This window comes from Pseudoliparis swirei, chromosome 12, assembly GCF_029220125.1.
Source record: "Pseudoliparis swirei isolate HS2019 ecotype Mariana Trench chromosome 12, NWPU_hadal_v1, whole genome shotgun sequence".
Lineage (NCBI taxonomy): Eukaryota > Metazoa > Chordata > Actinopteri > Perciformes > Liparidae > Pseudoliparis > Pseudoliparis swirei.
The window spans coordinates 23,832,182-23,897,448 of record NC_079399.1 but is presented as its reverse complement, the minus strand read 5'-3'; the positions used below and the strand labels follow the sequence as shown (position 1 = coordinate 23,897,448).

The window sequence follows — 65,267 nt, the reverse complement described above, 5'->3', positions numbered from 1 at the left end:
AACATCTTTGATGGGACGCGTCTCGGCCAATCAGCGTTCAGATGTCCACAGCGTTTGGGGCCCGCTACATCTACTGCAGTCATGTTGCACGTTGTATCGATACTAACAAGTTATCCGTACGTTAAAAATGATATGAGTTAGCATATCTTTAGTATCTACACTTAATTAAAAGAGCGCGGGATCAGAGCGCACGCGCTGCCCGCGTCAAGCTGTCTGCAGGCACTGTCTTCGGTTTTTTATTTTTATTAGACGGAAGTGAAATGTTAAGTTCCTTGTCTCCAATGCAGACAGTCAGTAAAGTTATGTAACTACAGCTGCTCATCCTGAAGGAACTATCTCATCTGCTCAGATACAGACTAAAGGCCTCATAGTGTATAGCCAATGCTATGATGGCACCATGCAGTTTCATAAATATCTTGTTGTGGGCTAATTCTAATATTACTGACATTTGTTAAGTGTTGTGTAAGTGTTTTTGTGCCAAGCTCTCTCCCGTTACTCGTGTGTATTCTGCCTGTTCTGACCCGCCTGCCCTGACCTCCGATTCTCTGCCTGCACCTTTTTGGACTTGTTTGCTTTTTGGTGACTATTTCTACTCCGAGAAGAGTTGTTGGCGGGGGGGGGGGGGGGTGCTAGTGACTATTTTTTTGCTCCATCCCAATGCGCGCAGACCGGCGTCGGAGCTCTGCAGCGGAACAATCGATCGGCGTATTGAGCACCCCTGTATTCAAGCATTAAATAGCCGAGAGGTTTTTTCAGCGTGAGGAATTCGATGTGTGGCGGGAGTGCGTGAGATAAGACCGAAATGCGTGAGTCTCACGCTCAATGCGTGAGTCTCACGCTCAATGCGTGAGACTTGAGAGCCCTGCAACTAATAACACATAAACAACCCTCGCCCACTTCCAAGTTGTTTCTTGGTGTAAAACATAAGAACGATGAAGCTTCAGTAAGCTCGCGCAGCACGAAGAGGCGGGAGAAACAGCTGTAGAGAAGGTAAGTAACGTCCGCTCGCTTTGGGGTGCTGTGTGTTGATAGAAGTGTGTCGGAGTTAAAGAGAAAACAGTTCATGAAGGCTCGCGCCGTTTAGCTGGCGGACAAGACATTCTCCGTGACGTCAGTCACCATGGAAACATTGTCTGCGCTTTGATGTCGTGACGTCACGGAGCAGAGTTAGTATATAGCAGTGATGTGAGCCTCAGGAGGAGTGGGGGGGTGGTCCCCTCGTCCCAGGCGGAGTTGACTCCTTAAGTCTTGTGGCGTTTCGCTGAGTCACCTCGTGTGATTCTCCTACATTAGCTGCATCCCTCGGGTGGGGGGGATCCTGGCGGCCTCACAGAAAGCGGTGGGATTGACTTGTGGATCCCACAGAAGGAGCGGGTCACCCCTCCCGGGATGGGGCGGTTTGGTGGGAGTCACCTCGTGTGGTTCTCCTACACCTCATCCCGGGGTGGGGTGGGGTTCACAGAAGGGCGGATCGGCTCGGAGAGCCGGTCATTCAACAAAAGCAGCCTGAACTCAGATTATATATAATATATATGTGTGTATATATATATATATATATATATAATGGGCTGTGTGTGTGTTTCAGTGTTTCAAAGCCAAGGGGGTTTCACCTCAAACACACATCTGTAAAGTTATGTAACTCTTTTATTGCTCACACTGAAGGAACTTTGTATCATCTGGTCAGATACTAACAAAAAGCCACATTGCCGTGTATAATCAATGCTATCATGGCTATCAAGTAGCCTAGTGCTGTCAATCGATTAAAAAAAATTTACTAATTAATCGCACATTTTGAAATTGCGATTAATTAATCGCGATTAATCGCAGTTAAAAGTTCATTCTTTTTAAAGATAACGTCATGTGTTGTATTATAATGTGATGTGATGTAATATAATGTCATGTGATGTAATATAATGTCATGTAATATGTCATGTGATGTAATGTAATATGTCATGTGATGTAATGTAATATAATGTCATGTGATGTATTATGTCATGTGATGTATTATGTCATGTAATGTAATATAATGTCATGTGATGTAATGTAATATAATGTCATGTGATGTATTATAATTAGGGCTGTCAATCGATTAAAAAAATTAACTAATTAATCGCACATTTTGAAATTCATTAATCGCAATTAAAAGTTAAAAGTTCATTCTTTTTAAAGACCGAACTTCACACAGAGCTGTGTTTTCAAAGAGGCTCCTACCTATAAAGTGCCAGCGAGGTATTTAATATTGTGGATGATAAATTGTTTCTTCAGTGAAACATCAGATTAGTAAAAAAAAGAAGTATATTGAGACCCCATTGGTCCTGTCATCTTTACCACTGAACAGCAGAACCAGTGGCCTTGATAACTGACTGACATTCACATATGTCACGTTAACCCTCTGGAGGCTGGGGGCATTTTATACATTTTACAAAAACATGTAAATTCACCTTTTAAAGGCGTTTGCATGTGACACACCCCCACGTGTTCTACATCAAACATTCCAGAACAATCTCATCTCTATTCAATGAGGCTCAGTGTCCTGGTGCCGTGTTCTCTGCTCTCTGACTGACAGGCTGCTAATGAGCCTCACCTGTGAGGTGGGAGGTCCTTGTGATTTACTGAGTGTTCATTGGTTGTTTTTTCCCCAAAATGTTGACAGACAAACGGATTGACCAATCACGGTGAAGGTTTCGTGTGACGAGTTCTTTCCGCCCCGCGTCCCCCGACACGTCGCCCCTCCGTTCCTCTGTGTATCAGAGGGGGAGACGGGAGGAAGGAGGAGCAGGAGGAAACCCGACTGATTCATCCACGAGTTTAAACTCATTTCTGCTTCTTATTTTCGCGGAAAAATAATTGTTTTAAAAACGGAAATAGTGTTAAACCGTACTGCTGCGGTTTGACACTCGGTTTGAGTGTAAAAACTTCAACGAACACCGGAAGTAAACAAAGTTGCGTTAATTGCGTTAAAATATTTTAGTGCGTTAACGCGGCCAAATTAATCGCATAGATTAACGCGTTAACGCTGACAGCCCTACTATCAAGTGTTGAAAAAGTTGGTAAAAAAGGAACCAAATAGAACTTTTATTTATTACTATTATAGATAAATATACCAGTATCGTATTTATGGTATCATACGTATTTTATGGTATTGTATTGAATTCTGGTCTCGTGGTAGTATCATGATATGGCAGGTATTGTCTCACAGATCGTGACAACCAGGTAGAGGAGAACAGACTCCAGGCTCACAGCACAAGACTTGAAGACTTGTTCAGGCCAAGAAGTTGGTTCATGAATGACCATATTATATATCATGACAATTTATATTTATTACTATTATTATAGGGCCCGATCACTGACTTAGTGACAATGGTGGACCTATTGTTCTCTTAAAATGTTTATTTTTATGTAGATTTGTGGTCAGAACAATTAAATGACCGTAGTTCATACATGTGGCGACAAAAGAAAGTCACCAGCACAGTCCCCCCCCCCCCCCATGTCACCTTTTTCACTCCTCGTGAGTTTGCAGGCATATATATATATATATATATATAGCTGTATATATATATATATATATACATGCCTCATCTCCTTCTATCTCTAAGGCTCCATGAGCTCCACCAACAGAGCCTCTAACCAGAAGCAGCTGGTCTCCTGTGAAGCTGGGAGCTGATTGGCTCATGAGGAGAACTGCTCTTCTTCAAGTGGCTCCAATCCGACAGCTTCATGTCTTTGTGACCTTTGTTAACGGGCTTCACCCGGTGAGCCGACCGCGGCACGCCAGAACCCAACACCAGACCACCGGATCAGAGCCCAACACCAGACCACCGGATCAGAGCCCAACACCAGACCACCGGATCAGAGCCCAACACCAGACCACCGGATCAGAGCCCAACACCAGACCACCGGATCAGAACCCAACACCAGACCACCGGATCAGAGCCCAACACCAGACCACCGGATCAGAACCCAACACCAGACCACCGGATCAGAACCCAACACCAGACCACCGGATCAGAGCCCAACACCAGACCACCGGATCAGAGCCCAACACCAGACCACCGGATCAGAACCCAACACCAGACCACCGGATCAGAACCCAACACCAGACCACCGGATCAGAGCCCAACACCAGACCACCGGATCAGAGCCCAACACCAGACCACCGGATCAGAGCCCAACACCAGACCACCGGATCAGAGCCCAACACCAGACCACCGGATCAGAACCCAACACCAGACCACCGGATCAGAGCCCAACACCAGACCACCGGATCAGAGCCCAACACCAGACCACCGGATCAGACCTGCTGTAAACGAGCTGCTTCTGTGGACCGACCAATCGGCTCAGGGAGGAGCACCATGTGACCCACGAGGCTCAGGAGGACCGGACCTCCACACTGAACACGCCTGGTTCTGGTCCACAGCGTGACGGGTCAGACACCACGAGGACTCACTTGGTTTCTACTGTGACTGGTAGAACTTTAATACACGTCAGAGAACATGGAGATGAGCGATGTTCATTGTTGCTGAGACTAGTGGGTCACATGAGGGTTCAGTGGGACTCCTGGTTCTGGACCCCGGGTCAGGGTGAAGGACTCCTGGTTCTGGACCCTGGGTCAGGGTGATGGACTCCTGGACGAAGGTCCCCGGGTCAGGGTGAAGGACTCCTGGTTCTGGACCCTGGGTCAGGGTGATGACTCCTGGTTCTGGACCCCGGGTCAGGGTGATGGACTCCTGGACGAAGGTCCCCGGGTCAGGGTGAAGGACTCCTGGACGAAGGTCCCCGGGTCAGGGTGATGGACTCCTGGTTCTGGCCCCCAGGTCAGGGTGATAGACTCCTGGTTCTGGCCCCCAGGTCAGGGTGATGGACTCCTGGTTCTGGCCCCCAGGTCAGGGTGATGGACTCCTGGACGAAGGTCCCCGGGTCAGGGTGATGGACTCCTGGTTCTGGCCCCCGGGTCAGGGTGAAGCACCCTTGGCGAAGGTCCCCGGGTCAGGGTGATGGACTCCTGGTTCTGGCCCCCAGGTCAGGGTGAAGGACTCCTGGTTCTGGCCCCCAGGTCAGGGTGATGGACTCCTGGTTCTGGCCCCCGGATCAGGGTGATGGACTCCTGGTTCCGGTCCCCGGGTCAGGGTGAAGGACTCCTGGACGAAGGTCCCCGGGTCAGGGTGAAGGACTCCTGGTTCCGGTCCCCGGGTCAGGGTGAAGGACTCCTGGTTCTGGACCCCGGGTCAGGGTGAAGGACTCCTGGTTCCGGTCCCCGGGTCAGGGTGAAGGACTCCTGGTTCTGGACCCCGGGTCAGGGTGAAGGACTCCTGGTTCCGGTCCCCGGGTCAGGGTGAAGGACTCCTGGTTCTGGACCCCGGGTCAGGTGAAGGACTCCTGGTTCCGGTCCCCGGTCAGGGTGAAGGACTCCTGGTTCTGGACCCCGGTTCAGGGTGAAGGACTCCTGGTTCCGGTCCCCGGGTCAGGGTGAAGGACTCCTGGTTCTGGACCCCGGGTCAGGGTGAAGGACTCCTGGTTCCGGTCCCGGTCAGGTGAAGGACTCCTGGTTCTGGACCCGGTTCAGCGTGAAGGACTCCTGGTTCCGGTCCCCGGGTCAGGGTGAAGGAGTCCTGGTTGTGGACCCCGGTCCAGGGTGAAGGACTCCTGGTTCCGGTCCCCGCGTCAGGGTGAAGGACTCCTGGTTCTGGACCCCGGTCAGGGTGAAGGACTCCTGGTTCCGGTCCCCGGGTCAGGTGAAGGACTCCTGGTTCTGGACCCCGGGTCAGGGTGAAGGACTCCTGGTTCCGGTCCCCGGGTCAGGGTGAAGGACTCCTGGTTCTGGACCCCGGGTCAGGGTGAAGGACTCCTGGTTCCGGTCCCCGGGTCAGGGTGAAGGACTCCTGGTTCTGGACCCCGGGTCAGGGTGAAGGACTCCTGGTTCCGGTCCCCGGGTCAGGGTGAAGGACTCCTGGTTCTGGACCCCGGGTCAGGGTGAAGGACTCCTGGTTCCGGTCCCCGGGTCAGGGTGAAGGACTCCTGGTTCCGGTCCCCGGGTCAGGGTGAAGGACTCCTGGTTCTGGACCCCGGGTCAGGGTGAAGGACTCCTGGTTCCGGTCCCCGGGTCAGGGTGAAGGACTCCTGGTTCTGGACTCCGGGTCAGGGTGAAGGACTCCTGGTTCTGGACCCCGGGTCAGGGTGAAGGACTCGTGGACGAAGGCCCGGCACATGGGGCAGTGCTGGAAGCGGCCCACGCAGCTGTCACACACACAGGCGTGTCTGCAGGGCAGCAGCACCTTGTTCACGGCGGCGTTCTGGCAGACCACACAGTCTCGGCCCCGCCCCCCCAACCGGGGCCCCGCCCCCTCCTCCGCTGGACTGGCCTCGGTGGATCGGGTCCTCTGCTCCACAGCCGGAGGCTCAGAGAGACCGTCAGCTGACATGAAGAGAGGCTGGGAAGACAAGGAGGAGCGTCAGTATCGTCTTAAAGGGCCAGTACGAAGAGCAACAGGTCTTAAAGGGCCAGTACGAAGAGCAACAGGTCTTAAAGGGCCAGTCCGAAGAGCAACAGGTCTTAAAGGGCCAGTCCGAAGAGCAACAGGTCTTAAAGGGCCAGTCCGAAGAGCAACAGGTCTTAAAGGGCCAGTCCGAAGAGCAACAGGTCTTAAAGGGCCAGTACGAAGAGCAACATTGACACCTGTTGCTGCCTGTTCATAATATCCAACGTGCATCAGCCTTTGTACTTCTACAGAGTCACATCAGTGTGTGTGTGTGTGTGTGTGTGCAGCTGACTGAGGTACCTTCAACTGGAACATGTTCCCTGTGGAGGTGAGGAGGTACTGGAACAGAACCCGAGCAGAAAGGCGGTGTCTGTCATCGGGAACGTGAATAACCGTCAGACTGGCCACCTGCAAGAGGAGAGACGCCACCATGGGGGCTTCAACTTTAGGCTTTAAGGCTTTCAGGTTAGTCTTTAAGTCTAAGTTTAGTCTTTAAGTCGAAGTTTAGTCTTTAAGTTTAGTCTTTAAGTCGAAGTTTAGTCTTTAAGTCTTTAAGGTTAGTCTTTAAGGTTAGTCTTTAAGTCTAAGTTTAGTCTTTAAGGTTAGTCTTTAAGTTGAGTCTTTAAGTCTAAGTTTAGTTTTTAAGTCTTTAAGGTTAGTCTTTAAGTCTAAGTTTAGTCTTTAAGTCTAAGTTTAGTTTTTAAGTCTTTAAGGTTAGTCTTTAAGTCTAAGTTTAGTCTTTAGGTTTAGTCTTTAAGTCTTTAAGGTTAGTCTTTAAGTCTAAGTCTTCAAGGTTAGTCTTTAAGGTTAGTCTTTAAGTCTAAGTTTAGTCTTTAAGTCTTTAAGGTTAGTCTTTAAGTCTAGGTTTAGTCTTTAAGGTTAGTCTTTAAGTCTAAGTTTAGTCTTTAAGTCTAAGTTTAGTCTTTAAGTCTTTAAGGTTCGTCTTTAAGTCTAAGTTGAGTCTTTAAGTCTTTAAGGTTCGTATTTAAGTCTAAGTTGAGTCTTTAAGTCTTTAAGGTTAGTCTTTAAGTCTAAGGTTAGTCTTTAAGTCTAAGTTTAGTCTTTAAGTCTTTAAGTTTAGTCTTTAAGTCTTTAAGGTTAGTCTTTAAGTCTTTAAATGGAGTCGGACTCACGATGTTGTAAACGTTTCGGGCTTCCGGCTCGGCTAGCGTCAGCACGGCTACGAGAGGGTAGCGTTGCCTTGGCAACGGCCCGAAGTCTGTGATCCCCTGGTCTGCAGGAATGTGTGTGTGGTGCTCCTGTGTGTCGTCACTGGCAACGCTGAGGGGGGGGGGGTCAAAGAGCCCAACAGGGGACACGTCTCCATCTTCATGATGACATCATAGCTCTAGAGTAGAGGCTCAGCATCCAGCCAGAGCTCCGACATCACTAATACACGTTCACTTTGTCTGGGTCCAATTATTACAACAAGCTACAGTGAGGAGACGGGCCACGTGAGGTCCGGGACCACGTGAGGTCCGGGTCCACGTGAGGTCCGGGACCACGTGAGGTCCGGGCCACGTGAGGTCCGGGCCACGTGAGGTCCGGGACCACGTGAGGTCCGGGACCACGTGAGGTCCGGGCCACGTGAGGTCCGGGTCCACGTGAGGTCCGGGCCACGTGAGGTCCGGGACCACGTGAGGTCCGGGCCACGTGAGGTCCGGGACCACGTGAGGTCCGGGCCACGTGAGGTCCGGGCCACGTGAGGTCCGGGCCACGTGAGGTCCGGGCCACGTGAGGTCCGGGACCACGTGAGGTCCGGGCCACGTGAGGTCCGGGCCACGTGAGGTCCGGGCCACGTGAGGTCCGGGCCACGTGAGGTCCGGGCCACGTGAGGTCCGGGACCACGTGAGGTCCGGGCCACGTGAGGTCCGGGCCACGTGAGGTCCGGGCCACGTGAGGTCCGGGACCACGTGAGGTCCGGGCCACGTGAGGTCCGGGCCACGTGAGGTCCGGGCCACGTGAGGTCCGGGACCACGTGAGGTCCGGGCCACGTGAGGTCCGGGACCACGTGAGGTCCGGGTCCACGTGAGGTCCGGGTCCACGTGAGGTCCGGGTCCACGTGAGGTCCGGGCCACGTGAGGTCCGGGACCACGTGAGGTCCGGGTCCACGTGAGGTCCGGGCCACGTGAGGTCCGGGACCACGTGAGGTCCGGGACCACGTGAGGTCCGGGACCACGTGAGGTCCGGGCCACGTGAGGTCCGGGGCCACGTGAGGTCCGGGACCACGTGAGGTCCGGGCCACGTGAGGTCCGGGCCACGTGAGGTCCGGGACCACGTGAGGTCCGGGCCACGTGAGGTCCGGGTCCACGTGAGGTCCGGGACCACGTGAGGTCCGGGCCACGTGAGGTCCGGGTCCACGTGAGGTCCGGGTCCACGTGAGGTCCGGGACCACGTGAGGTCCGGGACCACGTGAGGTCCGGGTCCACGTGAGGTCCGGGTCCACGTGAGGTCCGGGACCACGTGAGGTCCGGGACCACGTGAGGTCCGGGCCACGTGAGGTCTGGGTCCACGTGAGGTCCGGGTCCACGTGAGGTCCGGGTCCACGTGAGGTCCGGGTCCACGTGAGGTCCGGGCCACGTGAGGTCCGGGTCCACGTGAGGTCCGGGTCCACGTGAGGTCCGGGACCACGTGAGGTCCGGGCCACGTGAGGTCCGGGCCACGTGAGGTCCGGGTCCACGTGAGGTCCGGGACCACGTGAGGTCCGGGCCACGTGAGGTCCGGGGCCACGTGAGGTCCGGGACCACGTGAGGTCCGGGTCCACGTGAGGTCCGGGACCACGTGAGGTCCGGGCCACGTGAGGTCCGGGACCACGTGAGGTCCGGGACCACGTGAGGTCCGGGCCACGTGAGGTCCGGGTCCACGTGAGGTCCGGGACCACGTGAGGTCCGGGTCCACGTGAGGTCCGGGTCCACGTGAGGTCCGGGTCCACGTGAGGTCCGGGACCACGTGAGGTCCGGGCCACGTGAGGTCCGGGGCCACGTGAGGTCCGGGACCACGTGAGGTCCGGGACCACGTGAGGTCCGGGCCACGTGAGGTCCGGGTCCACGTGAGGTCCGGGACCACGTGAGGTCCGGGCCACGTGAGGTCCGGGCCACGTGAGGTCCGGGACCACGTGAGGTCCGGGACCACGTGAGGTCCGGGTCCCGTGAGGTCCGGGCACGTGAGGTCCGGGACCACGTGAGGTCCGGGTCCACGTGAGGTCCGGGTCCACGTGAGGTCCGGGACCACGTGAGGTCCGACCACGTGAGGTCCGGGACCACGTGAGGTCCGGGTCCACGTGAGGTCCGGGTCCACGTGAGGTCCGGGTCCACGTGAGGTCCGGGACCACGTGAGGTCCGGGACCACGTGAGGTCCGGGTCCACGTGAGGTCCGGGTCCACGTGAGGTCCGGGACCACGTGAGGTCCGGGTCCACGTGAGGTCCGGGTCCACGTGAGGTTCTTGAGCCAGACTCCGTGAGGTCCGGGACCACGTGAGGTCCACGTGAGGTCCGGGTCCACGTGAGGTCCGGGTCCACGTGAGGTTCTTGAGCCAGACTCCCAAAAAGACTGCTTGATGCTTCGGGTGGTTCAATAATAAATACCTATAATGTATATGTGGCCTAAATGTTTATTGTTGTTGTTGTGTTGTTAGCTATTTTGCACTTTTACTTTATTACTATATTATTACTACAATCACTTTATTACTACGATGTCTTTCTGTTTGACAAGAGAGAAACGTACTTTAGATCTTGTGTTTCAATAAAGTGACAATAAAGAGGACTTTGAGAAGAATGAATCACATGTTTTAGTGCTTTTCTCTACTCAAAGATACTTTTCAAGAAAAACAAGAATAAAAGATTAAAACAATTAAATAATTAGGATTAAATATATTATAAAAGCAAGTCTGAACCTTAATTATGACCATAACTTTGTTACCACAGTAAAGGATACTGGACGCTGTGGCAGTGGAGGTAGCGGAGCTGCAGTGCCTCCTGTAGCCGCAAGGGGGTGCTGAGCCGCGGGCGGTGTTGCTGCTGGTGGGCCTGCAGCGCCACCTGCAGGGCGCCGACCTCACAGCCCCAGAAACAGCTCAGGACACACGGCTCCAGACAGCCGGGCCTCAGGAACACCCCGTCTGGAAGGACGCGCATGCGCACACAGGGACACAGACACAGACACAGACACACACACACACACACACACACACACACACACACACACACACACACACACACACACACACACACACACACACACACACACACACACACACACACACACACACCATATAGAGCGTCTGAACCATTCATAACTTGCATATTTATAGTTTATGTACATGCTTTGTTGCTGAGAAGGGACACACAACACACACACACACTGACACAGAACACACACTAACACAACATACACACACACACACACAACACACACATAACACACACACACACAACACACACTAACACAACACACACACCACACACACAACACCCACTCCCTCCCTCCCTGTGGGGGCGGGGTCTCACCTGACACAGAGGCGGGGCCGGGGCCCAGCTCCAGGGTGAAGGGGTTGGTCGTCTGGACCATCTGCTTCTCCGGAGTCGGCAGGAGAGACTCGACCTCATCGGAGCTGCGGAGCATCACCGGGACATCGAAGCCACACCTGCCCCACAGAGGTCATGACATCACACACCTGACCACCAGAGGTCATCACATCACACACCTGACCACCAGAGGTCATGACATCACACACCTGACCACCAGAGGTCATGACATCACACACCTGACCACCAGAGGTCATGACATCACACACCTGCCCCACAGAGGTCATCACATCACACACCTGACGACCAGAGGTCATGACATCACACACCTGACCACAGAGGTCATGACATCACACACCTGACCACCAGAGGTCATGACATCACACACCTGACCACCAGAGGTCATGACATCACACACCTGACCACCAGAGGTCATGACATCACACACCTGCCCCACAGAGGTCATCACATCACACACCTGACGACCAGAGGTCATGACATCACACACCTGACCACCAGAGGTCATGACATCACACACCTGCCCCACAGAGGTCATGACATCACACACCTGACCACCAGAGGTCATCACATCACACACCTGACCACCAGAGGTCATGACATCACACACCTGACCACCAGAGGTCATGACATCACACACCTGCCCCACAGAGGTCATCACATCACACACCTGACCACCAGAGGTCATGACATCACACACCTGACCACCAGAGGTCATGACATCACACACCTGCCCCACAGAGGTCATGACATCACACACCTGCCCCACAGAGGTCATGACATCACACACCTGACCACCAGAGGTCATGACATCACACACCTGACCACCAGAGGTCATGACATCACACACCTGACCACCAGAGGTCATGACATCACACACCTGACCACCAGAGGTCATGACATCACACACCTGACCACCAGAGGTCATGACATCACACACCTGACCACCAGAGGTCATGACATCACACACCTGACCACCAGAGGTCATGACATCACACACCTGACCACCAGAGGTCATGACATCACACACCTGACCACCAGAGGTCATGACATCACACACCTGACCACCAGAGGTCATGACATCACACACCTGACCACCAGAGGTCATGACATCACACACCTGACCACCAGAGGTCATGACATCACACACCTGACCACCAGAGGTCATGACATCACACACCTGACCACCAGAGGTCATGACATCACACACCTGCCCCACAGAGGTCATCACATCACACACCTGCCCCACAGAGGTCATCACATCACACACCTGCCCCACAGAGGTCATGACATCACACACCTGACCACCAGAGGTCATGACATCACACACCTGACCACCAGAGGTCATGACATCACACACCTGCCCCACAGAGGTCATCACATCACACACCTGACCACCAGAGGTCATGACATCACACACCTGCCCCACAGAGGTCATGACATCACACACCTGACCACCAGAGGTCATGACATCACACACCTGCCCCACAGAGGTCATGACATCACACACCTGACCACCAGAGGTCATGACATCACACACCTGCCCCACAGAGGTCATGACATCACACACCTGACCACCAGAGGTCATGACATCACACACCTGACCACCAGAGGTCATGACATCACACACCTGCCCCACAGAGGTCATCACATCACACACCTGACGACCAGAGGTCATGACATCACACACCTGACCACCAGAGGTCATGACATCACACACCTGCCACAGAGGTCATGACATCACACCTGACCACCAGAGGTCATGACATCACACACCTGACCACCAGAGGTCATGACATCACACACCTGACCACCAGAGGTCATGACATCACACACCTGCCCCACAGAGGTCATCACATCACACACCTGACCACCAGAGGTCATGACATCACACACCTGACCACCAGAGGTCATGACATCACACACCTGACCACCAGAGGTCATGACATCACACACCTGACCACCAGAGGTCATGACATCACACACCTGACCACCAGAGGTCATGACAGGTCATTCACATGCTCTCTCTGACTCCTCTGGTGACTCTCCCTCCAACAGTAAACACAAAGTATTACAACATATTAAAACTACTGTTTACATGACCGTGTTCATGGGTTCACAAATAATGTTTAGACTTTAAAATAAGAAATATCAAACTGCCATCATCCTGCCATTATTACTATGTACGGCTCACTACAAATACCACTTGTGTATTTTCCATAGTTTGTACTTCAGACCATTTGAAACGGAGTTCTTTAAACTAATAACAATTATTCTCTTTACTTGTTTATATATTCGGCTAACATCTGTTTGTGATCCTCTGCCGGGGGTAATGCCCGGAGCGACCGCTGGGGGCGTGGCGGTGTGCACGGCATGAAGAGATCATGGAGTCACGGACCAATACGACAAGATCGAGAAGCTGCCGCAAGGGATTCAATCGAGGGAGAGGCTAACAAGAGAAACATCAGATGCTAAGCTAACGTGGATGTTCATACCACTCACCAGCCCAGCACCATGGCGGCGGTCACGAGGAAGCACAGCGACACCACCGTGATGTAGAACACTGGGGAGTACTCGAACATGGTCACCAGAAACACCGCTGCCATGTTATATCATTTATAGCACCGAATATATCCAAATCCTGTGATAAACAATCCCCATGACGGCCAGGACGGTAACTTCTCAAACCACTACGGTGGCCGAGAAGGTCACATTGTAATGGAGTTTACACAACAGAGCGCGAGACTATTTTAAATCATTTAAAAGTTTAGATTTAACAGCAATTTAAATTGCCTTAGAAGTATATGTTGGTTTTGACTATTGTATTACCTAGTTTAAGATGCAATTATAATTTAATGTTGTGACTGCGTCAAGTCACCGGAAGCTAGAACACTTGACTCATCGTTTTCACACTAAAAGCATACATTTAAAAAAGAAGAGGCTTGACGCTGGCTGCAAGGCACATTTTGATATTACACAAAAATGAAAGAGGAAAGAAAACGAATTAAATTGATTTACTTGTATACAGTTGTATTGTCATACGCTTATGAGGATTGCATTACATTTAGAGAATTATAAAAACGTATTCTTCCTTCGCGCATTGAGTTTATTTTGAAGGTTTCAACAGGAAGTAGATAGTTTTTGCCTTCAACTTGACGTAATGGTTGAACTGAGATTACGATCCTCGCTAGTACCGTTCATTGATTATTCCAGCGGTTGTGTTCTCGGGGAAACAGTCAGTGTGCCGCCAGGAGCGACGAATAACGGGATAAATGTGTTTTAACCGTCAGCTGTAATGTTCAGATGTCTGTCGGGGTCACCGCGGTCTGGCATGCAGATGCTTCCACCTGGGAGGAGCACTCCGTTAATCCTGTACTCCACGGTAGGGGTCTAGTGACGAGCTAACCCTAGTGATGAGCTAACCCAAGTGATGAGCTAACCCTAGTGATGAGCTAACCCTAGTGATGAGCTAACCCAAGTGATGAGCTAACCCTAGTGATGAGCTAACCCTAGTGATGAGCTAACCCTAGTGATGATAACCCTAGTGATGAGCTAACCCAAGTGATGAGCTAACCCTAGTGATGATAACCCTAGTGATGATAACCCTAGTGATGATAACCCTAGTGACGAGCTAACCCTAGTGATGAGCTAACCCTAGTGATGAGCTAACCCAAGTGATGAGCTAACCCTAGTGATGATAACCCTAGTGATGATAACCCTAGTGATGATAACCCTAGTGACGAGCTAACCCTAGTGATGAGCTAACCCTAGTGATGAGCTAACCCAAGTGATGAGCTAACCCTAGTGATGATAACCCTAGTGATGATAACCCTAGTGACGAGCTAACCCTAGTGATGAGCTAACCCTAGTGATGAGCTAACCCTAGTGATGAGCTAACCCAAGTGATGAGCTAACCCTAGTGATGATAACCCTAGTGATGATAACCCTAGTGACGAGCTAACCCTAGTGACGAGCTAACCCTAGTGATGAGCTAACCCAAGTGACGAGCTAACCCTAGTGATGATAACCCTAGTGATGAGCTAACCCTAGTGATGATAACCCTAGTGATGATAACCCTAGTGACGAGCTAACCCTAGTGATGAGCTAACCCAAGTGATGAGCTAACCCTAGTGATGATAACCCTAGTGATGATAACCCTAGTGATGATAACCCTAGTGACGAGCTAACCCTAGTGACGAGCTAACCCGAGCGATGAGCTAACCCTAGTGACGAGCTAACCCTAGTGATGAGCTAACCCTAGCGACGAGCTAACCCTAGTGATGAGCTAACCCAAGTGATGAGCTAACCCTAGTGATGAGCTAACCCTAGTGATGAGCTAACCCTAGTGACGAGCTAACCCTAGTGACGAGCTAACCCTAGTGATGAGCTAACCCTAGTGATGATAACCCTAGTGACGAGCTAACCCTAGTGATGAGCTAACCCTAGTGACGAGCTAACCCTAGTGATGAGCTAACCCTAGTGATGATAACCCTAGTGACGAGCTAACCCTAGTGATGAGCTAACCCTAGTGATGATAACCCTAGTGACGAGCTAACCCTAGTGATGAGCTAACCCTAGCGATGAGCTAACCCAAGTGATGAGCTAACCCTAGTGATGAGCTAACCCTAGTGATGATAACCCTAGTGACGAGCTAACCCTAGTGATGAGCTAACCCTAGTGATGAGCTAACCCTAGTGACGAGCTAACCCTAGTGATGAGCTAACCCTAGTGATGATAACCCTAGTGACGAGCTAACCCAAGTGATGAGCTAACCCGAGCGACGAGCAGCATGAACGAGACGCCGACTGTCCGCCACCAGAGCTCCGAGAACAACTCCGTCAGCAGCAGTGAATGGGACATGGCCAACGATGTGTTTGTGTCCGGCTACGAGGACCATCCTGGGGGGGACCGGGGGGTTGCTGGGGACGGGGACCTGGACGGGGACCTGGACCTGGATCTGGACCTGGATCTGGACCGGGACCTAGACCTGGAGCAAGCCGGCCTGGACGGACACCTGCCGCTCCGGTCCCAGGGCGGCTTGATGCTCGGCCTGGCCGGGGACGAATATTTGGGTTCCTCGTATCTGGAAATGGACCCAAACTACACGGAAAGTGACGGTAACGTCACCACCAAGAAGCGGATCCGGTCCAACAGCTCCCGGCACCGCGGCGAGGTGGTCACGGACCTGGGGCCGGAGGAGGTCCGCTGGTTCTACAAAGAGGACAAGCGGACCTGGAAGCCATTTGTCGGACACGACTCTTTAAAAATCGAGGTGGTCTACCGGAGGTTCGCCGAACAGAACCCGGACAAGGTCGAGCGGCCCGGGTCCGACGAGAGCCGGCAGCCGGACGGGGGGAGCGGGGGCCGGGGGGAGCGGGCGGCGCCCCGCGGCGGGGGGCGGCGGCTCCCGGTGTCCTCGGACAGCGAGCCGGACCCCCTGAGCGGCGGCGTGGAGGCCGTGTGTGTCCGCGGGGGGCTCTACGAGGTGGACGTCCGGGAGAAGGAGTGCTCCCCCGTGTACTGGAACCGTGAGCACGCCGCACGCATGAGATCACAACGCCGTCAGACCCACACACCACACAGCTCCTCCAGGTCCTGAGTCTCTAGGACCTGAACAACAACAACAAACAACTACTTTAGTGCTGCTGAGGACGTTTTTATTCATATTATTTGGAAATATGGAAATATTTTGTTTCTGATAAGCCCCCCCCCCACACACACACACACACACTCTTAAAGACACACACACTTGTAGACACACATACACACACAAACACACACACTTATAGACACGCGGTCTATACCGCTCTGTCCATTCACCTCACAGCATTGATCAGACAAGAAGACTCGCTTATCAACTCCATGACTATTGATCCAAACAGAACGAGGGTTCTGCTGGAGCCGACTTGAACACACTAGTGAGAACATATTCGCTGACGTGATGAACACTGGTTGTTTTGTTTTGTTTTGTTTCCATCGCAGACTTTTTTTTGCCTTAGGCGCTCGGGAAAACGGCTTAGGCGCGCGCCCACATGTTCTCTATGCAGCAAGAACCCTGCATACACACACACACACAAACACACACTTGCACACATACACACACTTATAGACACACATACAAACACACACATACACAAACACGCATACACACACGTACACAAACACACACACAGCTGGGCGGGTCGTTGGTTTGACATGTGTTACGAACTCAAACTGAACTTAAACTTGTTGTAAGCCCAACTCAAGCTTCCCCGTGTGAACGGCTGCAGAACAAGACCGGATCCCCGTGATGAGGGGCCAGTGGTTCACCGACGGCACGTGGCTCCCTCTGGAGGAGGACGAGAGCGACCACATCGAGATGGAACACCTGGCCCGCTGCCGGGGGCAACAGATGAGGGACACCTACGAGATGGAGGTGCTGCGCACCGCGGTGGACAGCAAGGACGGTGAGGCTAGAGGAGCGCCCGTGGTGTGTGTGTGTGGGCAGAGAGAGGGCTCAGGTGCTGAGGAAGTGTGTGTGCGAGCTCACCTGAGTCCCTGAGTGTGTGTTCAGCAGCTGACTGTGTGCCTGATGTCTGCAGCCATCCACAGCATGAAGCTCAGCAGGAGTCACGTGGACTGGCACAGCGTGGACGAGGTGTACCTGTACAGCGACGCCACCACCTCCAAGATCGCTCGCACCGTCACTCAGAGGCTGGGCTTCTCCAAAGGTACGTGGAGGGGTCCCGTCCCCCAGAGGTCAGGTGATGAGACATCGTGACCCGGGGTCCCGTCCCCCAGAGGTCAGGTGATGAGACATCGTGACCCGGGGTCCCGTCCCCCAGAGGTCAGGTGATGAGACATCGTGACCCGGGGTCCCGTCCCCCACAGGTCAGGTGATGAGACATCGTGACCCGGGGTCCCGTCCCCCAGAGGTCAGGTGATGAGACATCGTGACCCGGGGTCACGTCCCCCAGAGGTCAGGTGATGAGACATCGTGACCCGGGGTCCCGTCCCCCACAGGTCAGGTGATGAGAGATCGTGACCCGGGGTCCCGCCCCAGAGGTCAGGTGATGAGACATCGTGACCCGGGGTCCCGTCCCCCAGAGGTCAGGTGATGAGACATCGTGACCCAGGGTCACGTCCCCCACAGGTCAGGTGATGAGACATCGTGACCCGGGGTCCCGTCCCCCACAGGTCAGGTGATGAGACATCGTGACCCGGGGTCCCGCCCCAGAGGTCAGGTGATGAGACATCGTGACCCGGGTCCCGTCCCCCACAGGTCAGGTGATGAGACATTGTGACCCGGGGTCCCGTCCCCCACAGGTCAGGTGATGAGACATCGTGACCCGGGGTCCCGTCCCCCAGAGGTCAGGTGATGAGACATCGTGACCCGGGGTCCCGTCCCCCACAGGTCAGGTGATGAGACATTGTGACCCGGGGTCCCGTCCCCCACAGGTCAGGTGATGAGACATCGTGACCCGGGGTCCCGTCCCCCACAGGTCAGGTGATGAGACATCGTGACCCGGGGTCCCGTCCCCCAGAGGTCAGGTGATGAGACATCGTGACCCGGGGTCCCGTCCCCACAGGTCAGGTGATGAGACATCGTGACCCGGGGTCCCGTCCCAGAGGTCAGGTGATGAGACATCGTGACCCGGGGTCACGTCCCCCACAGGTCAGGTGATGAGACATCGTGACCCGGGGTCCCGTCCCCCAGAGGTCAGGTGATGAGACATCGTGACCTGGGGTCACGTCCCCCACAGGTCAGGTGATGAGACATCGTGACCCGGGGTCACGTCCCCCACAGGTCAGGTGATGAGAGATCGTGACCCGGGGTCCCGTCCCCCACAGGTCAGGTGATGAGACATCGTGACCTGGGGTCCCGTCCCCCAGAGGTCAGGTGATGAGACATCGTGACCCGGGTTCACGTCCCCCAGAGGTCAGGTGATGAGAGATCGTGACCCGGGGTCACGTCCCCCACAGGTCAGGTGATGAGACATCGTGACCCGGGGTCCCGTCCCCCACAGGTCAGGTGATGAGACATCGTGACCCGGGGTCCCGTCCCCCACAGATCAGGTGATGAGACATCGTGACCCGGGGTCCCGTCCCCCACAGGTCAGGTGATGAGACATCGTGACCCGGGGTCCCGTCCCCCACAGGTCAGGTGATGAGACATCGTGACCCGGGGTCCCGTCCCCCACAGGTCAGGTGATGAGACATCGTGACCCGGGGTCCCGTCCCCCAGAGGTCAGGTGATGAGACATCGTGACCCGGGGTCCCGTCCCCCACAGATCAGGTGATGAGACATCGTGACCCGGGGTCCCGTCCCCCACAGGTCAGGTGATGAGACATCGTGACCCGGGGTCACGTCCCCCACAGGTCAGGTGATGAGACATCGTGACCCGGGGTCCCGTCCCCCAGAGGTCAGGTGATGAGACATCGTGACCTGGGGTCACGTCCCCCAGAGGTCAGGTGATGAGACATCGTGACCCGGGGTCACGTCCCCCAGAGGTCAGGTGATGAGACATCGTGACCCGGGGTCCCGTCCCCCACAGGTCAGGTGATGAGAGATCGTGACCCGGGGTCACGTCCCCCACAGGTCAGGTGATGAGAGATCGTGACCCGGGGTCCCGTCCCCCAGAGGTCAGGTGATGAGACATCGTGACCCGGGGTCCCGTCCCCCAGAGGTCAGGTGATGAGACATCGTGACCCGGGGTCCCGTCCCCCAGAGGTCAGGTGATGAGACATCGTGACCCGGGGGTCCCGTCCCCCAGAGGTCAGGTGATGAGACATCGTGACCCGGGGTCCCGTCCCCCAGAGGTCAGGTGATGAGACATCGTGACCCGGGGTCCCGTCCCCCACAGGTCAGGTGATGAGACATCGTGACCCAGGGTCACGTCCCCCACAGGTCAGGTGATGAGACATCGTGACCCAGGGTCACGTCCCCCACAGGTCAGGTGATGAGAGATCGTGACCCGGGGTCCCGTCCCCCAGAGGTCAGGTGATGAGACATCGTGACCCGGGGTCCCGTCCCCCAGAGGTCAGGTGATGAGACATCGTGACCCAGGGTCACGTCCCCCACAGGTCAGGTGATGAGACATCGTGACCCGGGGTCCCGTCCCCCACAGGTCAGGTGATGAGACATCGTGACCCGGGGTCCCGTCCCCCAGAGGTCAGGTGATGAGACATCGTGACCCGGGGTCCCGTCCCCCACAGGTCAGGTGATGAGACATTGTGACCCGGGGTCCCGTCCCCCACAGGTCAGGTGATGAGACATCGTGACCCGGGGTCCCGTCCCCCAGAGGTCAGGTGATGAGACATCGTGACCCGGGGTCCCGCCCCACAGGTCAGGTGATGAGACATTGTGACCCGGGGTCCCGCCCCCACAGGTCAGTTGATGAGACATCGTGACCCGGGTCCCGCCCCCACAGGTCAGGTGATGAGACATCGTGACCCGGGGTCCCGTCCCCCAGAGGTCAGGTGATGAGACATCGTGACCCGGGGTCCCGTCCCCCACAGGTCAGGTGATGAGACATCGTGACCCGGGGTCCCGTCCCCCAGAGGTCAGGTGATGAGACATCGTGACCTGGGTCACGCCCCACAGGTCAGGTGATGAGACATCGTGACCCGGGGTCCCGCCCCCAGAGGTCAGGTGATGAGACATCGTGACCTGGGGTCCCGCCCCACAGGTCAGGTGATGAGACATCGTGACCCGGGTCCCGCCCCCAGAGGTCAGGTGATGAGAGATCGTGACCCGGGGTCACGTCCCCCACAGGTCAGGTGATGAGACATCGTGACCCGGGGTCCCGTCCCCCACAGGTCAGGTGATGAGACATCGTGACCTGGGGTCCCGTCCCCCAGAGGTCAGGTGATGAGACATCGTGACCCGGGTTCACGTCCCCCAGAGGTCAGGTGATGAGAGATCGTGACCCGGGGTCACGTCCCCCACAGGTCAGGTGATGAGACATCGTGACCCGGGGTCCCGTCCCCCACAGGTCAGGTGATGAGACATCGTGACCCGGGGTCCCGTCCCCCACAGATCAGGTGATGAGACATCGTGACCCGGGGTCCCGTCCCCCACAGGTCAGGTGATGAGACATCGTGACCCGGGGTCCCGTCCCCCACAGGTCAGGTGATGAGACATCGTGACCCGGGTCCCGCCCCACAGGTCAGGTGATGAGACATCGTGACCCGGGTCCCGCCCCCAGAGGTCAGGTGATGAGACATCGTGACCCGGGTCCCGTCCCCCACAGATCAGGTGATGAGACATCGTGACCCGGGGTCCCGTCCCCCACAGGTCAGGTGATGAGACATCGTGACCCGGGGTCACGTCCCCCACAGGTCAGGTGATGAGACATCGTGACCCGGGGTCCCGTCCCCCAGAGGTCAGGTGATGAGACATCGTGACCTGGGGTCACGTCCCCCAGAGGTCAGGTGATGAGACATCGTGACCCGGGGTCACGTCCCCCAGAGGTCAGGTGATGAGACATCGTGACCCGGGGTCCCGTCCCCCACAGGTCAGGTGATGAGAGATCGTGACCCGGGGTCACGTCCCCCACAGGTCAGGTGATGAGAGATCGTGACCCGGGGTCCCGTCCCCCAGAGGTCAGGTGATGAGACATCGTGACCTGGGGTCACGTCCCCCACAGGTCAGGTGATGAGACATCGTGACCCGGGGTCCCGTCCCCCAGAGGTCAGGTGATGAGACATCGTGACCCGGGGTCACGTCCCCCAGAGGTCAGGTGATGAGACATCGTGACCCGGGGTCCCGTCCCCCAGAGGTCAGGTGATGAGACATCGTGACCCGGGGTCCCGTCCCCCAGAGGTCAGGTGATGAGACATCGTGACCCGGGGTCCCGTCCCCCACAGGTCAGGTGATGAGACATCGTGACCCGGGGTCCCGTCCCCCAGAGGTCAGGTGATGAGACATCGTGACCCGGGGTCCCGTCCCCCAGAGGTCAGGTGATGAGACATCGTGACTCGGGGTCCCGTCCCCCACAGGTCAGGTGATGAGACATCGTGACCCGGGGTCCCGTCCCCCAGAGGTCAGGTGATGAGACATTGTGACCCGGGGTCACGTCCCCCAGAGGTCAGGTGATGAGACATCGTGACCCGGGGTCACGTCCCCCACAGGTCAGGTGATGAGACATCGTGACCCGGGGTCCCGTCCCCCACAGGTCAGGTGATGAGAGATCGTGACCCGGGGTCCCGTCCCCCAGAGGTCAGGTGATGAGACCTCGTGACCCGGGGTCCCGTCCCCCAGAGGTCAGGTGATGAAACATTGTGACCCGGGGTCCCGTCCCCCACAGGTCAGGTGATGAGACATTGTGACCCGGGGTCCCGTCCCCCACAGGTCAGGTGATGAGACATTGTGACCCGGGGTCCCGTCCCCCACAGGTCAGGTGATGAGACATCGTGACCCGGGGTCCCGTCCCCCAGAGGTCAGGATGAGACATCGTGACCCGGGGTCCCGTCCTCCAGAGGTCAGGTGATGAGACATCGTGACCTGGGGTCCCGTCCCCCAGAGGTCAGGTGATGAGACATCGTGACCCGGGGTCCCGTCCCCCAGAGGTCAGGTGATGAGACATCGTGACCCGGGGTCCCGTCCCCCAGAGGTCAGGTGATGAGACATCGTGACCCGGGGTCACGTCCCCCACAGGTCAGGTGATGAGACATCGTGACCCGGGGTCCCGTCCCCCACAGGTCAGGTGATGAGACATCGTGACCCGGGGTCCCGTCCCCCACAGGTCAGGTGATGAGACATCGTGACCCGGGGTCCCGTCCCCCACAGGTCAGGTGATGAGACATCGTGACCCGGGGTCCCGTCCCCCAGAGGTCAGGTGATGAGACATTGTGACCCGGGGTCACGTCCCCCAGAGGTCAGGTGATGAGACATCGTGACCCGGGGTCCCGTCCCCCAGAGGTCAGGTGATGAGACATTGTGACCCGGGGTCACGTCCCCCAGAGGTCAGGTGATGAGACATCGTGACCCGGGGTCCCGTCCCCCAGAGGTCAGGTGATGAGACATCGTGACCCGGGGTCCCGTCCCCCAGAGGTCAGGTGATGAGAGATCGTGACCCGGGGTCACGTCCCCCAGAGGTCAGGTGATGAGACATCGTGACCCGGGGTCCCGTCCCCCACAGGTCAGGTGATGAGACATCGTGACCCGGGGTCCCGTCCCCCACAGGTCAGGTGATGAGACATCGTGACCCGGGGTCACATCCCCTAGAGGTCAGGTGATGAGACATCGTGACCCGGGGTCCCGTCCCCCACAGGTCAGGTGATGAGACATCGTGACCCGGGGTCCCGTCCCCCAGAGGTCAGGTGATGAGACATCGTGACCCGGGGTCCCGTCCCCCAGAGGTCAGGTGATGAGACATCGTGACCCGGGGTCCCGTCCCCCAGAGGTCAGGTGATGAGACATCGTGACCCGGGGTCCCGTCCCCCAGAGGTCAGGTGATGAGAGATCGTGACCCGGGGTCCCGTCCCCCAGAGGTCAGGTGATGAGACATCGTGACCCGGGGTCCCGTCCCCCACAGGTCAGGTGATGAGACATCGTGACCCGGGGTCACGTCCCCCAGAGGTCAGGTGATGAGACATCGTGACCCGGGGTCACGTCCCCCAGAGGTCAGGTGATGAGACATCGTGACCCGGGGTCACGTCCCCCAGAGGTCAGGTTGTCTCTCATAGTCGCGGCGCCCCTTGATAGCTGAGAAGTTGGGTTGCCATAGCAACAGTAGCTCATAAGAGAGCACGTAGACACCGAGATCTCACGACATGTTTGCTCGTGGACATTTGGTTAAAAGTCCTGGAGACGTCCTGATTGGTCCCCCTGGTGACGGAGAGATGTTAGCCAACCGGCTGCTCTCATGAAGCTCAATGTGTAACATCACGCCACACCACCGACTCCAAAACTATTATAACTATTATTACTATTATAACTATTATAAAACTAACAGACAGACCAGGAGAGGTAGTTTAGTCATTTAGATGACCTTTAAATAACCCATGACTGATAGTCTTCATCCTGACTGATGGTCTTCATCATGACTGATAGTCTTCATCATGACTGATGGTCTTCATCATGACTGATAGTCTTCATCATGACTGATAGTCTTCATCCTGACTGATAGTCTTCATCATGACTGATGGTCTTCATCATGACTGATAGTCTTCATCATGACTGATGGTCTTCATCATGACTGATAGTCTTCATCATGACTGATAGTCTTCATCCTGACTGATGGTCTTCATCATGACTGATGGTCTTCATCCTGACTGATGGTCTTCATCAAGACTGATAGTCTTCATCCTGACTGATAGTCTTCATCAAGACTGATAGTCTTCATCATGACTGATGGTCTTCATCCTGACTGATGGTCTTCATCCTGACTGATGGTCTTCATCAAGACTGATAGTCTTCATCATGACTGATAGTCTTCATCATGACTGATAGTCTTCATCATGACTGATGGTCTTCATCCTGACTGATAGTCTTCATCATGACTGATAGTCTTCATCAAGACTGATAGTCTTCATCATGACTGATGGTCTTCATCATGACTGATGGTCTTCATCCTGACTGATGGTCTTCATCCTGACTGATGGTCTTCATCATGACTGATAGTCTTCATCATGACTGATGGTCTTCATCATGACTGATAGTCTTCATCCTGACTGATAGTCTTCATCATGACTGATAGTTTTCTTCATGACTGATGGTCTTCAGCCTGACTGATAGTCTTCATCATGACTGATAGTCTTCATCCTGACTGATAGTCTTCATCATGACTGATGGTCTTCATCCTGACTGATAGTCTTCATCAAGACTGATGGTCTTCATCATGACTGATAGTCTTCATCATGACTGATGGTCTTCATCATGACTGATGGTCTTCATCATGACTGATCAACGTCTGTTCTTCATGACTGAATAATGACTTTCATAACATAGATATAGACATCTGGAACAGTTTTAAATATAACAAAGTCACTATATCACGATGTAAAGCACTAATAAACACATTGAATGAAATAAGATGAACGGATAAACAGCTTTGAGGGGAGCTTGTTTGTAAAAGGGGCGTGGCTTGCTTGTGGGACACGTTGAGTCCCGAGTGGCCTTCGGGTGCTCTGCAGTGTGAAGGCAGAGGCTGGGTGGGTGTGTTGGCCCATGGAGTTTGTTATCTATGACCCCTGACCTCAGGTAACCATGGTCTCTGGCGTCCTCAGCCTCCAGCAGCGGGACACGCCTCCATCGGGGCTACGTGGAGGAGGCCGCCCCCGAGGACACGCCGCCCGAAACCACGCACATCGTGTTCGTGGTGCACGGCATCGGCCAGAAGATGGACCAGGGCCGCATCATCAGGAACACCAGCATGTGAGGCCCCCGGCGGCTCCAGTGAGCAGGCCCCTGGGGACCAGGATAATCATGTGGTTGTTCTGTAGGATGAGGGACGCGGCCCGCAAGATGGAGGAGAAGCACTTCTCTGACCGCACCACGGAACACGTGGAGTTCCTCCCTGTGGAGTGGAGGGCCAAGCTGTGTCTGGATGGAGGTATGGGCCCCCTGGCCCTGTAGCATGGCCCCTCGGCCCCTCGGCCCTGTAGCATGGCCCCTCGGCCCTGTAGCATGGCCCCTCGGCCCTGTAGCATGGCCCCTCGGCCCCCTGGCCCTGTAGCATGGCCCCTCGGCCCTGTAGCATGGCCCCTCGGCCCTGTAGCATGGCCCCTCGGCCCCCTGGCCCTGTAGCATGGCCCCTCGGCCCTGTAGCATGGCCCCTCGGCCCTGTTTTTTTAATTGAATGGCCCCAGGAGGAGCCTCATTGAGAGATAACATCTCCTTCCTGGCCAGACGAGCAGGAGCACATTAAACATCGTTTCAGACATTCAACATTAAACAGTGATGAACAATAAAAACAGGAAAAAAAGAAATTAAGTTACACATTTTATGTAAGAAAAATCTAATGAATTGTCAATATAGATGTCAGAGATGTATGTGTATCATCTGCAGACACGGTGGACTCCATCACCCCGGACAAAGTCCGAGGCCTCAGAGACATGCTGAACAGCAGCGCCATGGACATCATGTACTACACCAGCCCTCTGTACAGAGACGAGGTGAGGACACTGACGCCTCCTCCGCCTCCTCGCAGCTTGGAACTGCATTTTATACCACTAAACGTTGATCTGCTTCCTCTTCCTCAGGAGAATAGATGTTTAAATCAAGTCTTCATAAGCATGAAACATAACCACATGTATTTGAATCTTATTGAGACAATTAAAAATAGCTATAGAAACATTTTCAATTGAGATGTAAATTCATCCATAAGGAGAGAGGAGAGGAGAGAGGAGCTCAGTGTATCCTAAACATCCATAAGGAGAGAGGAGAGAGGAGCTCAGTGTATCCTCAGCGTCCATAAGGAGAGAGGAGAGAGGAGCTCAGTGTATCCTAAACGTCCATAAGGAGAGAGGAGAGAGGAGCTCAGTGTATCCTAAGCGTCCATAAGGAGAGAGGAGAGAGGAGCTCAGTGTATCCTCAGCGTCCATAAGGAGAGAGGAGAGGAGAGCTCAGTGTCTCCTAAGCGTCCATAAGGAGAGAGGAGAGAGGAGCTCAGTGTATCCTCAGCGTCCATAAGGAGAGAGGAGAGGAGCTCAGTGTCTCCTCAGCGTCCTTAAGGAGAGAGGAGAGGAGCTCAGTGTCTCCTCAGCGTCCATAAGGAGAGAGGAGAGGAGCTCAGTGTATCCTCAGCGTCCATAAGGAGAGAGGAGAGAGGAGCTCAGTGTATCCTCAGCGTCCATAAGGAGAGAGGAGAGAGGAGCTCAGTGTATCCTCAGCGCCCATAAGGAGAGAGGAGAGGAGCTCAGTGTATCCTCAGCGTCCATAAGGAGAGAGGAGAGAGGAGCTCAGTGTATCCTCAGCGTCCATAAGGAGAGAGGAGAGGAGCTCAGTGTATCCTCAGCGTCCATAAGGAGAGAGGAGAGAGGAGCTCAGTGTATCCTCAGCGTCCATAAGGAGAGAGGAGAGAGGAGCTCAGTGTATCCTCAGCGTCCATAAGGAGAGAGGAGAGGAGCTCAGTGTATCCTCAGCGTCCATAAGGAGAGAGGAGAGAGGAGCTCAGTGTATCCTCAGCGTCCATAAGGAGAGAGGAGAGGAGCTCAGTGTATCCTCAGCGTCCATAAGGGAGAGAGGAGAGAGGAGCTCAGTGTATCCTCAGCGTCCATAAGGAGAGAGGAGAGGAGCTCAGTGTATCCTCAGCGTCCATAAGGAGAGAGGAGAGAGGAGCTCAGTGTATCCTCAGCGTCCATAAGGAGAGAGGAGAGAGGAGCTCAGTGTATCCTCAGCGTCCATAAGGAGAGAGGAGAGAGGAGCTCAGTGTATCCTCAGCGTCCATAAGGAGAGAGGAGAGGAGCTCAGTGTATCCTCAGCGTCCATAAGGAGAGAGGAGAGAGGAGCTCAGTGTATCCTCAGCGTCCATAAGGAGAGAGGAGAGGAGAGCTCAGTGTCTCCTAAGCGTCCATAAGGAGAGGAGAGAGGAGCTCAGTGTATCCTCAGCGTCCATAAGGAGAGAGGAGAGGAGCTCAGTGTATCCTCAGCGTCCATAAGGAGAGAGGAGAGAGGAGCTCAGTGTATCCTCAGCCCATAAGGAGAGAGGAGAGAGGAGCCCAGTGTATCCTCAGCGTCCATAAGGAGAGAGGAGAGGAGCTCAGTGTATCCTCAGCGTCCATAAGGAGAGAGGAGAGAGGAGCTCAGTGTATCCTCAGCGTCCATAAGGAGAGAGGAGAGAGGAGCTCAGTGTATCCTCAGCGTCCATAAGGAGAGAGGAGAGAGGAGCTCAGTGTATCCTCAGCATCCATAAGGAGAGAGGAGAGAGGAGCTCAGTGTATCCTCAGCGTCCATAAGGAGAGAGGAGAGGAGAGAGCTCAGTGTATCCTCAGCATCCATAAGGAGAGAGGAGAGAGGAGCTCAGTGTATCCTCAGCGTCCATAAGGAGAGAGGAGAGAGGAGCTCAGTGTATCCTCAGCGTCCCCCTCAGCCTCTCAGCCTCTAGCAGCGTCTCCAGGTGAACCTGGTTCAGGTCTCACTATCAGAGCATCAAGAGGAAGGTCTCGAGTCTCCATGAGGTGACACGTGTTCCTGTGTGTTGTTGTTGTGTATCTGTGTGTTGTTGTTGTTGTGTATCTGTGTTCATGTGTGTTGTTGTTGTGCGTCTGTGTGTACTAGATTACCAGGGGTTTGACTCTGGAGCTGAATCGTCTGTACTCACTCTTCTGCTCGCGAAATCCAGAATTTAAGAAAAATGGAAAGGTGTCCATTGTGTCGCACTCTCTGGGCTGCGTCATCACCTTCGACATCATGACGGGTTGGGACCCCGTACGCTTTCACCAAGAAGCACCGGACCCGCAGGAAACCGAGGCGCGCTGGACGAGCGACGAAGAGCGCCACCTGCAGGAGCAGCTGAGACTCACGCGCCTCAGGTATGCACAAGTTATCTTCTCTGGAACCCGTGAAGAAGTGGACTGATGGGCGTCGGCTTACAGAAGCTTTCAGAGAAACGGCCAACGCAGGGTTGCATAAGCAGAGGTAGTATTTACTAGTGATTCACTTATTCACAGGACAGGTGATTCACTTATTCACAGGACAGGTGATTCACTTATTCACAGAACAAGTGATTCACTTATTCACAGGACAGGTGATTCACTGATTCACAGAACAAGTGATTCACTTATTCACAGAACAAGTGATTCACTTATTCACAGAACAAGTGATTCACTGATTCACAGGACAGGTGATTCACTTATTCACAGAACAAGTGATTCACTTATTCACAGGACAGGTGATTCACTTATTCACAGAACAAGTGATTCACTTATTCACAGAACAAGTGATTCACTTATTCACAGGACAAGTGATTCACTTATTCACAGAACAAGTGATTCACTTATTCACAGAACAAGTGATTCACTTATTCACAGAACAAGTGATTCACTTATTCACAGAACAAGTGATTCACTGATTCACAGGACAGGTGATTCACTTATTCACAGAACAAGTGATTCACTTATTCACAGAACAAGTGATTCACTGATTCACAGAACAAGTGATTCACTTATTCACAGAACAAGTGATTCACTTATTCACAGAACAAGTGATTCACTTATTCACAGAACAAGTGATTCACTTATTCACAGAACAAGTGATTCACTTATTCACAGAACAAGTGATTCACTTATTCACAGAACAAGTGATTCACTTATTCACAGAACAAGTGATTCACTTATTCACAGGACAGGTGATTCACTTATTCACAGAACAAGTGATTCACTTATTCACAGGACAGGTGATTCACTGATTCACAGAACAAGTGATTCACTTATTCACAGAACAAGTGATTCACTTATTCACAGAACAAGTGATACACTTATTCACAGAACAAGTGATTCACTTATTCACAGGATAGGTGATTCACTTATTCACAGAACAAGTGATTCACTTATTCACAGGACAGGTGATTCACTTATTCACAGGACAGGTGATTCACTTATTCACAGAACAGGTGATTCACTGATTCACAGAACAAGTGATTCACTGATTCACAGAACAAGTGATTCACTTATTCACAGGACAAGTGATTCACTGATTCACAGGACAGGTGATTCACTTATTCACAGAACAAGTGATTCACTTATTCACAGAACAAGTGATTCACTGATTCACAGGACAGGTGATTCACTTATTCACAGAACAAGTGATTCACTTATTCACAGAACAAGTGATTCACTTATTCACAGAACAAGTGATTCACTTATTCACAGGACAAGTGATTCACTTATTCACAGGACAAGTGATTCACTTATTCACAGAACAAGTGATTCACTTATTCACAGAACAAGTGATTCACTTATTCACAGAACAAGTGATTCACTTATTCACAGAACAAGTGATTCACTTATTCACAGAACAAGTGATTCACTGATTCACAGAACAAGTGATTCACTTATTCACAGAACAAGTGATTCACTTATTCACAGAACAAGTGATTCACTTATTCACAGAACAAGTAATTCACTTATTCACAGAACAAGTGATTCACTTATTCACAGAACAAGTGATTCACTTATTCACAGAACAAGTGATTCACTTATTCACAGAACAAGTGATTCACTTATTCACAGAACAAGTGATTCACTTATTCACAGAACAAGTGATTCACTTATTCACAGAACAAGTGATTCACTGATTCACAGAACAAGTGATTCACTGATTCACAGAACAAGTGATTCACTTATTCACAGAACAAGTGATTCACTTATTCACAGAACAAGTGATTCACTTATTCACAGAACAAGTGATTCACTTATTCACAGAACAAGTGATTCACTTATTCACAGAACAAGTGATTCACTTATTCACAGAACAAGTAATTCACTTATTCACAGAACAAGTGATTCACTTATTCACAGGACAAGTGATTCACTTATTCACAGGACAAGTGATTCACTTATTCACAGAACAGGTGATTCACTGATTCACAGGACAGGTGATTCACTTATTCACAGAACAGGTGATTCACTTATTCACAGAACAAGTGATTCACTTATTCACAGGACAAGTGATTCACTTATTCACAGGACAAGTGATTCACTTATTCACAGAACAAGTGATTCACTTATTCACAGGACAAGTGATTCACTTATTCACAGGACAAGTGATTCACTTATTCACAGAACAAGTGATTTCACTTATTCACAGAACAAGTGATTCACTTATTCACAGAACAAGTGATTCACTTATTCACAGAACAAGTGATTTCACTTATTCACAGAACAAGTTATTTCACTTATTCACAGAACAAGTTATTTCACGTATTCACAGGACAAGTGATTCACTTATTCACAGAACAAGTGATTCACTTATTCACAGAACAAGTGATTTCACTTATTCACAGAACAAGTGATTTCACTTATTCAAAGAACAAGTGATTTCACTTATTCACAGAACAAGTGATTCACTTATTCACAGAACAAGAGATTCACTTATTCACAGAACAAGTGAATCACTTATTCACAGAACAAGTGATTCACTGATTCACAGGACAGGTGATTCACTTATTCACAGGACAGGTGATTCACTTATTCACAGAACAGGTGATTCACTGATTCACAGAACAAGTGATTCACTGATTCACAGAACAAGTGATTCACTTATTCACAGGACAAGTGATTCACTGATTCACAGGACAGGTGATTCACTTATTCACAGAACAAGTGATTCACTTATTCACAGAACAAGTGATTCACTTATTCACAGAACAAGTGATTCACTGATTCACAGGACAGGTGATTCACTTATTCACAGAACAAGTGATTCACTTATTCACAGAACAAGTGATTCACTTATTCACAGGACAAGTGATTCACTTATTCACAGGACAAGTGATTCACTTATTCACAGGACAAGTGATTCACTTATTCACAGAACAAGTGAATCACTTATTCACAGAACAAGTAATTCACTTATTCACAGAACAAGTGAATCACTTATTCATAGAACAAGTGATTCACTGATTCACAGGACAGGTGATTCACTTATTCACAGAACAAGTGATTCACTTATTCACAGAACAAGTGATTCACTGATTCACAGGACAGGTGATTCACTTATTCACAGAACAAGTGATTCACTTATTCACAGAACAAGTGATTCACTTATTCACAGGACAAGTGATTCACTTATTCACAGGACAAGTGATTCACTTATTCACAGGACAAGTGATTCACTTATTCACAGAACAAGTGAATCACTTATTCACAGAACAAGTAATTCACTTATTCACAGAACAAGTGAATCACTTATTCATAGAACAAGTGATTCACTGATTCACAGGACAGGTGATTCACTTATTCACAGAACAAGTGATTCACTTATTCACAGAACAAGTGATTCACTGATTCATAGAACAAGTGATTCACTTATTCACAGAACAAGTGATTCACTTATTCACAGAACAAGTGATTCACTTATTCACAGAACAAGTGATTCACTTATTCACAGAACAAGTGATTCACTTATTCACAGAACAAGTGATTCACTTATTCACAGAACAAGTGATTCACTTATTCACAGAACAAGTGATTCACTTATTCACAGAACAAGTGATTCACTTATTCACAGAACAAGTGATTCACTGATTCACAGAACAAGTGATTCACTGATTCACAGAACAAGTGATTCACTGATTCACAGAACAAGTGATTCACTTATTCACAGAACAAGTGATTCACTGATTCACAGAACAAGTGATTCACTTATTCACAGAACAAGTGATTCACTGATTCACAGAACAAGTGATTCACTTATTCACAGAACAAGTGATTCACTTATTCACAGAACAAGTGATTCACTTATTCACAGAACAAGTGATTCACTTATTCACAGAACAAGTGATTCACTTATTCACAGAACAAGTGATTCACTTATTCACAGGACAAGTAATTCACTTATTCACAGGACAAGTGATTCACTTATTCACAGAACAGGTGATTCACTGATTCACAGGACAGGTGATTCACTTATTCACAGAACAGGTGATTCACTGATTCACAGGACAGGTGATTCACTTATTCACAGAACAGGTGATTCACTTATTCACAGAACAAGTGATTCACTTATTCACAGGACAAGTGATTCACTTATTCACAGGACAAGTGATTCACTTATTCACAGAACAAGTGATTCACTTATTCACAGGACAAGTGATTCACTTATTCACAGAACAAGTGATTTCACTTATTCACAGAACAAGTGATTCACTTATTCACAGAACAAGTGATTCACTTATTCACAGAACAAGTGATTCACTTATTCACAGAACAAGTGATTTCACTTATTCACAGAACAAGTTATTTCACTTATTCACAGGACAAGTGATTCACTTATTCACAGAACAAGTGATTCACTTATTCACAGAACAAGTGATTTCACTTATTCACAGAACAAGTGATTTCACTTATTCAAAGAACAAGTGATTTCACTTATTCACAGAACAAGTGATTCACTTATTCACAGAACAAGAGATTCACTTATTCACAGAACAAGTGAATCACTTATTCACAGAACAAGTGATTCACTGATTCACAGGACAGGTGATTCACTTATTCACAGAACAGGTGATTCACTGATTCACAGAACAAGTGATTCACTGATTCACAGAACAAGTGATTCACTTATTCACAGGACAAGTGATTCACTGATTCACAGGACAGGTGATTCACTTATTCACAGAACAAGTGATTCACTTATTCACAGAACAAGTGATTCACTTATTCACAGAACAAGTGATTCACTGATTCACAGGACAGGTGATTCACTTATTCACAGAACAAGTGATTCACTTATTCACAGAACAAGTGATTCACTTATTCACAGGACAAGTGATTCACTTATTCACAGGACAAGTGATTCACTTATTCACAGGACAAGTGATTCACTTATTCACAGAACAAGTGAATCACTTATTCACAGAACAAGTAATTCACTTATTCACAGAACAAGTGAATCACTTATTCATAGAACAAGTGATTCACTGATTCACAGGACAGGTGATTCACTTATTCACAGAACAAGTGATTCACTTATTCACAGAACAAGTGAATCACTTATTCATAGAACAAGTGATTCACTTATTCACAGAACAAGTGATTCACTTATTCACAGAACAAGTGATTCACTTATTCATAGAACAAGTCCTCCTCTGACAGACGGATGCCCTCTTCATGCCATGTGCTCAGTGGAGGAGCAGCTCGTCTGTCAGTCAGAGGGTGGTGGTTCCACGCCCATGTGTCCTTGGGCTGGACTCTTCACCCCTATGCATGATGCACAGTGCCTGGTGGCCCCATCAGGGTGATGATGACACAGAGTGTTCAAGGACTAGAAGAAGTACGTTTCCTGATCCTGAACTCGAGTCGGGTTTAGCTTGGAGCCAGAGAGCGACCGGAGGTAACGCTCTGCTTCTGCTGCTCCAGTTGTTTTAAAAGGGGCTGCTATCAAATATTTTTACTGCAACATTTTTTTGTAGATATTTGGATCATCTAAATTTAATAGGAAATAAAAAGTAAAAAGGTATTTATGTTTTTAGTTACGTAAGAAGACCAATCATAAAAGTAGACATATATACACAGTATATAAACCTAATAATAATGACAGTATTTAAAGTCCAAGTGGTACATGCTGCTTGTGGATCAGACTATGAGCCTGTCAGCGTACTCTGGTGGTCTCTGGTAAAGTAATGAGGCGATCGTCCATCACCTCCTTCCCCATAGTCCTCCATCAGTAATGGACTCATACCTGGACACTCAGGAATCAGGAAGTCTCAGAACCCCCCCTGATGCGCCTCTCTTGATGAAATCAAACACTTCCTGTGTCCACCAATGTGACCGTGGTGGGGTGCAGGAACCAAGGTGCTCAGTGCCGCTGTGGGCCGGGTAACGTTGCTGTGCCGGGTAACGTTGCTCTGCCGGGTAACGTTGCTCTGCCGGGTAACGTTGCTGTGCCGGGTAACGCTGTTTCGCCGGTAACGTTGCTCTGCCGGGTAACGTTGCTCTGCCGGGTAACGTTGCTGTGCCGGGTAACGTTGCTCTGCCGGGTAACGTTGCTGTGCCGGGTAACGTTGCTCTGCCGGGTAACGTTGCTCTGCCGGGTAACGTTGCTGTGCCGGTAACGCGTTGCTGCCGGTAACGTTGCTCTGCCGGTAACGCTGTTGCTGCCGGGTAACGTTGCTCTGCCGGTAACGCGTTGCTGCCGGTAACGTTGCTCTGCCGGTAACGTTGCTGTGCCGGTAACGTTGCTGTGCCGGTAACGTTGCTGTGCCGGTAACGTTGCTGTGCCGGTAACGTTGCTCTGCCGGGTAACGTTGCTCTGCCGGGTAACGTTGCTCTGCCGAGTAACGTTGCTCTGCCGGGTAACGTTGCTGTGCCGAGTAACGTTGCAGTGCCGAGTAACGTTGCTGTGCCGGGTAACGTTGCTCTGCCGGGTAACGTTGCTGTGCCGGGTAACGTTGCTGTGCCGGGTAACGTTGCTCTGCCGGGTAACGTTGCTCTGCCGGGTAACGTTGCTGTGCCGAGTAACGTTGCTGTGCGATGTTGCTGTGCCGAGTAACGTTGCTCTGCCGGGTAACGTTGCTCTGCCGGGTAACGTTGCTGTGCCGGGTAACGTTGCTGTGCCGGGTAACGTTGCTCTGCCGGGTAACGTTGCTCTGCCGGGTAATGTTGCTCTCGGTAAATAAGACTCAGTAAGACTCTGTAGGACTCACCAGACATGCACCCTTCATTGGAGTCATTGTAATCAATGTTGTGTCCTCCCAGGTTGAGGGACTTGGAGGATCAGTTCCAAGGTCTGCAGACCTCCATGTGTGCAGGGCCAGCCCTGAAGTTCAAGGTACAGTACCGTGTCCGTCACCGGTCGTCATCGGCACGCAGCCCACATCTGGTTCAGAGCCAAAACCCTCAAACTAATTACAACCCAGAGCCACTTATTTAACCCCAGCTGACCTTGGGCGAAGGCGGGGTCGTGGTCCATCGTCGGGCACATCTAGAGACAGACGAGCATTCACACTCACGCCTACGGACACGTTAGAGTCCGTAGGCGTGAGTGTGTCTTTGGCCTGTGGGACTGGAGACACCTGCATGGGGAGACCCACAGCCCCTCGTGCATGAGAGGTGGCCCTACACCAGGCAGCCAATGAGAGGTGGCCCTACACCAGGCAGCCAATGAGAGGTGGCCCTACACTAGGCAGCCAGATAAAACTTCTGGTTCCAACTATGAACATTAGGATTCACCTTTCAGACATCTCAGTGGGGGATGTTCTCCAGACGTAGAGCTGACCCATGGCTGACCCTTAGAGGGTTTTTCCTGCATAGAGAAAATTCCGAGCGCCTAAGGCAAAAAAAAGTCTGCGATGAAAAAAAACAAAAAACCTGTGGTCATCACGTGCGAATATGTTCTCAATAGTATGTTTCAAGTCGGCTCCAGCCGAATCCTCGTTCTGTTTTGATCAATAGTAATCAAGTTCAGTGTTTCCCCTAGGTTTACAGCTTCAGGGGGGCGGGACTAGTGCCGCTAGCCATGTTGGTGCCCTAAGGTTAATTTAACACTGAGGTGTGCTCACCTGTGTGCGCGCATCACCGCTGAGCGAGGCGCGCGCCGGCATCGGAGATTTCCCCCTGTTATAATAGTAGGGGAAACACTGGAGTTGATAAGCGTGTCTTCTTGTCTGATCAATACGCAACTGTGAGGTGCGCGAATGGACCGAGTGGCCAGCTGCTGATCACTCACTCAACAGTCCGACCTGCACGAATAGACGGAATGTTTTTTTTTTTGGGAGCATCGAAGACCCATTTTGACCCAAGAAAAACCCTGCCCTTAGCTGACCCTTAGCTGACCCTTAGCTGACCCTTAGCTGACCCGTGGCTGACCAACTAACATAGTTCTGACCATTGAACTTCCAGCTTTGCAACCTCAACATTTGAGGAGCTTTTTTAAACATTTTCTCAAATAACTTGAGCCGTAGACTACTGTAACCACGCACCTGATAATAAAACCACATGTTTATAACCACATGTTTATAACATGTTTATAACATGTTTATAACGTGTTTATAACGTGTTTATAACCACGTGTTTATAACCACATGTTTATAACATGTTTATGACGATATGTTTATGACATGTTTATGACGACATGTTTATAACGACATGTTTATAACGACATGTTTATAACGAAATGTTTATAACGACATGTTTATAACGACATGTTTATAACAAGATGTTTTGACATTTGCAGTGTTCCTGCATGGTATGTATTATTGACGTGATCCAGAGTTCAGTTGATGTGTTAGGCCTTTTTTAGGAAGCTGGACATTGTGGACTCGTAAAGACTCAAACTGCCGAGTCATGAAACATCTTCTTACGGCACATTTCAAAGCCATTCGCCCAACAGAATGATTCAAAGCCACTTATTATAAACCCTCTAATTCAAACTACAAGCCAACACACTTCAGATCAGTGACTTGTATGTAGACATTTAAATCCAGGATCAGGTTGACCTCTGACCTCCGGGCAGCTGGATGTTGTGAGTTTGTTGTCCATTCTTTAGTCATCTTGCCAGACGTAACGTTCTGCATTCACATTAAACCAAACGTCCCTTCTGAAGGACTCATCTGATTGGTTCATGCAAAAACATCCAGAAGGTTATTGATGACGATTGCAAATACATGTTTCATACATATAATTGTTTAATTCTATTTTAATTAATTAAAAAACCAAAATACAACTTCTGAACTTTATGCATTTAGTTTGAAATTATTTTACAACATAACTATTTTTATTTAAATAAAAAAATATTGAAACTAAAAACAGCCTGATTTTATATTCAAGGTTTAGATTAAAACCAAAAAGCCAACATGTTGTACGCCACGTTGATGAATATCTAACACTTTGATGCTAACTGCAAATCCACGGCTTCGGCTTTTTCTCTCATCTTCAATTTAGAATTTTTTTTGTGTGGCAGATCGAAAATTTCTTCTGCATGGGCTCTCCTCTGGCGGTGTTCTTGGCGTTGAGAGGGATTCGGCCTGGGAACTTCGGCGTGCAGGGCCACATCCTCCCCACGGCCATCTGCAAACGCCTCTTCAACATCTTCCACCCCACGGACCCGGTGGTGAGCGACCCGACCCACGGCTGAGCGTCAGCACCCTGCCCCAACATGCCGCATGTTTAGGGGGACTAGGAGCCGACAGACAGACACCAAACCTTTGAATACACGCTGCTGTCAGCTCTCTCTTCCGGTAGCCAGCTTAGCAGCGAGCCATGGCTTCCTCCTCTTCCTCTCCCGGTCCCTCTTGCTCAGTGTGTCTCATGTCCAGTTATTCCTCTGCCTCCTCTAGTGATAAGGATACATGCAACACGTGTAGTGTATGTGTAGGTTGGAGGCAGGTCGAAGTGGGCTGGATGCTCCACACCTCCAACACTCCTGCCCTGGTGCTGGAGGGACCCTCTGGGCTGGGAGGGGGTCCGGGCTTGAGGGACCCTAGGGCTCTGGCCGTGGAGCATCAGGATCTGCGTCGGCCTGGAAGGAGCCAGCGTGTCTCAAAGCACGTGTTGTGTTTGTTTCAGGCGTACAGGCTGGAGCCGCTCATCTTGAAGCACTACAGCAACATCGCGCCTGTGCAGGTCCACTGGTGAGACACGAGGCTCTAGGACAGGCATCTACATGCATGACTGAGGTTATCCACAACCTCTATCTCTCTGTCTGTCTATCTATCTGTCTCTCTGTCTCTCTCTCTCTTTGTGAAATCATGTGTTGCTCTTAACACTGTCCACTAGGAGCCAAGGGACCAGACGTGTCCCAGGTTGATTACAGCTGAGGTGACGGTGTCTGTGATGTGCAGGTACAACACCAGCAGCCCAACGCCGTACGACCAGATCCGGCTCACGCTGCTCAACCCCTCCAAGGAGACGGCGTCCGTCTCGGACTCGGAGAGCATCCTCAGCCCCTGCACCTCCCCGCCACAGGCCAGACGCCATTATGGAGAGTCCATCACCAGCCTGGGCAAAGCCAGCATCATGGGTGAGTAAAGAAAAGCGAAACAGGAAAGTACCTGAACCAGCTGTCAGCCATGAGCTGCTCCTGGAGGAGCGAGGCGTTTCCAAGAGCCTCTCACTATTCTGTGTTCTGGGTCCAACTCAGAGGAGGAGAAGTGCAGAGTAATGCAGATAGATCCATGGAGTCACACAGCAGCCCAGGCTCTTCGCTTTGGGGAGAGTAGGGTCTTACTGCAGCTGAAAGGTGGGTGATGTAGGTGATGATGCCTTTCAGAGGGTAGATTCATGACTCCTGCTGAGGGCCTAAGGCGAGGTCCTCACCTGTTAGCATGAATACGACCAGAGGAGTGATTACCACGCTTTGGCACATCTTACTCCACTAATGACTTCTTACTCATCTGACTGTCCCTCAGGTGCTGCCAGTCTTGGAAAGGGAATCGGAGGAATCCTGTTTTCCCGCTTTTCCCGTTCTAGTGGCCAGGTGGGCGGAGTGGAGGAGGACCCATCAGATGCTGAGGGCGGAGCCTCTGAAGTTGAAAATGTGCCATCAGGAGAAGAAGCAGCAACAGTGGCAGAGAGCGAAGAAAAAGACAAAGAACTGGAGGAGGAGCCGGCCATGTACCAGTCCGCCTCAGCTGTCATGGACAACTCCTCCTGTAAGCCATGTGGTCAGACATTTGTAATTACCATGACCATCTGACTGTCGCTGTCTGCCTCAGATCCAACGTTTAGACTTCAGGGCAGACCTCAGGAAAGTCCATTTGATGCTGATTCACCAGACTTTTAATAATTTATAGCGATAATAATAACAACAATAATATGCTTATTTTATATAGCTCTTTAAAATGTATTCAACGGCACTTTACATAGTAGAAACAGTTCAAAATAGATGACATTATATTAGTAAAAGACAATTACAGAGAGGTTGGTGGCGGTGTCGGTGCAGGAGGTCAGAAAGGTGAGAAAGGTGAGAACGTGTGATGAAGAGAATAATGATGAGACATTGTTTATGTCAAGTGCTTTTCAGGTGTTGTCAGTCAGACATTCAGACGGACAGTCAGACAGACAGACAGGCAGAGATTCGTTCTGCTACCTGTGTTTCAGATCGGAGAAACAAGAGGATCAGTTGGGTGTCATCAGCATAGCTATGGTAGGAGAAGCCATGCGAGAATTAGTGTGCAGAGAGAAGAGGAGGGGACCCAGGACAGAGGCTTGAGGAACCCCAGTAGTGAGAGGAAGAGGAGGGGACCCAGGACAGAGCCTTGAGGAACCCCAGTAGTGAGAGGAAGAGGAGGGGACCCAGGACGCAGCCTTGAGGGACCCCAGTGGTGAGAGGAAGAGGAGGGGATCCAGGACAGAGGCTTGAGGAACCCCAGTAGTGAGAGAAAGAGGAGGGGACCCAGGACAGAGCCTTGAGGGACCCCAGTAGTGAGAGGAAGAGGAGGGGACCCAGGACAGAGCCTTGAAGGACCCCAGTAGTGAGAGGAAGAGGAGCGGACCCAGGACAGAGCCTTGAAGGACCCCAGTAGTGAGAGGAAGAGGGGACCCAGGACAGAGCCTTGAGGAACCCCAGTAGTGAGAGGAAGAGGAGGGGACCCAGGACAGAGCCTTGAGGGACCCCAGTAGTGAGAGGAAGAGGAGGGGACCCAGGACAGAGCCTTGAGGAACCCCAGTAGTGAGAGGAAGAGGAGGGGACCCAGGACAGAGCCTTGAAGGACCCCAGTAGTGAGAGGAAGAGGGGGGGACCCAGGACGGAGCTTGAGGGACCCCAGTAGTGAGGAGGGGACCCAGGACAGAGCCTTGAAGTACCCCAGTAGTGAGAGGAAGAGGAGGGGACCCAGGACGCAGCCTTGAGGGACCCCAGTAGTGAGAGGAAGAGGAGGGGATCCAGGACGGAGCCTTGAAGGACCCCAGTAGTGAGAGGAAGAGGAGGGGACCCAGGACAGAGCCTTGAGGGACCCCATAGTGGGAGGAAGAGGAGGGGACCCAGGACGGAGCCTTGAGGGACCCCAGTAGTGAGAGGAAGAGGAGGGGACCCAGGACGCAGCCTTAAGGGACCCCAGTGGTGAGAGGAAGAGGAGGGGACCCAGGAAGGAGCCTTGAAGGACCCCAGTAGTGAGAGGAAGAGGAGGGGACCCAGGACGGAGCCTTGAGGAACCCCAGTAGTGAGAGGAAGAGGAGGGGACCTAGGACGCAGCCTTGAGGGACCCCAGTGGTGAGAGGAAGAGGAGGGGACCCAGGACGCAGCCTTGAGGGACCCCAGTAGTGAGAGGAAGAGGAGGGGACCCAGGACGGAGCCTTGAGGAACCCCAGTAGTGAGAGGAAGAGGAGGGGACCCAGGACAGAGCCTTGAGGAACCCCAGTAGTGAGAGGAAGAGGAGGGGACCCAGGACAGAGCCTTGAGGGACCCCAGTAGTGAGAGGAAGAGGAGGGGACCCAGGATAGAGCCCTGAGGAACCCCAGTAGTGAGAGGAAGAGGAGGGGACCTAGGACGCAGCCTTGAGGGACCCCAGTAGTGAGAGGAAGAGGAGGGGACCCAGGACAGAGCCTTGAGGGACTCCAGTAGTGAGAGGAAGAGGAGGGGACCTAGGACACAGCCTTGAGGGACCCCAGTAGTGAGAGGAAGAGGAGGGGACCCAGGACGGAGCCTTGAGGGACTCCAGTAGTGCGAGGAAGAGAAGGGGACCCAGGACAGAGCCTTGAGGGACCCCAGTAGTGAGAGGAAGAGGAGGGGACCCAGGACGGAGCCTTGAGGGACCCCATAGTGAGAGGAAGAGAAGGGGACCCAGGACAGAGCCTTGAGGGACTCCAGTAGTGCGAGGAAGAGGAGGGGACCCAGGACAGAGCCTTGAGGGACTCCAGTAGTCAGAGGAAGAGGAGGGAACCTAGGATGCAGCCTTGAGGAACCCCAGTAAAAAGTCCACAAACCACTCGTAGACTACTTGTTTTGATATAACAAGCAGTCTACGAGTGGTTTGTGGACTTGGAAAAGGGGCCCCTGGAGTCCTCTAGGCACTGTGGGAGTATTGAGCAAAGGGAATGCTCCACGAGCCATGTGGTCCTCATGGGGGTCATCAGACCTCAGGCCCCCGAGGCAGTCTGCAGTCCTAGTGGTCGGATGAGAGTCAGCAGCTCGTCCTATGAGGCCCTGGGTCCCCGAGGGATGAGTTCAGGGTCCCCATGGAAACAAGAACGCAGGGTTAGGGTTGGCAGGAACAGGCCTCCAGAAGGAGTTTCCTCAGAGGTGAGGAGCTCACACATCTGGACTAGAATAGAGCCCTGAGACATTTGAGGTGGTTTGGGCATCTGGTGCTACAGCGTTCCTCTGGAGTCTTTACGAAGGAGGGTAAAGGTCGGCTGAGGGTCAGAGACTCTGTCATCTGCTTGAGGATCTCCTGGAGGGGAGCTGGAGCTCCAACATGAGGGACCAGGCGGGACCAGACGGGACCAGGCGGGACTAGAAGGGACCAGACGGGACTAGAAGGGACCAGACGGGACTAGAAGGGACCAGAAGGGACCAGATGGGACCAGATGGGACCAGACGGGACCAGACGGGACCAGACGGGACCAGAAGGGACCAGAAGGGACCAGATGGGACCAGACGGGACCAGACGGGACCAGAAGGGACCAGAAGGGACCAGAAGGGACCAGAAGGGACCAGACGGGACCAGACGGGACCAGACGGGACCAGACGGGACCAGATCAGAATCAGAATCAGGTTTATTGCCAAGAATGTTTTCACAAACAAACGAGGAATTTTCTTTGGCGGAAGGTGCAAGATTCGCGCACCAAGACACCGAGGCGCCGTCCGCGGCGCCATCTAGGAAAGGGTGGATGAAAGATGACAGCATAACATGAGGGAAGAGGCGAGAAAAGAAAAAGCAACCCCGACTATGCCCCTAGAGGTACAGTGTGGGAGCAGGAGAAACAAAAAACACCATTGCACATAAGCACATACATCTTAGACATGACTTGCAACGAGTAGGAAGGGGGGAGGGGAGGTAAGCCAAAGACTGGGCGATAGCCCCGCCATTGAGGGCACAAGGTAACCAGCACCGTCCAGCAGCCAGCCCGAGCCGTCCGCCGCCACGGCGCGGACACAGACCCGTCCTGTCACCCTGGGGGGGCAAAGCAGGCGAAGGCGTGGGATGGGGGTAGTGATTGCATATCAGTGTGTTGAAGTTGTGTGTGAGTGGCCTTGGTGTGTCGTCCTCCCCCAGTCCACAACAGACAAAGTTCCCAGACCGCAAGATGGTCGTTGCCATGGAGATAGCCTTGAAGGGTCCTGGGGAGAAAAACAACCACAGGTGTCTGTGGATAGGGGGAAGGGAATGAGAGAGTCTCGCTTCAGTGATCTTCGGGGGAGTTGTTGTTCCAGTCACGGCCTTGGCCAAGGCCCGTCCTGGTAGAGGGAGCCGAAAGCAGATAAGATTGGGATTGTTTGGTCTTCCAGTAGCTGCATTTCAATTTTGCGCACCTACTATTCCTCCATTTTCCTCCCATTTCCCAATAGGATTTCAAATCGATCCAATTTCATTTGCAGAGCCATCAGCTTCTCCACGATGTTGTCATTCTGACGGTTTAATGCCACAGTCTGAGTGCCAACAACTCTGCCCAACGTCAATCATGTCGGGCAGCCTTAGGGGGCTTTTAACGGCTGTCACCGTTTCCTTAATTTTCCGATAAGCCAGGGCAGCACCAACTCCAATCAGCAGAAATCCTGTAATCAAAGTTCCGAATAGGTAGATGTCTTCTACGTCCTCCACGGAAAGGGCTGCTAGGCACAAGACACGCCACTTCCCCCACGCGTCCATCGTGTAACCAGCAACCCACGTCCCGGCAGGACAGGCAGGTTCCCCCGAACCCGAGCTTCTCGTCGAGAAGATGGTGTCAATTGCGTTTAGGGACCAGTTGATCACGTCCATGGTTTTTAGTTCGAAGAGCGATGCGGAGAGAGTCTCTCAAGTATAGAGACAGACAAGACATGACGAGAGAAGCCAAGCAGGGAGGGGAATGTCATGGGGAGGAGAGGGAGAAAAATGAGACCAGACGGGACCAGAAGGGACCAGACGGGACTAGAAGGGACCAGAAGGGACCAGACGGGACCAGAAGGGACTAGACGGGACCAGACGGGACCAGAAGGGACTAGAAGGGACCAGACGGGACCAGAAGGGACCAGAAGGGACCAGAAGGGACTAGAAGGGACCAGACGGGACCAGAAGGGACCAGAAGGGACTAGAAGGGACTAGAAGGGACCAGAAGGGACCAGACGGGACCAGAAGGGACCAGAAGGGACCAGACGGGACCAGAAGGGACTAGAAGGGACCAGACGGGACCAGACGGGACCAGACGATACTAACGTGGTTTTCTGTGTTCCAGTGGAGTTGGAGAGACGCATCGACTTCGAGCTGCGGGAGGGTTTGGTGGAGAGCCGCTATTGGTCAGCGGTGACGTCGCACACGGCCTATTGGTGCTCGTACGATGTGGCGCTGTTCCTCCTCACCTTCATGTACAGACCACCGGAGCTGGTGGAACCTGCAGAAGACCACCCAGAGACCTAGCATGCTCAGCACCTCACTTCCTGTTCATCGGAAAGACATACGATGAAGAATGACTCGTCTTCAGTCATCCTTCATGTTCTAATATCTTATTTGAGATACAAATATAAGTGAACAAAAGCTATTAATATATTTATTATTTGTTCATGTTAAATATTGGGAGACTGATTCATATTTGTCATCATGTTTACTTTTAGTTTGATGGAATAATGATTGACTCAACTTTATTATATGTTACCATGAGTTGATTTGATTTCAGACATTTTAAAAGTCTAAAGCTAGTGGGACGTTCACTGAGCCATATTTATAATATTATGATATAATATGTAAAGCAGCCACAGATCTTTCTCCCACACAAGCCACCATGATGTCATTCTGCTCACGTCAGCGTTGTCCTGAGGTTGTTTTATTACATATAGTTACACACATGAAATGTGTGTCGCTATATGTCGCGATGCAGGAGCAGTGGGCTGCGGTGAAGCAGCTGGGGGTTCAGTGCCTTGCTCAAGGACACTTCAACATGAACTATGGGGAGATCGGGGATTGAACCGGGGACCTGGTGGTTACCATGACGACCACTCACCTCCATGAGCTACAGTTGTGTGAATGGAAAAGGACCCAACAAATCACCTGTTTTAAACATCACATATACACACTCACACCTGGTGGACATCCAGTGTACTGCGCCTGCCTCTGCGTTCTGGTTTGCTCTCAATGAAAACAACAACAACAACGCAGCATCCTGCTGAGTCATCGACACCGCCTTGATCCAGGTCCAGTCTTGTGTTAACACGTGTCTTATAATTTCTCATAAACGCTGAGATGGGAATATATGAACCCCAAAGGGATCATGGGAAATCAAATGAGGGCTGAAGGTCATTGTAGTCCAGCACAGGGATCAGAATCGTAAACGCTGTGGCATTGAGTGATGTTGACCTCTGGGTCAGGGGTCAGATGCAGAGGAGCTGTGCTTCCTGCGCGCTGCCTCAAGGTGTCTGCATGCACATCTGGAACCACAGCTGTGGTTTGGGTATTTGATTTCGACCCTCGGCCTCAGAGCAGTGAAGACCAACTGAGTCATGTTGCATTCGGTTGGTCTTCACTGCTTTGAGTGCAAATTAAAGAGAAATGTTGCCTGCATGTTGAGCTGTAACCATAGAAACGTGATCCTGGAAATGATCCACCAATAAATGAGGATCGTGAAAGTCGGATTCTTCTGTTAGTCCAGAAACACCACAGGAGGAAGTAACGCACCTCCTCTTCATCACAGCCACGCTAGCACATGCAGCCGTTGCCCCGGTTACCTCGTTCAGGTCAGGTCTTTACAGTCTGGAGACATACGACATCCCCGACCTTTGACCTCACATCAGATCAGGAAAAACTCCCAAGAAATATAAAAAAGGTAAGAACCCTTCAGCCATAGAGGAGGGCCCCTCTCTCCAGGATGGCAGCAGGGCCACCAGGCAGGAGGCGGGGCCATTGGGAAGGAGGCCAGGTCTGACCAGAGGCTGGAAGCAGGACCCAGGTCCATGGACGCCCGGAGGAGGAGTCTGAAGGCTTTCGGGACGTGTGTTGTCCAATAGGATATGAAACACACCAGGAACAAAGAGGCTGATCCCGTCCAGACAGGGAGCTTCTCTTCACACAGTCCTCCTCTTCAGGAGCCCACACACTATCACACTTTTTACATTTTCATTCTCTAAACTCTTGCAATGTTCAGTTGGATGCGATCTACAACCTCACCACTAGATGCCACTAGATCCCATATGACGGCCTCATTGTGTCTCAACAGGGACAGATCTTTGTCTTCGTTTCAGACTCCAACCAGAGTTACACGCTTCATGATGAACACCTGATCCTCTCCTCACAGCGGCCGCTCTCCTCTGAATGTCCCTGAACGACGTCTCCGGCGGTTCAGGGGCCACACATGGGTTCCCTGGAGGAAGACCTTGTGTCCTGATGTTCGACAAGAGACTCGACCCTCCAGCTCCATGAGGGCCACTGGGCACTGAGTGCAGCTGGGTCAGGGTGAGACGGAGCAGGCCCGAGTCCCAAGAAACACGGCCAGACAAACAGCTCCTCCAGCTTCTTGAAATTAATTTCACCAGGAATAATTTAGTCTTGAACCACGAATATGTTCTCCAGATCCAGAGAACAGCCACAGACTCATGCTTCTCTTCGGCTTGTGCCGATATGTTGACGGCAGCGCGACGCTCTGACGAGAAGAGTACGAACACAACCACCACGAGCGGCCTCAGAGTGGATCCACGTTTAAAGACACGTTCACAGGAGACAGTAACGTATTTCTCAAGGAGACGGAGACCCCCGCTCTGCTGTCGTCCCAAACACAGCTCAGCATATGCAGCAGAGGATTTCAATGAAGCGGTCAACATCCTGTTCCTGGCTTTGTCCACCAGAGGGCGCTTGAGGACTTTTGGTTGAAAATGATTAAACGTTCTTGCAGATTCCACCTGGAAGAGTCACCTGGAGTCGCATCACAACTTGGCAACAAGAGCAGGAACAATTATAGAGCGTAACCCAGGATGGAAGAGCGCCCGAGAGACTCAATGAGGACTGAGGGGCCCAGATGGGATGCCAAATGGAGCATGCTCCTGTAACACCACTGCCGAACCCCTGACCACCAGTCTGCTAATTACCGCTCTGTTTTTTTATTTTAAGAAAGGTGTTGGTCCACCAGACCCCCAGACCACCTTCTGGGGCCACCGGGCCCCCAGACCACCTTCTGGGGCCACCGGGCCCCCAGACCACTTTCTGGGTCTCCGGGTGACTAATGATGCAATCTGCTCCCGCCCTCTCGCAGCAGACCGTCCGTGGAGAGACCCCTCAGCCCTCCTCCTCCTCCCCTCAGACCCCTCAGCCCTCCTCCTCCTCCTCCTCTCAGACCCCTCAGCCCTCCTCCTCCTCCCCTCAGACCCCTCAGCCCTCCTCCTCCTCTCAGACCCCTCAGCCCTCCTCCTCCTCCCCTCAGCCCTCCTCCTCCTCCTCCTCCTCTCAGAGCCCTCAGCCCTCCTCCTCCTCCTCTCAGACCCCCCAGCCCTCCTCCTCCTCCCCTCAGACCCCTCAGCCCTCCTCCTCCTCTCAGACCCCTCAGCCCCCCTCCTCCTCCTCTCAGACCCCTCAGCCCTCCTCCTCCTCCCCTCAGACCCCTCAGCCCTCCTCCTCCTCCTCCTCTCAGAGCCCTCAGCCCTCCTCCTCCTCCTCTCAGAGCCCTCAGCCCTCCTCCTCCTCTCAGACCCCTCAGCCCTCCTCCTCCTACTCCTCTCAGACCCCTCAGCCCTCCTCCTCCTCCCCTCAGACCCCTCAGCCCTCCTCCTCCTCCTCCTCTCAGACCCCTCAGCCCTACTCCTCCTCCCCTCAGACCCCTCAGCCCTCCTCCTCCTCTCAGACCCCTCAGCCCTCCTCCTCCTCCTCCTCTCAGACCCCTCAGCCCTCCTCCTCCTCTCCTCAGACCCCTCAGCCCTCCTCCTCCTCCTCCTCTCAGAGCCCTCAGCCCTCCTCCTCCTCCTCAGACCCCTCAGGCTCCTCCCTCTCCTCTCAGACCCCTCAGGCTCCTCCCTCTCCTCTCAGACCTCTCAGGCTCCTCCCTCTCCTCTCAGACCCCTCAGGCTCCTCTCAGACCCCTCAGCCCCCCTCCTCCTCCTCTCAGACCCCTCAGCCCCCCTCCTCCTCCTCTCAGACCCCTCAGCCCTCCTCCTCCTCCTCTCAGACCCCTCAGGCTCCTCCCTCTCCTCTCAGACCTCTCAGGCTCCTCCCTCTCCTCTCAGACCTCTCAGCCCCTCCTCCTCTCAGACCCCTCAGCCCTCCTCCTCCCCTCAGACCCCTCAGCCCCCCTCCTCCTCTCAGACCCCTCAGGCTCCTCCCTCTCCTCTCAGACCCCTCAGGCTCCTCCCTCTCCTCTCAGACCCCTCAGGCTCCTCCCTCTCCTCTCAGACCCCTCAGGCTCCTCCCTCTCCTCTCAGACCCCTCAGCCCTCCTCCTCCTCTCAGACCCCTCAGCCCTCCTCCTCCTCTCAGACCCCTCCCAAGGAGGTTAAGGACCCAGTTGCACTTGTCGACACCGTGACGCCTCGGTGGCTCCGGCTACCGAGGCTGATTAAAATAAACAAAGCACTTATTCATTGTGTGTGTAGTTTTGTCCACTTGGAATGCAAAATGAGCGTTCGCCTGCACAGCTGGAGTCTGACCTTTGATGTCATCGACTTCATGGCCATGGCTGCAGGTAAGATGAGGTCCTCTGCCAAGAGGCGGGGCTTCTTTCATTTAGCAATGGATGTGCCACCAGGTAAGATGAGGTCCTCTGCCAAGGGGCGGGGCTTCTTTCATTTAGCAATGGATGTGCCACCAGGTAAGATGAGGTCCTCTGCAAAGAACCTCGCTGCACAAAAAATATATACATATATATTGTGGCATCACAAGGGGCCAGGGAGTGGAGGGACGCTACATTCCCACTCAAGTACAGCGGCCACCTGACAAAATGGCCGCTCGGGTGAAAACTACAGCTCCCAGACTGCCTCACACTCACCAGCTGCAGGTGCTTAGGACATCTCACTGAGGAAGAGCTGGGAAGCTTCAGAGGAGACAGAGGGGAGAGGAAGGAGGGAAGGAGCTGGACCAGCCAGGAGTGGAAGGGCCTCCAGGACGAAGACGAGCCCAAGAGGAAGAGCAAGAGGACGACTTTGTTAAGCGGACGTTGCTGAAGATAAGTTTTTGCTTAAGGAACCTTTTTCTACCCCAGGATGCTTTTTGTTGAGCAATGGATTTTTTAAAATGTTGTTTGAGTGGGGGCTCTGCTAGCGAGACGGAGATCGGAGTCGTGTTAACGCGACACTAGAGACAGAATGACACGCTGCTGGAGAGACGACCAACAACAGACGGATTGGAAGCTCATTCTGCGCATGCGTTAAATGCGTTACATTTTTTTATCTAATTAATCCTGTAATTTAATCAAAACGTGTTAATGCGTTATTTTTCACAGCACTAATATATATGTATATATATATATATATATATAAAAACCCTATCTGATGTAGTCGTACTCACGTTTCGCCCATGTTTGAGAAGAGAACTAGTTGCGTGGCCCACGGTGTTCTTCCATGATGTAAATGCAAGACAAGTCGAAACCAGAGCCGGCAAAAAAATGTCAATAGACACTCCCCTTCAAAATAAAACCACAGGATTTTTTTTATTTAATCAATTTTGGTTCTGCCCACTGAAAATGGGTCCACGAGCCACCGGTTGAGAAACAAGTGTATTATGACTGGTGCTATCAATCATTATTTTTTAACACTCATTTTTGTTTCCATATGATCTTGCATGGTTGTATATTTGTTATTCTATTCATATTTTAGTTTATATAAGACATATTATTTATTTTTACTTTAAAGAGGTTTACCTTGAATTATCTTATTAGGTCATTTGTAACTTATATATAAATATATATATATTTCCTGAATGTCAGTTGAATTCTTTTCTCTCATACTTCCAATCCTAAAGTCACAGCTGTTCACAAATTTGATTATTGACGAACAGTTCTTCATATGTCCACTAGAGGGGGATGTTTTGCTGTTTAGCCAGGGAACGTGTTACCAGCTTAGCTTTTAAAATCCTTCTCCTCGCCTATAAAGCCTTGATTGTGATGCACCATCATATCTTAAGGAGTGTGTAGCACCATATTGCCCCACTAGAGGGCTTGTAGTACCATATTACCCCACTAGAGGGCTGGTAGTACCATATTACCCCACTAGAGAGCTTGTAGTACCATATTACCCCACTAGAGGGCTTGTAGTACCATATTACCCCACTAGAGGGCTGGTAGTACCATATTACCCCACTAGAGAGCTTGTAGTACCATATTACCCCACTAGAGGGCTGGTAGTACCATATTACCCCACTAGAGAGGTTGTAGTACCATATTACCCCACTAGAGAGCTTGTAGTACCATGTTACCCCACTAGAGAGCCTGTAGTACCATATTACCCCACTAGAGAGCTTGTTGTACCACATTACCCCACTAGAGAGCATGTAGTACCATGTTACCCCACTAGAGAGCTTGTAGTACCATATTACCCCACTAGAGAGCATGTAGTACCATGTTACCCACTAGAGAGCATGTAGTACCATGTTACCCCACTAGAGAGCTTGTAGTACCATATTACCCCACTAGAGAGCATGTAGTACCATGTTACCCACTAGAGAGCTTGTAGTACCATGTTACCCCACTAGAGAGCTTGTAGTACCATGTTACCCCACTAGAGCTTGTAGTACCATGTTACCCCACTAGAGAGCTTGTAGTACCATGTTACCCACTAGAGAGCTTGTAGTACCATGTTACCCCACTAGAGAGCTTGTAGTACCATGTTACCCACTAGAGAGCTTGTAGTACCATGTTACCCCACTAGAGAGCTTGTAGTACCATGTTACCCCACTAGAGAGCTTGTAGTACCATGTTACCCCACTAGAGAGCTTGTAGTACCATGTTACCCACTAGAGAGCTTGTAGTACCATGTTACCCCACTAGAGAGCTTGTAGTACCATGTTACCCCACTAGAGAGCTTGTAGTACCATGTTACCCCACTAGAGAGCTTGTGGTACCATGTTACCCCACTAGAGAGCTTGTAGTACCATGTTACCCCACTAGAGAGCTTGTAGTACCATGTTACCCCACTAGAGAGCTTGTAGTACCATGTTACCCCACTAGAGAGCTTGTGGTACCATGTTACCCACTAGAGAGCTTGTAGTACCACGTTACCCCACTAGAGAGCTTAGAAATGTACCCCCACTAGAGAGCTTGTGTACCATGTTACCCACTAGAGAGCTTGTAGTACCATGTTACCCCACTAGAGAGCTTGTAGTACCATGTTACCCACTAGAGAGCTTGTAGTACCATGTTACCCCACTAGAGAGCTTGTAGTACCGTGTTACCCCACTAGAGAGCTTGTAGTACCGTGTTACCCCACTAGAGAGCTTGTAGTACCGTGTTACCCCACTAGAGAGCTTGTAGTACCATGTTACCCACTAGAGAGCTTGTAGTACCATGTTACCCACTAGAGAGCTTGTGGTACCATGTTACCCCACTAGAGAGCTTGTAGTACCATGTTACCCACTAGAGAGCTTGTAGTACCATGTTACCCCACTAGAGAGCTTGTAGTACCATGTTACCCCACTAGAGAGCTTGTGGTACCATGTTCCCACTAGAGCTTGTAGTACCATGTTACCCCACTAGAGAGCTTGTAGTACCATGTTACCCCACTAGAGAGCTTGTAGTACCATGTTACCCCACTAGAGAGCTTGTAGTACCATGTTACCCACTAGAGAGCTTGTAGTACCATGTTACCCCACTAGAGAGCTTGTAGTACCATGTTACCCCACTAGAGAGCTTGTAGTACCATGTTACCCCACTAGAGAGCTTGTAGTACCATGTTACCCCACTAGAGAGCTTGTAGTACCATGTTACCCACTAGAGAGCTTGTAGTACCATGTTACCCCACTAGAGAGCTTGTAGTACCATATTACCCCACTAGAGAGCTTGTAGTACCATGTTACCCCACTAGAGGGCTTGTAGTACCATGTTACCCCACTAGAGAGCTTGTAGTACCATGTTACCCCACTAGAGAGCTTGTAGTACCATGTTACCCCACTAGAGAGCTTGTAGTACCATGTTACCCCACTAGAGTTCATGTTACCCCACTAGAGAGCTTGTAGTACCATGTTACCCCACTAGAGAGCTTGTAGTACCATGTTACCCCACTAGAGAGCTTGTAGTACCATGTTACCCCACTAGAGAGCTTGTGGTACCATGTTACCCCACTAGAGAGCTTGTAGTACCATGTTACCCCACTAGAGAGCTTGTAGTACCATGTTACCCCACTAGAGAGCTTGTAGTACCATGTTACCCCACTAGAGAGCTTGTAGTACCATGTTACCCCACTAGAGAGCTTGTAGTACCATATTACCCCACTAGAGAGCTTGTAGTACCATGTTACCCCACTAGAGAGCTTGTAGTACCATGTTACCCCACTAGAGAGCTTGTAGTACCATGTTACCCCACTAGAGAGCTTGTAGTACCATGTTACCCCACTAGAGAGCTTGTAGTACCATGTTACCCCACTAGAGAGCTTTTGTACCATGTTACCCACTAGAGAGCTTGTAGTACCATGTTACCCCACTAGAGAGCTTGTAGTACCATGTTACCCCACTAGAGAGCTTGTAGTACCATATTACCCCACTAGAGAGCTTGTAGTACCATGTTACCCCACTAGAGAGCTTGTAGTACCATGTTACCCCACTAGAGAGCTTGTAGTACCATGTTACCCCACTAGAGAGCTTGTAGTACCATATTACCCCACTAGAGAGCTTGTAGTACCATATTACCCCACTAGAGAGCTTGTACCATGTTACCCCACTAGAGAGCTTGTAGTACCATGTTACCCCACTAGAGAGCTTGTAGTACCATGTTACCCCACTAGAGAGCTTGTAGTACCATATTACCCCACTAGAGAGCTTGTAGTACCATGTTACCCCACTAGAGAGCTTGTAGTACCATGTTACCCCACTAGAGAGCTTGTAGTACCATGTTACCACTAGAGAGCTTGTAGTACCATATTACCCCACTAGAGAGCTTGTAGTACCATATTACCCCACTAGAGAGCTTGTAGTACCATGTTACCCACTAGAGAGCTTGTAGTACCATGTTACCCACTAGAGAGCTTGTAGTACCATGTTACCCCACTAGAGAGCTTGTAGTACCATATTACCCCACTAGAGAGCTTGTAGTACCATGTTACCCCACTAGAGGCTTGTAGTACCATGTTACCCCACTAGAGAGCTTGTAGTACCATATTACCCCACTAGAGGGCTTGTAGTACCATGTTACCCCACTAGAGAGCTTGTAGTACCATGTTACCCCACTAGAGAGCTTGTAGTACCATGTTACCCCACTAGAGAGCTTGTAGTACCATGTTACCCCACTAGAGCTTGTAGTACCATGTTACCCCACTAGAGAGCTTGTAGTACCATGTTACCCCACTAGAGAGCTTGTAGTACCATGTTACCCCACTAGAGGGCTTGTAGTACCATGTTACCCCACTAGAGAGCTTGTAGTACCATATTACCCCACTAGAGAGCTTGTAGTACCATGTTACCCCACTAGAGAGCTTGTAGTACCATGTTACCCCACTAGAGAGCTTGTAGTACCATGTTACCCCACTAGAGAGCTTGTAGTACCATGTTACCCCACTAGAGAGCTTGTGGTACCATGTTACCCCACTAGAGAGCTTGTAGTACCATGTTACCCCACTAGAGGGCTTGTAGTACCATATTACCCCACTAGAGAGCTTGTAGTACCATGTTACCCACTAGAGAGCTTGTAGTACCATGTTACCCCACTAGAGAGCTTGTAGTACCATGTTACCCCACTAGAGAGCTTGTAGTACCATGTTACCCCACTAGAGAGCTTGTAGTACCATGTTACCCCACTAGAGAGCTTGTGGTACCATGTTACCCCACTAGAGAGCTTGTAGTACCATGTTACCCCACTAGAGAGCTTGTAGTACCATGTTACCCCACTAGAGAGCTTGTAGTACCATGTTACCCCACTAGAGAGCTTGTAGTACCATGTTACCCCACTAGAGAGCTTGTAGTACCATATTACCCCACTAGAGAGCTTGTAGTACCATGTTACCCCACTAGAGAGCTTGTAGTACCATGTTACCCCACTAGAGAGCTTGTAGTACCATATTACCCCACTAGAGAGCTTGTAGTACCATGTTACTCCACTAGAGAGCTTGTAGTACCATGTTACCCCACTAGAGAGCTTGTAGTACCATATTACCCCACTAGAGAGCTTGTAGTACCATGTTACCCCACTAGAGAGCTTGTAGTACCATGTTACCCCACTAGAGAGCTTGTAGTACCATGTTACCCCACTAGAGAGCTTGTAGTACCATATTGCCATTGTTCTTTCTGCATAGTGAAAAAATATCCTGTGTATATATATATATATATATATACTAGGGCTGTCAATCGATTAAATTTTTTTTACTAATTAATCGCACATTTTGAAATTCATTAATCGCGATTAAAAGTTTTTTTCTTCTTCTTTTTTGTTTGTTTTTGCGATCAAATGTTTTTATTTAGCATAATCACACAGGATGGCGGAACACCAACACATGGTGCCCTTTCAAATTACAAACAATATGCTGAGACCAAAGGAGTCTCTCAGAATCATAAAGCAGAGAGGAAAGAGGGGGGGGGGGGACATAAATATACACACAACACAAGAGACAGACAGAAGACAGACAAATAACATTGATAGGGACCAAGGACATGTTCAATTAGAAGTAAGGGGCGATAGCACACATCGACAGCATATGTTTCAAAGAGTCAGCAATGTTGCCCCAAGTGTCCAAAGTCTTTTCTGATGCTCCATTGATGCGAGCTGTAGAGATCTCCATATATACCACATCCAAAAAGGAAAGCATCCATGTTCGAATAGACAAGTCATGAGGTGGTTTCCAACGGGATGCAATCATTCTCTTAGCAGCTGTAAGTCCAGCAAATGCAACACGCATTTGGATTTTAAAAGCTGAAAGTCTGAATCAAAAACATTTAGAATCAAAACACTGAGAGTGACAGGCACAGTGACATTAATCAACACAGATAACTTGGATGCAATATTGTTCCAAAACTGACAAACAGGGGAGCAATCCCAGAACATGTGAAGATATGTACCTTGAGTGTTTAGTGGGCTTTCTTCGTTTTTTTTAAAGACCAAACTTCACACAGAGCTGTGTTTTCAAAGAGGCTCCTACCTATAAAGTGCCAGCGAGGTATTTAATATCGCGGATGATAAATTGTTTCTTCAGTGAAACATCCAGATTAGTAAAAAAAAAGAAGTATATTTAGACCCCATTGGTCCTGTCATCTTTACCACTGAACAGCAGAACCAGTGGCCTTGGTGACTGACTGACATTCACATATGTCACGTTAACCCTCTGGAGGCTGGGGGCATTTTATACATTTTACAAAAACATGTAAATTCACCTTTTAAAGGCGTTTGCATGTGACACATCCCCCCACGTGTTATACATCAAATATTCCAGAACAATCTCAGCTCTATTCAATGAGGCTCATGGTGCGTTCACACCGGACGCGGCGAAAAAATTCTCGACGCGTCTGACGCAGCAGTCTCGACACACGTCGAAAAAAAGTGTGTTCACACCAGACGCGTCGCGACCGCAGAGTACTTCCACTTGTTAGTGGACCGAGCTGCTCTCCCACTGCTCTCTCTCTCTTCTTCTCTCTTTGATACGTGTCTCTTGAGACTTTCCACCGGCGGCAGATCTCCTCTGCCATGAAACACATATGCCGTTTGGTTTTCAAAGGTTCATATAAAGTACAACAAATAGCTTCGCTGACCTTCTTCCACGTGAAGCTATACAGTTTCGTAAGTAAAAGAGTGTCATCATTTAAACCCCATTGGCAGCCACAATTTTTCCTCCACTTTCTAAACCAGCAGAACCAGAGCTGCTCAACGCTGATTGGCTGACGCAACATATGTAATCATGTGTTTTGCTGCCGGAGTTGGGAAATTTCAACTAACATGACATCGAAAGGCTCTGTTCACTGAGCTGACAACGTCTGGGTCATCTGTTACCTGAAAGACTTCCGCCCAGCTACGAGAAAAGACTGGCTGGGTTTGGCCCGAGTTGCGGATGACGCCAAAGTGGAAATATTTCAACTTTAAATTGCGCTAAAACCGCCGCTGTAAACGTCGCCGCCCCAAACCGCTGGCCGCCCCAACCGCCGCGCCCAAACGCGCCGCCTGGGAAAATATCGCGTCTTTCGCAGCCACACGCGTCTGTACGTTGACTTTTCATGGGATTCGGTCGCGCGAAAAAATATTTTCGCTTTTGGTGTGAACGCACCTTTATAGAGCAGCCTGATCATAAGGAGTTGACCTAAGAGACTTATAGAGCAGCCTGATAACAAGGGGATGACCTAAGAGACTTATAGAGCAGCCTGATAATAAGGAGTTGACCTAAGAGACTTATAGAGCAGCCTGATAATAAGGAGTTGACCTAAGAGACTTATAGAGCAGCCTGATCATAAGGAGTTGACTTAAGAGACTTATAGAGCAGCCTGATAATAAGGAGTTGACCTAAGAGACTTATAGAGCAGCCTGATAATAAGGAGTTGACTTAAGAGACTTATAGAGCAGCCTGATAATAAGGAGTTGACTTAAGAGACTTATAGAGCAGCCTGATAATAAGGAGTTGACCTAAGAGACTTATAGAGCAGCCTGATCATAAGGAGTTGACTTAAGAGACTTATAGAGCAGCCTGATAATAAGGAGTTGACATAAGAGACTTATAGAGCAGCCTGATCATAAGGAGTTGACTTAAGAGACTTATAGAGCAGCCTGATCATAAGGAGTTGACCTAAGAGACTTATAGAGCAGCCTGATCATAAGGAGTTGACCTAAGAGACTTATAGAGCAGCCTGATCATAAGGAGTTGACCTAAGAGACTTATAGAGCAGCCTGATCATAAGGAGTTGACTTAAGAGACTTATAGAGCAGCCTGATAATAAGGAGTTGACTGAAGAGACTTATAGAGCAGCCTGATAATAAGGAGTTGACCTAAGAGACTTATAGAGCAGCCTGATTATAAGGAGCTGACCTAAGAGACTTATAGAGCAGCCTGATAATAAGGAGTTGACCTAAGAGACTTATAGAGCAGCCTGATCATAAGGAATTGACCTAAGATACTTATAGAGCAGCCTGATAATAAGGAGTTGACCTCAGATACTTATAGAGCAGCCTGATAATAAGGAGTTGACCTAAGAGACTTATAAAGCAGCCTGATAATAAGGAGTTGACCTAAGAGACTTATAGAGCAGCCTGATAATAAGGAGTTGACCTAAGAGACTTATAGAGCAGCCTGATAATAAGGAGTTGACCTAATAGACTTATAGAGCAGCCTGATCATAAGGAGTTGACCTAAGATACTTATAGAGCAGCCTGATAATAAGGAGTTGATCTCAGATACTTATAGAGCAGCCTGATAATAAGGAGTTGACCTAAGATACTTATAGAGCAGCCTGATAATAAGGAGTTGACCTCAGATACTTATAGAGCAGCCTGATCATAAGGAGTTGACTTAAGAGACTTATAGAGCAGCCTGATAATAAGGAGCTGACCTAAGAGACTTATAGAGCAGCCTGATAATAAGGAGTTGACCTAAGAGACTTATAGAGCAGCCTGATCATAAGGAGTTGACCTAAGATACTTATAGAGCAGCCTGATCATAAGGAGCTGACCTAAGAGACTTATAGAGCAGCCTGATAATAAGGAGCTGACCTAAGAGACTTATAGAGCAGCCTGATAATAAGGAGTTGACCTAAGATACTTATAGAGCAGCCTGATAATAAGGAGTTGACCTAAGATACTTATAGAGCAGCCTGATCATAAGGAGTTGACTTAAGAGACTTATAGAGCAGCCTGATCATAAGGAGTTGACCTAAGAGACTTATAGAGCAGCCTGATCATAAGGAGTTGACCTAAGAGACTTATAGAGCAGCCTGATCATAAGGAGTTGACCTAAGATACTTATAGAGCAGCCTGATAATAAGGAGTTGATCTCAGAGACTTATAGAGCAGTCTGATAATAAGGAGTTGACCTAAGAGACTTATATAGCAGCCTGATAATAAGTTGACCTAAGAGACTTATAGAGCAGCCTGATAATAAGGAGTTGACCTAAGAGACTTATAGAGCAGCCTGATAATAAGGAGTTGACCTAATAGACTTATAGAGCAGCCTGATTATAAGGAGTTGACCTAAGATACTTATAGAGCAGCCTGATAATAAGGAGTTGACCTCAGATACTTATAGAGCAGCCTGATAATAAGGAGTTGACCTAAGATACTTATAGAGCAGCCTGATAATAAGGAGTTGACCTCAGATACTTATAGAGCAGCCTGATAATAAGGAGTTGACCTAAGAGACTTATAGAGCAGCCTGATCATAAGGAGTTGACCTAAGATACTTACAGAGCAGCCTGATAATAAGGAGTTGACCTCAGATACTTATAGAGCAGCCTGATAATAAGGAGTTGACCTAAGAGACTTATAGAGCAGCCTGATCATAAGGAGTTGACCTAAGAGACTTATAGAGCAGCCTGATAATAAGGAGTTGACTTATAGAGCAGCCTGATAATAAGGAGTTGCAGTAATATAGTCTAGAAGTAACAAACATTTGAACCAGTTTTTCTGCATCTTTTTGAAACAAGATGTGTCTGATTTTTTTATATGACTGTGGCAGCTGTGTCTGATTTGGCCTCGGCTGCTGGTGATTGGCAATCACTCAGCAGCCAAGGCCACTCTTATAAAAGCTCCCACTCGAGAGTGGAGAGGGGAGGTGAGCAGAGGCACGTGTTTTGCGGTCTGCTCGGTGTCGGTGTTTTGCCAAATAAAAGATGTCTTCAGACAACACCTCTTGCGGTCTGGCGGATCCTTGGTGCTGGGGGGGGAAACCCACGGGTGGCGGCGTCAGGCGTGCTACAATGACGTAGATGAATCAAAGAGTCCTTGATATGTTCTTCAGGTGGACTTGAAGGTCAAGTCCTGATCCAGGAGAACAGAGGTTCTCTACAGGGTGTTGGTGCCAGGGCAATGCGGTCTACAGAAACCACTTCACCTGACCTCTGACCTCTGAGCTGCTCAGTCAATCACTTCAGTTTGTCAGTTTAACATCAGGAAGTTGCAGGTCATCATGTTTGATGTCTTTCAGACGTGATTGAAGTTTGTTGGTCTGGTTTGATTCTCCAGGTGGAGAGTGGCCTGACCAGCTCATTACATTACGGTAAACTGCACAGTTCCTCTCAGCCGCAGCCTGACCCTCACTTCAGGACATTTACTCCACCAAGGTCACCCAGAGAGCACACATCAGGGACAGCATACACCCCATCAGACTGGCTCTTTAGACTCAAGTCCACAACCACGAGACAAACAGTTTGTACCTGCAGGCCCTCAGCCTGGTCAACAGCTCCTCAACAAGCCCCCAACATATCTTGAATCTTATTTAAAACCTCATGAACAAAGAGTCAGACATTCCACACACCTGCAGCTCACCTGTCTCTATTGTGCTGCGATCAGCTGGTATCCTTATAACGTCCGTGAGACGATGGTCTATACCAGGGGTGCTCAATACGTCGATCGCGGCGTAGTGTGGTAGATCGCATGACATAAAAAACAATTGTCCCGCCCCCCCGTCACTTTCTCTATAGCGCCACATTACAGCAGCACGTCATTTCTGTCTCTCCGTGTCGCGTTAACAGTCCTCTGCCCGCCGTCTCGTGCGCCGCAGAGCTCCGACACCGGTCTGCGCGCAACGGGACGGAGCAAAGAAAAAGTCACTAGCCCTCCCCCCCCCCCCGTCGGTCGATCGCCTTGACTTGGTCACATAAGTAGCTCGCATGCTGAAAAAGTGTGAGCACCCCTGGTCTATACCATAGTAACTTAAGTCTCGATCCACGACTGAGAAACGGGAATTGAAAGGATAACTGAATATGTAACCTACACATTACCAACTGACATTTTAAATGATTCTGTACTTGCAATGTTTAAATAATACAAAGGTCATTCATCACCATTCAGACAAAAGCACACCACTCTGCATTTGTCTTACTGGCAACATTGTGATGACTTTTATTGACAAGATCATTTGGGATTGGTCAACAAATTGGTCAGGACAATTCCTTAGTGCCTTGAGACTGTCAGCCCTAAATATAACAAAGAGGCAACGACACACAGGGAGTGATACACAATCGGAGAAGCAGTGGAAGGTCTTTAGCTAAATACAATATATAGTTTAATTCTAAACATTTCATATTGGACATTTATATCATTAAATGAAATGTACAATTCAGAATCATGCTAAATTTAGCAAAACCTCAGGTCCACAAAAACAAGAAGTTGACAACGATGTGGGGGGGGGGGGGGGGGGAGTTAATGCACCAGCAGTTACAACACACCATGAAAACAAAGCAGAACATCAGCTGGACCACAAGGCTGCAAGAGTCAAATATACACAGAGACTCTTTACTCTGGTAGAGTGTTGACTTTATTTTGTGAGGTCACTTTTGGCGTCGCAGGGAGATGTGCTGCAGTCTCCTGGCTTTCCCCCGGGCATCAATGGGCCGCATCTCAGTGACCTTTGACCTCATCATCCGGTAGGAGCAGGCGGGTCTCTTGCAGTAATGGATCAGCCGAGCGCCTGCAGAGACAGCAGCATGTACGTTACATACGTGACCTCCTCTGTGGCACATGGACTGGTTCCCATTTTCAAAAAGGGGGACCAGAGAGTGTGCTGGAACTGTCATAATATCACATCACTCCGCCTCCCGGGGAAGTTTAAGCCAGGGTGCTGGAAAGGAGGCCGCGACCAGTTGTCGAACCTCAGATTCAACAAGATTCTGAGGCCATGGTGCTCTGCTGGAAACCGGTGGATTGATCCTCCAGGTGGGGACAGAGTGCCTACCCCAAGCAAAGGAGTCCAAGTATCTTGGGATCTTGTTCATGAGTGAGGGGAAGATGGAGCGGATCGTTGAAAAAGAGCTCAAGTAAAAGTACTTAAAGACTACGGGAGATCAGAGGATGGCATGAACAGCTATCTTCACTCACACTTAAAACTAATGAAGGGGGAGGAGCAACGACTTTCTCACACACTAACATGGCTGCACATGAAAGTAACGTTCCAGCCCGGCTGCAGCCATCTTCAGAGCCATACATTGTGCGGCCAAGACAGACAGACAACCCTGAGACAACAGCGTGACAGAAGCAATAATGACATTCTTCAAGTTATGCAAAAACAAAATATGATCACAGAAATGTTGGTTGATCAGCAGAAACAAGCTCAGTTACCAGTTAAAGAGGTTACCGTTTCCATGGTGATCGACTTACTTTATCTGAGCTTTTGAGCAACTATTGAACAGAAAGCTCAAAGTGATCCAGACAAGCTGGACTACCTGCAACAACACACGGCAGGAGAACCACAAGAGAACCACAGGAGAACCACAAGAGAACCACAGGCCATCACGCAGAGGCTTCAGGGAACGACTGCGTCACAAGAACTACGGAGATGACTGATGACAGCAAGCGCTTACATTGACAACAAAAATCAAGTTTGAAGATGGGAAAGCCTTGAATTCTTTTTCTGACTGGATGTTGTAATACAACGGAAGATGTTGAGTCCATGGAGGAGATGGATAACCCCACACATATGAGAATGGTGGTATCCAAATTGCCATATAAAATGAGAGAGAGATGGCGCAATGTAACATTTGACCTCAAGGAAAAAAGAAGACAGGGCAAGATTTGTTAACCTTATTGAATGTCAAACAAAGATCGCTGTGGACCCAATCTTTGGGACCTCGAGGACAGACACACATCTACAGGGAAAAGGATAAACTTTTCCACAACATGAATTAAAGGAAGCAGTTTCGCAACAAATCTGTGGATGGAGAGGAAAACGCCGGAGACAACCCCACGGCAGGCACACCCAGTCAAAGTGGCTCATGCCTTCGTACCACCTCGTCTCTCCTGTCAACAGTCACACATTCCAGTCTTGCATCAGGATTAAAGGGCTAGCACACACAGATCGGATAGAGTCCCTGAACGCCAAGGGAAGAAGTCTTGGATGTTCAAGGACATCTTAGCAACATGTGCCAGAAGAGGACGGTGTGCACACAATGCTCACAGGAACATGCAGACGTCTTTCACAGAGCGAAGGAAGCCAACACAAATAGTTCATATGCGTCGTATGGATGTGAATGAATGTTGGTGGTGGGGGAGGGGCCGTAGCCGCTGATTGGGGGAGGGGCCGTAGCCGCTGATTGGCTGCCACGCTTCCGTCAGTCTGCCCCAGGGCAGCTGTGGCTCCTGATGTAGCTCCACCACCTGGGTGACTGTGTGTGACCTCTGGAGTCTGGAAAGCGACTTTGGGTACTTAGAGAAGCGCTATTAAAGATTGAAGGTTATTATTATTATATGTAGTGGTAAGTGAGGACAGCAATGTGATGAACATTGGTGGAAGGAACCTCAGATATTTCACTGCCAACGACTGTTTCCCAAAAGTAACAACTTACTATTTGTAAATACATTTAAAGAATTAACAAATACATTATTTGCCTCTGAAAAGCAGTCGAGTAAAAGTAGTTCTACAATTAACTGAGTCAAGTACAACCAAGTAAATGTACTTCGTAGCTTTTCCACTGAATTGTTCCCACAGAGAGGAAGTTACCGTGGCCCTCATGCCTCTTCTTGGCTGTGTGAACTGATCCAGCAGGTCCACCTGGATCAGTGCCTCCCTCCTCCTCCTCCTCCTCCTCCTCCTCCTCCTCCTCCTGCATCCGGTTCTCCGACTCCACCTGTCCTGTAGTGGGTGTCTTCGACTGTTTCTCCTCTTGCTGGCCACCCTCCTTTGCCTCCTCCTGCAGGTCTACACACACACACACACACACACACACACACACACACACCAGTGGCGGCTGGTGAAATTTTTTTTTGGGGGGGCGCAGTTGGGCGGCGCAGTTTAAATAGCACTCCACAATGAGAAGAAAAGAGGTTTTGAGTAGAATATTGTAACAAAGCTTTATTTCAAGAACACAGTGCTCAACACAGTCCACAACAACGAAACAAACGAAACATTGGATTCAGAAAGAGATGCATCACATTGTACATTGGCCCCACTACTTGTAAAGAAATTTAGCCCGCCTCTCTTTCAAGTTGGCAAACAAAAAAATATGCCTGTGCCAAACCATATACACTGCTTTTAAAGTCCAACAGCATTGCTATCATTGCCAAATGTATTGTAATATCTACAAAGTAACAACATATGTTTAGTTTGCCAGCATTAAAAGCAGTTTTCCCTCAAGTTATTTTACCTAGGTCCTAAAATGGCCTTGTGTAATTAGATACAGTATATTATCATAAATAAAATGTGTGTATGTGCTGATCTGGAGTCAGTTTGGTAGGATTTGGGTATGAATAAATTATTTCATTTAAAATATGGATTTTTATTGAAAGATATTCATGTAATTTGCATGCAAAATAGGTCTACCCGAACCAAGGACAACAAATTCAACCCGCGCAACACTTCAAAAGTGGCCGATTCCAGGAAAACCGCGGACCTGGCAACACTGCTCTATGGGCTGAGGGAACATACGGTCTCTGATCTGCCCAATAATCAATCGCGTGCGCACATTTGCGCGCACTAAGATTCAGTTTCATCTGCCAATGTGAAGCCGGGTCATTAAAACGACTGAAATGTTTTCGTTGCCGTACACACACGTTAGAGCAGCGCCTCGAAAGGGAGGCTTCTCTCCGTGATAATGGCGATATATTATATTTTTTCACATTAACTTAAGTGGTTGTTGACAGGGGCTTACGGTCTCCCACACACATTTAGCGCGTCAACACGGTATATTTACTATTTAAATGATTTGGCATATAATGTTTTTTGACAGGATTTTTTTTTCTTCTTCTTTTTTTTTCATCTCCAAATTTTAAGAGGGGCGGCGCACTAGCGCCCCCTATGGACGAGCCGCCACTGACATACACACACACACAGTGCTGAACCAAGGAGTAAATGTGATAATCTGCTGCTTTTCAAAATAATAGGACCTTGGCATGCTGCAACGCCGGGCTGAATTTGCACCTCCATGTCTCTCCAAGCCCTTGTCTTAGTAAAACTCATTCTTAGTTGAACAAACAGACTGGACCTGTATTTGTCCATTTTATGAACACACTATTATTATTTTGTTCTTGTGACACTGTAGTGAGCTACTGAGCATGAACAAAAGTTCATCAGTCCATGATAACTACCCCAAAGAACCAGTGCTACCGACATCGGCTGCAGGTCGAACACGCTTGGAGTTGGTTCTCCAATCTGTATTTGAAAATTGTGATCACCGATCGGAACGAGCCATGTAAAGAGTGAACGGCACTGAGTGGAGACACTTACCTTTGGCTGCCTGGGCCTTCCATGTCTCCCTGTTGTGATAAATCTCTTTGTTCCATGTGACCTTGAAGCCTTTGAAGTCCACCAGGGTCGGACAGCAGCTGCCCTCTGAACCTGTACTCTTCACACTGGACAGCTTTCCATCACTGCCAATGATACTGTTGACACTGCACAAAAATATGTAAGATGCTTGTATATAGTCCAAATACAACTCAAACATCAAATTACAACTCTAACATCACATAATATTTGACCAAACATCAATATTAACATCTCGCAAAAAGTCTAAAAAACCATACAGCTTTGTGGCTTGTGTTGTGGTTAGCCTCATGCTGGAGATGAACCTAATATCTTTATTGAAAATAAAAAAAACTGCAGATTCCCAAGATATCCTTAAAATTCGTCTCCAACAAAGCATTAGCAAATGCATTAACATTTTTTAGACAAATACAGTTAGTATATAGACCCAAATGCAATACGCACATTTCCAGAGATCTACAACCTTTATGTTTAACTCTCCGAAACAGCAGGCAGAGTTAAAAGCAGCGTCAGGATCAGAAGGCAGGTGGGTTTACCGGGAGCCAAGCAAGGCGGGTTGAAGAGGGGCAGGCAGGGTCGGTGACAGGAGATCAGTCCTTGAGACAGTGCTGGAGAGTCTGGCATGAAGAACCGAGGAGAGAAAGAGAACAATCGAGCAAGGTGTGTCTGGAAGGCAGGAGCCTAAAAGGGGCTTGATTGGTGATCAGAGGCAGGTGAGTGAACAGGTGAAGAGAGTTAGACTGACGAGGAGGGAGTGACTGAAACATAACGTGAGGAGGGTGTGAAGCTGAACTGTTACAGAATCCTTCCTTTAAGGGATGGACTCTAGACGTCCCATCAGAACAGTTCACGAGGGCGGGTGGAGGGGAGCCGGAGGACAGACTCAGTGCGTTTACATGCATTCGAATAACTGGCTTAGTCGGACTGAAATCGAATTATCCGTTTCATGTAAACACCTTTGTCGGACTATGTGCGGTCCGACTACGATCCGATTAACACCCTGGATAACTCGATCCGATCGCTAATTCGACTATCGCGG

At 50.3% G+C, this 65,267-nt stretch overlaps 3 protein-coding genes across 5 annotated transcripts in view; 1 reads left to right on the top strand and 2 right to left on the bottom strand.

The window, feature by feature from the left end:
• Positions 1-5,741: 5,741 nt before the first annotated feature.
• cgrrf1 (cell growth regulator with ring finger domain 1) lies at positions 5,742-13,974 on the bottom strand. The gene is made up of 6 exons (XM_056427851.1): positions 13,520-13,974; positions 10,982-11,118; positions 10,410-10,593; positions 7,610-7,757; positions 6,777-6,884; positions 5,742-6,428 (listed from the first exon to the last, which is right to left on the bottom strand). Exons 1-6 carry the CDS (start codon positions 13,621-13,623, stop codon positions 6,102-6,104), a joined length of 1,008 nt encoding a protein of 335 aa, XP_056283826.1. The 5' UTR covers positions 13,624-13,974; the 3' UTR covers positions 5,742-6,101.
• Positions 13,975-14,206: 232 nt separating this feature from the next.
• Positions 14,207-44,813, top strand: ddhd1b (DDHD domain containing 1b). 3 transcript variants are annotated; one of them, XR_008833349.1, is made up of 15 exons: positions 14,207-14,399; positions 15,837-16,545; positions 17,287-17,463; positions 17,599-17,727; positions 25,229-25,376; positions 25,445-25,554; positions 26,010-26,116; positions 28,221-28,474; positions 35,360-35,432; positions 37,563-37,712; positions 38,168-38,232; positions 38,443-38,621; positions 39,010-39,252; positions 41,986-42,314; positions 43,976-44,062. XR_008833349.1 is itself a non-coding variant. In XM_056427849.1 (14 exons), the coding sequence occupies exons 1-14, from the start codon at positions 14,313-14,315 to the stop codon at positions 44,155-44,157; spliced, it is 2,613 nt and encodes an 870-aa protein (XP_056283824.1). In that variant the 5' UTR covers positions 14,217-14,312; the 3' UTR covers positions 44,158-44,813. The 3 variants fall into 3 exon arrangements, 2 of the variants coding, with proteins under 2 accessions (XP_056283824.1, XP_056283825.1); XM_056427849.1 differs by lacking the exon at positions 41,986-42,314 and having other exon boundaries at positions 14,217-14,399; positions 43,976-44,813; XM_056427850.1 differs by lacking the exons at positions 14,207-14,399; positions 41,986-42,314 and having other exon boundaries at positions 15,762-16,545; positions 43,976-44,813.
• A 15,483-nt stretch (positions 44,814-60,296) lies between these two features.
• Positions 60,297-65,267, bottom strand: part of LOC130202360 (dual specificity calcium/calmodulin-dependent 3',5'-cyclic nucleotide phosphodiesterase 1C-like) — a 75,764-nt gene continuing 70,793 nt past the window's right edge. Inside the window, exons 13-15 of the mRNA XM_056427848.1 lie at positions 64,193-64,356; positions 62,471-62,668; positions 60,297-60,445 (exon numbers count right to left, since the gene is read on the bottom strand). Coding sequence (XP_056283823.1) covers positions 60,306-60,445; positions 62,471-62,668; positions 64,193-64,356 — 502 coding nt within the window. The 3' untranslated portion in view covers positions 60,297-60,305. The remainder of the gene's footprint in view (positions 60,446-62,470; positions 62,669-64,192; positions 64,357-65,267) is intronic.

Coding starts and splice junctions, on each gene's coding strand:
- cgrrf1 (XM_056427851.1), bottom strand. CDS start 13,623: ATGGCAGCGGTGTTTCTGGTGACCATGTTCGAGTACTCCCCAGTGTTC. Junction 7,758..10,409: donor CTCCACTGCCACAGCGTCCA/GTATCCTTTACT, acceptor CCCCCCCCTCAG/CGTTGCCAGTGACGACACAC. Junction 6,429..6,776: donor GGAACATGTTCCAGTTGAAG/GTACCTCAGTCA, acceptor TTGTCTTCCCAG/CCTCTCTTCATGTCAGCTGA.
- ddhd1b (XM_056427849.1), top strand. CDS start 14,313: ATGTTCAGATGTCTGTCGGGGTCACCGCGGTCTGGCATGCAGATGCTT. Junction 28,475..35,359: donor CTGAGACTCACGCGCCTCAG/GTATGCACAAGT, acceptor GTGTCCTCCCAG/GTTGAGGGACTTGGAGGATC. Junction 35,433..37,562: donor GGCCAGCCCTGAAGTTCAAG/GTACAGTACCGT, acceptor TTTGTGTGGCAG/ATCGAAAATTTCTTCTGCAT.